The following is a 72,089-nucleotide window of genomic DNA, read 5'->3' on the forward strand; positions in this document are numbered from 1 at the left end:
TCAGTGGGATCTCTGAGCTTGTTTTCCTACAACTAGATGGTCCCGTCTGGGGGTGATGGGAGACAGTGACAGATCACCAGGCATTACATTCTCATCAGGAGTGTGCAACCTAATATAGATTCCTCACATGCACAGATCACAGTAGGGTTCTTGCTTCTAGGAGTCTCTAATGCCACCACTGATCTGACAGGTAGTGGAGCTCAGGTGGTAATGTAAGCCAGGAGGAGTGGCTGTAAATACACATGACACTTCACTCACTCACCTGCCACTCACCTCCTTCTGTGCGGCCTGGTTCCTAACAGGCCACATACTGGTACCGGTTCCTGTAGTTTGACTAATTTTTTCTGCATTTAAAATATATTTTATTGGGATATTCCTGGAACTTTTGGGTGTGTCGATTTGTGATGTTATGCAGTGGTGCTCATTTTAGGAATGCTTATTAAACGCTTTTGGTGTGCTGGGCACTGTGCTAAGCACTAGAAATACAATGGCAAGTGAGAGAATCTAGCGGCCTCCTGTACTTCATGATTCATACATTATAGCTACAAAACAAGTAATAAACAAGCAGATAAGTAAGTATTAATTTAAAAGAATCCTGTTTGGTGCTATGAAGGTTGGTGAAATGAGCAGCCTTTTCAAGGTATGGAGGGGATGAACTGTTTGTAGAATGGTCAGGAAGGTCACCCTGGGGAGGGCACACTGAAGCTGAGGCCAGAGGAAAGGTGGCCAGCCCCGTGAAAAGCTGGGACAGGCTTCTGGGCAAACAGGCCATGCCTTTTGTTAACGTGGCATCCCCTTCTCTCATTAAATGTGTCACCTTGAGTTCTACATTGGAAATACTGCTTCTGTCTTCTTTTTGTTAGTGCTTACATGATCCATATTTATCTACACAATTATACAATCCATACAATTAGGTATTATGATGGTTAATTTTATATGTCAATGTGGTGTGCCTAAGGGATGCCCAGATGGCTGGCAGTGCGTTATATCCGGTGTGTCTGTGCAGGTGTTTTGGAAGAGGCTGGCATTAAAATCATGGACTGAAAAAGAAGACCCATCCTCACCAGCGCAGGCAGGCATGGTTCAATCCATTGAGGTCCTGAATAGAACAAAAAGGTTGAGGAAAAGCAGATCTACCCACTCCTGCTTGAGTGGAGACATCCGTCTCCTCCTGCCCTTGAACACTGGTGCTCCTGGTTTTCAGGTTTCCCTACCCAAACCGGGACTCAGACCATCAGCCACTGCCTTCCCCACCTCTCAGGCCTTAGGACTCAGGTTGCATGTCACCACCGGCTTCCCTGCTTCCCAGCTTACAGATGGCAGATTGCAGGACTTCTCAGCCTCCACAACCACGTGAACCACTTCCCTGAATAAGTCTCCTCTTCATACAGTCCTCCCTTGGTGTGGGTGGGGATTGGTTCCAGGATCCCCATGTATATCAAACTCCATGCATACTCAAGTCCTGCTGTAAGCCCTGCAGAACCCGTGTGTAAGGAAAGGCGGGCCTTTGCATAAGCAGCCTTCGCTTGCTGGGAATACTGTGTTTTCCATTAGAGTTTGGTTGGAAAATCTGAGTATAAGTGGATCCATGCATTCAAACCTGTGTTGTTCAAGAGACAAGTGTGGAGGATAGGCACGGGCTACTGGAGACAAATATGGGAATGTGGCTATGGGCAAGACAGTGCTGGCGGGGCAGGCACCACTCCAACAAGTGGACAACAGCAGGGATCAGTGAGTTGCCAGGGGTCTGAGCATGAGGGCTGAACAGGCTGGAGGTCTTCCTTGGAGCTGGCCTCAGGCTGGGAGAGGACTGTGGGGCCTGAGTGGCTCCAGGCTGGATGGGTCCAGTCAGGAACCCTGCAAGAGGAGCTCATCTGTGCACACGGGGATGCACACTGGGAGAGGAGAAGCTGGGGTCAGGGGCTCTGGCCCTCTTGCACTGCATGCGGGGAGCTGCGACTCAGGCAGGCTGCTGGGCAGTGGTCAGTGCCAACAGAGTGGGTGTATCACAGCCACGAAGCTGTGGTCATGCAGAGCACAGCATGACAGCCTCTGGCTGAGTTGTCTGTCTGGGGTTGGGGATGGAATTGATGGGCACAGGGAAGAGAGGAGGATGGGCTTGCTTAGCGGAAAAGACATCAAGTTGAGTTGGGGGCACATGGAATTTGAGGTGCCTGTGAGAGCCCCATTTGAGATGTCCAGTGGACAAGTGGGGGCACCCAGTTAAGCACTGGAAATGGGGCTCTGGACCCATGAAGAGAAGCCAGCAGTTGAGTCATTTCATGAGAGGTGGCTATGGTGATGATGGGAACTGGTCAGATTGCTCAGGTTAAAACAAAGAAAACAAGCCGAGGAAAGACCACGGTCAAGGCAAGTACAGTAAGGATCGACGGCATCCTTGAAGTACTTCTTTGTCTACAAAGAGCATTCATTCTATTTCATGTGCAATGAGAATACCAGCATTTTAGCACTGTTTAAAATTAATGACTCAGAGGGAATTCTGGCCCCACTCAAGCGCCTGCTAGATTGGCAAGCCTCGCTGCCTGCCCTTCTGAATTGCTTGTCACACAATTGGGCCATTCACCATGTTCCGGGCCCTCTGTGTGTTTCCTCTTTTCCACCTTAGACTTATTTGTTAGGAAAAACAATCTACTTCTCAGGGTTTCAGTTTTATATACTCTTGATCTATTACTTAATTTCTCCAATCTCTTTCCCACAGTCAATAGTTTTTACTACCTGGAACCGAAAACAACCTACAGGATACCAAAGCATGAGTTCATTGAGAACAAAGAAGACCCTCTGATTCCAGTGAGGTCAGGGAGGAGGCCAAACAGTCAACCCACTTGCTTAGGACATGCGGCCCAAACAGCAATTTGACTTTGCATTCACGTTTCAACTAGTTGCGTTGGCCTTATGGTTTTTATTAAACTGTAAATCTCTTTACCACATTGAAAATTGTGGAACACATTTCTTCTTCTTGAGTCCATGCATCTGAAGGCCATAGGCGGACAAGTGCACAGCGCCAGTGGGAAATGGCTTTTCTGGAATATCAGGTTCTGTCCTCAGAGACTAAGAGCACTCCATGTGGTGGGCAATAAATCTGAATTCTGCTGCGTTTAATTAAGGTAATTTTCCTACTTAGCTCCACATGTGGAGATGAGATTCAATTTTATTGTGCCTAAAAGAACACGTCCTTTCAAATGTGTCACCAGAATGGAATGCGACCACAGATCGGCATGTGATGAGCCTCTGTCATCTAGAGGGAGAAGAACTGTGGCAGGACTGCAATCTGTCCCCTTATCCTGCTCCTGTGGGTTTTTCCATTGCATGGATATGGGTTGTGAGGGAATGGAGTCCCTCTACAGAGATATCAGATGCAGGCGGAGGGCAGAGCAGGGTGAAAAGCTGAGCCAGAGGAGGGGACAGATTGTTAGATAATGTTTTCTTGCCAGGTGCAGTGTCAGTGAATAAAGATTTTGATCATCAGAAAGACCAAGGATCCATATTCCTGACTCTTTTGCAGAATAATTAATAAATGTTATGGGAATCACCTAGTATCATCCGTACTGTGAGGGTTGATTTTATGTGTCAACTTGACTAGTTTAAGGATGCAGACAACTGGTCAGACATTATTCCTGGGTGTACCCATGAGGGTGTTTCCAGAAGAGATGAGCATTTGAATCAGCCAACTGGGTAAGAAGGCCCGCCCTCACCCATGTGTTTGGGCACCATGCAATCTGTTGAGGGCCCAAATAGAACTGAAAGGCAGAAGGGAAAATTCTCTCTTTCTCTCCTTGGGCTGGGTTGCCCCTTTTCTCCTGCCTGCGGATGCCAGCACTCCTGGTTCTCAGACCTGCAGACTCAGACTTGAACCTACACTGTTGGCTTTCTTGATTCTCAGGCCTTCAGGTTTGGGCTGCATCACACCACTGGCTTTCCTGGGCTCCAGGGTGCTGAGGGCAGATCGTGGGATCTCTCAGCATCCACAATCCTATGAGCCAATTCCCATAATCAATCTCGTTTTATCTGTATCTGTATATAGATATCTCTTTCTCTATCTTATTATTCTGTTTCTCTGGAGAATGCTAATACAGAGTTCTTGAAAAGACTCTAAAAACAGCCACATCACCACCAAGGGAACACGGAGCCTCCTGGGTCACAAGAGGCCTGAGAGGCATGGCGGACGTGCCTGAGTTTCCTCCACAGGGTTCTTGTTAGGAGGTGGCCCAACCCGTGCTTGGCCACATTCAGAAAAAGGAAATGCATCCTCCCAAAGGAAGGCCCACTCCACTGCTGGAGAATTCAGGCTGCTGAAAGCTTCTTGCTTATATGATTTTGCCCAATTCCTTTTCTGCGTCTTTCCCTTTTGTTCTAGTCCGTCCTCTTAGAGGAACATGGAGCAATAACAATGATCTTACTGAGGCCAATTCTCTAGTAGGCTCCAGGCAGCCAAAGTGACAAAGGATGTGTATCCTCGTCCTTCACAAGGTAATAGCTGAGAGGAGCGTGGGAGAAAATCACAAGCCCCCCAAGGTTAGGGTCACATCTATTCATCTGTATTTTAGTGATTAGTAGAGCCCCTGACAAAAAGTAGACTCTTCAGATAGTTTTGAGAGGCCTGGGAAATACAAGAACTACGTTACCCTTCTCTGGTTACTCTTCTGTCCTGTTGTCAAACTTGGACTCACCAATGAAAATGCGCCTCACCTTGGTGGCAACTCCAGTTAAGCTCCTGCTTCCTACCTTCGCAGCTGGCTTACAGCATCAAGCCCCATGGGGATGAGTGCTCCATCCTGACTGCCATGTCTCCACTGCATCTGCACAGTGTCTGTGAGGCTCCATCCACCATGACCCAATGCTGGTCATTCTGGCCTGGGCAGAGCTCTGAGGAGTGTGTGAGTGCTTGAATACGTGTACAGTGCAACCCCCACCACAGAGTCTGTGCTTCTTGGATGCTCACTCAATGAGGTGAAAGGCACGGGGAAGTGGTTACTGCTCTGTGTGAACTCAGTCTGGCCTGGCAGATAACAAAGACATGCAAGGAACTGCAAGGCAACTGTGGTAAGTGACATAGAAGCTGCCAGTTGGCCCTGGAGTTGAGGGGGAGAGTGATGTGCAGTGTCAGCGTGCTGTCCAAGGAGTTCTTGGCATGGCTTGAGGCACTTCACACCTGGTCAGACCACTGGAACATTCCTCGTTAGGCACCATGTGTCAGAAGCCTTGTTAGTGTATCAAGGAATGCTCCGGTTTCCTGGAAGATTCATCCATTCACAGCTGCTGACAGGAAGCCGACCATGTGCTAGGTGGGGCTGCCGCAGTGCCCTGGGCAATCCAGGTCCCTGATGTCTAATTGGGTGGGATGAAATATATAAATATAAAATAAATGAACATATAGGGTGTGCAAGACGGGGCAGGCAGGGAAGAGCTCATGTAGCAGGGACGTCCGAGCGAGACTGGCCGGCGGCAAAGGGATGGCCACAGTCTTAGGTCAGGTGAGCAGGAGTGACGAGCGGACTCCATGTGGGATGCCAGCCAGGGAAGGGGCACTAGGAGAAGTCGGGGAGCAGCAGGGACCAGGCCCTCCACCTGTGTGACCTTGTCCTGCTATTTAAGGAGTCCAGTGCATTCTGCATTGGCAGTCACCTAGTTAGGGCGACCAGAGCGAGCAAATAAAACACAAGATGCCCAGATAAATTTGAATTTTAGATAAACAGTAAATTTTTCAGTTGTGCTACACAAAGGAAAATATTAAAATTCTCTGCTGTGGAAGCAAATATAAAACTAGCTAGAAGAGGGAAAGTGTGGTGACTCATGCTTGTAATCCCAACATTTGGGAGATTGAGGTGGGAGGATTGTTTGAGTTCAGGAGTTTGAGAGCAGCCTGGGCAACATAGTGAGACCCCATATCTAAAAAAAAAAAAATTAGCTGGTGTGGTGGCATGTCCCTGTAGTCCCAGCTACTCAGGAGGCTAAGCCAGGAGGATTGTTTGAGCCCAGGAGGTAGAGGCTGCAGTGAGCTGTGATCATGCCACTGCACTCTAGCTTATGTGGTAAAGTGAGACCCTGTCTCAAAACAAACAAACAAAACAAAACAAAACAAAAATACAAAAAACAAGAGAAAGAAAAAGAAAACAGAATGTAAGAAAGAAGAGAGAGAGAAGTCACAGTTACCATTGTTAGTGGGAGCTGACTAGGTAGAAAACTCCAGGTTGGCTAACCTCCCCTCAGCTTTGCCAAGAGACCAGTCTATGCCATGGCCAGTGATGTATCCAGCCCCAAGGTGCAGACAGGTGATTGGGCTGGGGAGAGTGTGGATGACCAAGTCTGATTCTTCCTCCCTTCAGGACCCACTACAGAAATGAACAGTGGGGGACTCCAGTCCTCACCCTGGAGCCAAGATGGCAAGGTGACAGCATGTCATAACAGCTGTTCAGAGCTGGGACCCAGGGATCAAGTTGAGCTGCACACCAACTGGGGTGCTGTGGGCAAGCAATCCCTTAGTATACCTAAGGCAGATAAGAGAAGGAGTTAACCACTAAAGATGTTGTAAGGATTAAATTAGTTAATGTAGGGAAAGGTATTAGTTAAATTCCTGGCCCACAGTATCTATTTTATTTGAATTCCTAAGAAAATATAGTATCTGTGTGTCTACTTCGTCGACCAGACTGTATTGCAGATGGCTTAAGACCAGGCAGCAAATTTGAGGTGGAGCCATGGTTATCAGAATGGCTGCCCAGACCACAAAGCTGATTTATCTCAATCATAACAGCAGCAGATTCCTGTTATTGTAATGAATCACAGCATGTATGCACACAGATGCAGGCACCGGGGTTCAGAGGGCCGGGTTGTATGGGGAGGGTAACGAAAAACAGACGCTTGCAGGGCCCTAACAATGTGTGTAGCAACTAAACCTGCAGCCTACTTACACAAAACAGGCCATAATGAAATCCAGTTTCAAAATGGAATATTTTTCCTAAATGATAAGGTATTGCATATGGTTCTTTTCCCATTGTGTAGTAATTCCTTCTAAAGTAAACGTTTTAAAGATTTTAACTGAGGTTGGAAAACTAAAACTTGCCTCAGTATAAAAATGTCGAAGCCATCTGCTAGAAAATCACAGCTCTGCGATATAAAACACCCAGAACTGTGTTGCTCAAACTAATTTAATCACAAAATACCATTTCCTTGATCCGAAGGGAAACATTTCTACTTGGCCACTAGAGCTTTCTGGAGAAAGACACTTATATTTGCAGTATGGTATATTAGTAATTTTGAATTTCAAAGAGAAAACAGAGCAGGGATTTTGGCAAACAAATGTTGAAAGAGTAACTTCAATTCTTTGCAGATGATTTTGATAGAAAAGTTTTTGTTAAAACAACTGACAGACACTGAGAAACATGCCATCAGTTTGAAGGAAAGTAATTGAGTTGTGCTGTTTGCATTTTATTTTGCACACATTTAACAATTGAAAGTTTTTCTGTACTATGAGACCAAAACCCCCCAAACACCAATGCAATGGCAGAAAGCTGAGAGTCAAATCAGGCAGCACACATATGAACACTGCGTTCACATGATGAGGACCACATTTCTGAGACGTTTTCTGAAAAGAACCTGTATATGTGTGTGCGTGTGTATATATTCTTCTTTTTTCCTGCCAGAATTTTTTGTTGAATGTTCAAGTTAGTTCTGGAAAATAGGTTCCAATATTGCTCCATTCATTGGCATAGGTTGACTTTATTAATTGGCAGCTGTTTTCTCAGACAGTTTTGCATAAAATGGTGCTCAGCGAACAAGTAGGGTTTTAAACATGACACAGTCCTGTATTTGAGAATGTTTATGTTATATATGTGCCTATTAATTTAGTAGTTATGAGTTTAATAATAACTTTGAGTTCTTTAGACATGGATCCTCATATATATTAATAAAATCAGCTGTGTGCCTTAACCAACAGTCAGCATATTTTTAAAAATGGGCCTCTGAATTGAAAATTTAAAAAAAACCCTTCAGCATCCCATTAGGATTGATTAGCCCACAGGAGGGTAATCCTGGTAAGCAAATGTAACCAAGATTCTCCTTCCCCAGTGATTCCAAGTGCAGCCGGGCTCTCCTGGTCAGGTGCTTCCTTTACTCAAATTTTCCCCGATCTGTTCTAGATCCTAATACCACCCTCTGTGTCAAACTGTGAATGCATCTTCAGTATCAGGGCTCAGGACTTGGAGCTGGGATTTTGCTGACATGGTCTTTTCTCTGGTTGTCACCTTCCATTTCTTTTTTGGTTTGCCTTTCATTTTAATGCCAGATTTTCTAAGTGTAAGAAAGGAGGGTGGAGAGTGGGCAGAAGTCATTGTTTCCATCATGAAAGTCAACATCAGTATTTCCTGTCCTGGGGACAAACCAGTGCCTCATGTTTCTGGAAACGCTGCAGCATTTGACTTCAATTTTAACCTGGATAACGCCAAAGCTTTTCCTCAAATTCGCCACAGGAGTAAGCTCACAGATGCTCTGATTTTGTTTATCGTTGCTCTTCCTTAATATCTCTCGCACAGGTGCCATTGACCTTTAGATGGGCTGTACAGTGTGGGGTTTGGTGCCATGGATCTGCTTCTCCAGGGACCAGGATCTTGAGATCTTCAGGCTGGGTTTCCATGGAGGCATGGAGCTGCTTTTCCTCCTTCATAACTGCACTCAAAACAGCCCTGTTGCTCTACAATGGAGACTTGGGCAACTCCTACTGGCACAGATTTGTTCACCTCAGGGGAAATTCAGATAGAAGCAAGCTGCAGGCAGTTTCACCTCTAACTCCATGGGTTCTCAACTGGTAATGTCCTCTTATGGATGTTAGGCCACGAGGTCAATCCTGTAGCAATCTAAGGCTTGAGAAGAATTAATCTTCTGGAAAATTCCAAGAATACATCTTAGGGAAACTGGCTCTACCTTTATGACTTGGATAACACAAAGATACGCTTTTCATGTTGGACTAGAACTCAGAGTATTGGCCAATGGATGTGTTTTCTTAAACTATCCCAGTGGGTTCACCATACAGATGAAGATTCTGAGATTCAAGACGCAAGACTGATAAAGATCATTATTTTTATTATTTTAGTCTGATGCACAAAATGGTATCTACTGAATAGGCAGTAGGTAGATTAAAAATCTACCTATTTTTAATAGGTAGCTTATATATATTAGCAAAAGTGAACACTTTGTCTTTTAGATCTATTCCAGGTTTTCAGTAGCTGTAGACTTAAGTGCTAACTTTTAGCCCATAGGATAAGAAGAAACCAAGCCTAAAAGTAGGCCAGCACCAGGATTCAGGCCTCAGACTTCAAGCCAAGGGTTCATCATCTTCAATCATGCACGAATTTTTACATAGCGCCAGAGGAAACTGCCTGTACTTACTGTTGTAGGTAAGACAAACCTTTGCTTATTTTTACTTCTCATGAATAAATAGTTGTAAGAAGAACTGCTGAAACAAAGGGCATTAATGAGCTTTTGCTACATATAAATAGCGAGTGTGAACCAGCAGTGTGGCGGAAGAAGTTTCCCCTCAGCCACAGCGGGACTATGAGATGTTCTCCAATGAGCTCATCTTGTCAATAATGTGTAGACCTTGATGTTCTTTTTAAATATGTGCTGATTTTATTACAAGTGAACCTGTGCTTGTTTTTTCCTTTATGCATATTCACTGTCTTTATACCTTTCCTTTCCCCCCACGAACTTTCTGCTCATATCTTTGCCCGTTTGGAGGGAATAGTCTATTTTTCTTATAGGATTATGAAATTTTTAATGTAATGATAATGCTAAGATTTTTTGACATGTACTTTATATTTTCCCAGTTCATTATGCATATTTAAATGTTTCACTAATATTTAAAAACATACATCTTTTCTTAAATTTTCCATAGTTTTATCTCTTAGCCATTATGCTTTTGCTTTCTGTGGTATATTCCTTGGGAGTCTCTCACTGAGACCCTTCTCTTTCTCTAAGTTGGTAACTTTATCTCCCGTGATGAGAAAGCTTTTCAAAGGGAGAGCGTGACCATTTCCATATAAAGTACAATGTTGCTTTGGTGTTTAAGATTCTATTCCTGGGTGTCATTACTTCTTTTTAAATTTAACTTTGTTATGGAAAATATTAAGCATATGTAGAAGTAGAACAAATAATCTAATGAAACCTCACTTGTTCATATCCTAGCTTCAATAATGATCAGCACTTAGCTATTCTTACTTCATCTACCCCTTTACTCTGTGTTTTATTTTTCCTGGAGTATTTTGAAGCAAGTTCTAGAAGTATACACACACATACACACACACACACACATACACACCATATTGGTATTGGTGTATATATATAATATGTATGTTTTATATATATAATGTGTATAATACACACACACACACACACACACACACACACACACACACACACACACCCTGGAATACTACTCAGCCATAAAAAAGAATGAAATCATGTCTTTTGCAGTAACATGTACAGAACTGGAGGCCATTATCTCAAGTGAAACAACCCAGAAGCAGAAAGTCAAATACTGTGTGTTCTCATTTATAAGTGGGAGCTAAATAATGTGTTCACATGGACATAGAGTGTGGAATAACAGACACTGGAGACTCAGAAAGGGGAGAGGTTGGGAGGGCAAGGGGGGGTGAGAAATTACTTAACAGGTACAATGTATACTAATCAAGTGATGATTACACCAAAAGCCCAGGCCTCACGACTATGAAATCTATCCACATAACAAAACTGTACTTGTACCCCCCAAATCTACAAAACTAAAAAAAGGAAAAAGGTGTAGAATGGAATAGTATACTACAGTCATCATAAATGAAATTCAGCTAAATATAAAAATCATTGTCCTTTTGCAGGTGCTTTGCTGGATTCAGGATGCAGACAAGGTCCACGCACTGTGGTTGGGTGATGTGTCTCTTAGGTCTCTTTTAATATGTAATACATCTCCCTGTTTTTTAAAAATGCATTTATTTGTTGAAAAAACTTAGTCATGGGTCATTTTTCTGTAGAGTGGATTATGTTCTGGGTTTAGCTAAATGCCCTCTTCTTGAAGATTTATCTTCCATGCCTCTTGCAGGTGGTTAATATCCAATGCTTGATTAAACTCACATTTTTTTATTTTTTATTTTTTTGTAGAGCCACTTTGTATGAATGCTATTCACTTCCTGTTGTACCTTCATCACATCAGGAAGCAACAATGTCTCGCTTTTAATGTTGTTAAGATTGGTGAGTTTGGGTGTCAAGGACCCAGGAGTCACCAATACTCTACATCTCCATTGACAATTTTCTCCAGAATTCAGAGTCGGTGGTGAGCATAATGGTTGGGAGTGCTGGGTTGGAGTCACTCTTCAGTTTGAGTAACAGTTCTGAAAGTCACTTGTCATGCCTGAGCTAGGTTGCTCAAGCCCTCAGACCTTTCAGGGCTGACTCAGCTTTAGGAGTGGACACTCCATTTTGTGTGTGGGACTGTTGCTTGAGTGGGATGAGTTGTGTGAGCTGGGCTTTGGCCCAGTCTTGGAAGAGTGGTAGCTGTGATTTAGTGGCATTTGTTTCAAGCAGATGGAATTTGTTTAGATGACCCTAAAGGTCTTTCCAAATCTGATGTACTAGGATGAATTATCAGACAGCTCCTATAGCTGGGTTACCACATATTACGGGTAAATCTGGGGGTAGAAGAGCTCATCATTCAGTTGTAATAGTTCAATAGAGATGACAGTTCTGCCAGATTTGGGTCCTGTGGGCAGAGCTGAGAGGTCTGTAAATTCACATTCACTCTTCAAGCCCTGGTTTATAGCAGCCAGCCAAGTGTGTCACTAAGATGAAGATAGATTATAATGACTACATTTTGGTAATTCATTTACTTTACTGAAATCAGTGCTCAGTCATGTTACAGGCGAGACTCCATCTGGTTCCCATCAATGACAGAGGGAGCACCATGTTTGGACAGAGGGGCTGCATCTATGTTGATGCAGGAAAAGCTGCGTGGCTTATCCAGCAAATCATGGTGTAGACCACCAGCTGGGCCAGTCCGGGTCCAAGTCAGCTGGGTGACTCTATCCTACCGTTCATTCACTTCTGCATTCGACAAGTACTGTGGACACCTGCTGTGTGCCAGGCACTGCTTGAGGTGCTAGGGGGAGATCAGGGAGCAACAAAAAATTCCCTGCCCTCCTGCAGCTGATGCATATTCCAACTGAGGGGTGGGAGTGTAGCCAACAAACAATGGACATAATCCCCAAATCATAGAGCAAGACATAGGTGATGCAAATCATGGCAAAGAAAGCATTGTGCAGACTGAGGGGTTTCTTGTTTCCTGAGAAGGATGTGGATTGCAATTTAAGGTGGAATGGGGGTTGGTCTGAGAAGTGAGCCTGGCTGACAAGATCAGGCAGGAAATGTCTCCTTCATACCCCGCCTGCCCAGTAGACCACCTGCTTGGCACTGATGTGGGCCTTCGTGCAACCACCGAGCACAGGAGGGCCATTGCTGCTTGGCATTGCCACCATGGATGCCTGGATCACGGTGCTGCCGGTCCCTCTGCTGCCTCCTCTCTGTGTCCCCTCATTGGTCCTGAGCTCCATTCCTTCCTGGGTCGTCTTCAGGCCATGATTTGCATGTTGGCTCTCTTTGGGGCCCATGGTGCTTCATTTATTCCCAAAGGTACCTTCTCCTTCCTATTCTGATTGAGACTAAAAGGCCTCCTGATACCATTGCTTTGCCAGGACACTATTACTTCCCAGGGAAGACTCTACTGGCACATTTTAGGCTTTTCTGGAAGAACACCATATCATCATCATCACCATCATCATCAGATCTTCCCCAAGCCCCATCTGGGGGGTCTCATGGGAGCCACATATGAACTTGGTTAGGGACCTCTCCTGAGCCTGGACTGATGGCTGGCCCAGCCCAGGCTTTTGTTTGCCACAGGAAGAGAGCTTTGTGCAAACCCTTGTTTAACCTGGCCTTCTCTCTTTAGAAAGAGAATGTTCACCAGATGAATCATGCCTAACGTGCTCGCTGGAGCCAGAGGACTTTGGCTCCCAGGCTGTTTACTGCAGCTCAGACTTTGTCCCGTAAGCGTTCTTAGGAAATGACAATGGACAGAAAATTGTCATTGTTTTTGCTGGAAAGAAAAAAAAAGGTTGAATAGTTTCCCTGGCTCAGGCTAGCTGGTGGCAACCCTGGCCCCAGCATGCTCCTCAGTTGCCCACTCTCCCCAGCAGGGCCAGTGTGCCCTCGCCTGTCCACACTGCTCTGCGACCAGGTGCTCTGCTGTGCCCTTGCTCGGGGGCTGACTGTGCACAAGGTGACGCGTGGTATGTGTCGATGTCCGACAGGCTCACATGGGCAGGGCTGTGCTGTGGCTGTGCTGGGAGCCCTCACCTGGTCTCTCTGCTGACTTCTTCCCACCCCTGCCTGCCTTGGGTGGGAGGACACCTGGCCTTCCTAGTCCTAGGCAGGGTGGACTTAGAGAGGCAGAGCGTGCTGCAGGCAGGGTCTGTGTTTGGGTTTTGGCAGCCTGGATGAAATACCAGCTCTGACACCTCTCAGCTATATGTCAGTGGCCCAGTCCCTTGACCCATCTTGAGTTACAGTACCCACTTTGCTCTGTTTCTGGACCTCAGATATGGCACTTTTAGTCTCTCTCCCCTTTGTGACATTAGAGGAAATCTCTAAGACATCATGGAGTTGCCATTGAGCTTGCCTTCCCGCCTGCACAAGCAGGTCCTGAGGCAGCTTCCTGCAGCCCCGCAGATCCTGCAGCATCTTCAGGGCTCAGAAGCCTCTGTGTCTGACTCTGGCTCAAATGTAATTGCAGCTCTAGAGGAAGCGACCCACACCACAGGGAAGCGAGGAGGCTGGGGGTCGTGTCCAGGCATGCCCACAGCAGAGACTGGGAGAGCCACCATGGCAGCAGCGACAGAGCCAGGGAAAAATGCCATCCTATGATACGCAGTCCTGTCTTTAATCCAAATGATGTGTCTGCAGAAACTGGTTGCATTTGCTACTTTGACAGATGGACAATGTTTCAGTGTCTTAATTAGCATGTCGGGTAATCACTGCCATTAATCTTGTTCTTTTTTTCACATTCATTGGCCATTTTGACTTCTCCATACCCATCTTTCTTATTGAAAAACATGATAGGAAACTTTTACTTATTAGATAAATTATGAAGACCTAATGCATGGCATGGTGACTATAGTTAATAATGCTGCACTATATCCTTGAAATTTGCTAATAGAGTAGATTTCAAGTATTCTTACAAAAAATGTGGTGATGGATATGGTGATTAGCTTGTTCTTGGTAATCTCACAATGCATGTTTATATCAAAATAAGACCTTGTACACCTTAAATACTCAATTTTTATTTTTTAGTTATACTTCAATAAAGCTCAGAAAACACACACACACACACACATATTCACACACACAAATAGTAGTGGCCAAAGCAGACAACTGAAGAATTCCCTTGGCAGCCTGCGCTGAGCCCTAGGGTTGTTCGTGTTCCCAGCCCTCTCTCCATCCTCAGATGGTGTGGTCCTGAGCTGCTGCCCCTCTGCCCTCCTCCTCTGTCTCCATCCCTTTCCATTTGGCTCCTACTCCTACATACGAGTGGAAACTGTGCCCTCCAAACCCAGGGGACTGCAGAAGCCTTGCTCTGCATCTGCCCGCAAACCCATGGTGTAAGCAGTCTCTTTGCCCTTCTCTACAGGGGCTCCATTCCTCATCCATCCTTTTCTCCGTGTCTCCTGGTCACTCCTGCTGTCCACTATCCTTTCCTCTTGGGCTCTGTGTTCCCACAGCCCCTCTGTGCATTCCACACGTGTCCCCTGAGTGAACTTTGCAGTCCCTGCCGGCCCCACACCCACTTGCCCTGTGTCTTGAGCACAGGTCTTCAGGTAACAGTGACTGGTGGGTGTCTCCACATTGTGACATTCTATTGGAACCTGAAACAGCTGCCCCTGACAACGGCTCAGCAGAGAATCCCTGGCCATCCAGCTCTGACAGGGGCATGGATTCTGCTTCTCCTTCCTGCCAGTCTCCTAGTTGTCTGTGCCTTCACCCCGTAGTGGCCCATTCAACCACTAAGTCCAGCTGCTTTCCTTTCCTGTGGAGTCACCCCCTAATTCAGTTCCCGCGAGCTTAGTGGCTGTGATTTGATCATTCCCATCCATTCTTGGACTGCTCCAACCTTGTCCTACACTGCCTTATTTCTTACAAGATGGTAGTATTAACGCAGAGAATGAAATTCCTAGCTTTTTCTCCTTTCAAGCCACCATGATCTTCCCAAGCACAGCTCCAATCCTACTTCTCACATATTCAAAAGCGTTAACATTTCCTCACTCACCCCAATTGTTTTCACATGCAACCCAGTGTCCCTACAGTCTGTCGCCTACTGACTTTTCAGCATTTTCGGGATGATCTCTCCTTAAAACCATTGGAGTTCTCTTGTTGTCTCTCTTTTCCAGGGTCTCAGCAACTTTTGTCATTGCTAAAGATTCCCTCCTTCTGACACACCATCTTGGCCTACAGGCCCCATTCTCTCCTGGTTCTGTGCACTGCACACGGCTATTGCCCATGGGGTGCAACTGTGACTCAGTTCTGGCTGTCACTCTTTCTCACGCGGAGCTCTCCTCTGGCCGCCTCATTCAGGAGCTTGGCTTCGTGAACTCCCGTGTACAGCTGACATAGACACTGAAATCTCCTTCTAGAGCTTTCTCCTCAGCTCCAGAAACACACAGCCAGCTGCCTTCCTGAAGCTCCCATGTAGATGGCACCGGGATCTTGACATAATAAAAACAGAACCTGAATCTGGAGCTCCAAGTCACACCTTGTTCCTGTGGTCCTCCTGTTAGGATATTGCCGTGGAGACAGCAAACCCTCATCTACCCCAAATGCAGTCTGTCCCTGCTGATTCTGTCTGTCAGGTGGTCTCAGATACATCCGCCTTTATCCACAGCCAGCATCTCAGTTGGAGCTGCAGCAGCCCTCTCGAGACTGCCTGGTGGAAATGGCCAGGATGCCTCTCTGTGCTGGTCCTGCAACTTGCAGGCCTCTCCCTGCACTGCTTCTGGCCAGTGTGACCTTTTTCAAAGCTTCACTGTGCCGCTGTCCTGCCTAAAATCCTTCAATGGCTCTACATGCTTCACGTGCCTTTTTTTTTTTTTCCAGATCAATGACTAGATCTTTACCTGGTCCACAGTCCTCCCCATTCTGGCTGCAACCTCTCATGAGGCTGAGCTCACCATGAACCCCTGCTCTAGGCATCTGCATGGTGCTCTGTTTGCCCCTATGACTGTCTGCCCCCTCTTTGACCTGTTGGCATGTGCTTATCCTCCAGACCTCAGTCCAAAGGTGAGCTCCTCACAGAATCTTTGGCAGTGTCCCCAGGGCCAGGGGCAGGGGGCAGGGGCAGGTGCATGTTCTCTCCTTTGAGGCACCTCCCACAGTGTTCATTTGCATGACTTGTGTGATTATTTGGTGGACGAAAGTTTTCCCAGTGCTTGTGGGAGTCATGCCTCTTTCTCCTGAACCACTAGTTGGGAGAATACACTTCCCTTCTTCCAGCACAGCTTTGACATCACATAGGTACCATTTGGTGGTCTTCACAAGTCACTGGGTTTTGATAAACACCCTTCACCATGAGGAAAATGAGAGTTGGATGACTTAAGAATCACCCCAAATCAGGCGGAAAAACTGGATGCTTCTGGTCACAGGCCAGCAGGTCTTGGTGCCTTCAGATCCTTAGAGTGTCCTAATTTGACTACAGTTTTCTGTCTGCAGAAAGGCCCCAAAGGGATGATGCCAGGCTGGGCCCTCATCCCGGGCCCTCATTGTGCCTGATTCACCCAGAGGAAGCCTTGTGTGGACACGGCTACCCTCTGGAGAGATTTCAGGCCTTTGGGAACAGAGTAGGGTTCCTGCCTTTGTAACGAGCAAGTTCTCGGCTCCCTTCTGCCCTGTTTACCACCTTCCCTCTGTTTCTGTGGCTTCCTTATTTGCTAGTTCCTGGGCCTGGTGGACCCTATCATGACCTATTTTTCTCAGTGCATTCTGTCCTGCATCCTTACCACAGCTGTACCTGGCCCCAGACCCCCTCCTCCTAGCTGGTGGGCGGCTGGGTAGGTTTCCTCTCCTAACCCATCAGGGCCTCACCTCTGGAGGCAATTACTGCCTGGCCCGTGAAAATATACAAGGAGACTTGAAGAGGTGTCGTGTTACAACCTTCATATTTTGCCAGCAATAAATCCAGCTCTTTCCTCTTGGGTGGACTCTCAACTCTATAAATTAAGAGTCTATTTTTAAGGAGGAAGATTTCATAGGCCCCGAGGTTCTGTATGACCTGCTCACATTTCAAGGGTTGACCTGAAAGCTGGAGGCTTTCAGAATCACAGGAAGTCATGCCCAGAGATCTGTGACTTTAGGATCCATGTTCCACTCACAGCCCTCCTACCTCTCGTGTACTTTACATCAGCTGGGACCTCAGGACCTCTCTGGTTTCCACCCTGTGCTCTGGCCTTGGCTGTCCGACCTCACCCATCCCTGGATTCTGCTTTTCTCTTCATCGAGTCTCCCATAATCTTTCCTGGAAACACACCACAGGCCTAGCAGGGCTTGCTGTGGGAGCAGCTTCCTTGGCTGCCTTGAAATCTGCATTTTTATCTCTTTCTGGTGAGTCTTATGTCCAGTAAGATTCAAAAACGTTCTATATGCTAAGTTTTGGGGATCTGAGCTCCATTTCCCAAAGTCCTGGCTTTAGCTTGCTTTTTATTTCAAACTCTATCCTTGTGGGTGCTTCCCCATCACCTATCTGCAAAATAGTCCTAAATGCATCCAGGGAGTGGCCCACCCCTGCCCCTCTGCCATAAGCCCCCTCCCAGGCACCCCTGCTGGCTTGACCCAGAGAGTGCTGTCCTGCTGGCTACCCCTTGGTGGTTTGGTGTTGCTGGAGAGGAATTTTTTAGGTAGTTCATAAAAAGAGATGTTGTCTGGAGTGTGCCTAAAGTCCTAATGAGAAGACAGAGACAGCATATAGTTGACATGGAGTTGTGGGGGAGGCGTCAGAGGTGGGCGTCCGGCAGAGGGAAGAGGCAGTGGGTTGAGAAGGTGGCTCAGAGCAGACAGGGCAGGCTGGCAAGTGTGCTTGGTGTGGAGCATGGTCCTTGTCCCAGAATCAGGGCTAGGCACCTAGGCAAGGTGGCACCTTAGGGCCCTGTCTGGCCAGAGTCCACCTATCCACATCTGCCCCCGCCCAGCCTCCTCCATGGCCTCAGGCTTTCTAGAAGGAAGCAGAGTTAACATTTCAGGTGCTGGAGGGGCTGTGGCCAGACTGAGACAGATAGGTTTCGGGGGTGGATGCTCAGAGGCATCCCCTCCCTGTTCTGTTCATTGAGTAAGGGGACCTGCAGCTGAGGATACCCTTAGGTAGGCCAGGCAGAGACTCCAGTCCCTGACCAGTCATTCTTGTGCCTCTCCTTGGACATTACCCAGCTCAGAGCCCTGGGTCTGAGGGGAAGTTTCCTGGGAGCTTGGTCTCCTGGGAGAAGGCCCCATCATGAGCCTGTCTCCTCATGGACCACAGAGCCTGGGTGGTGGCCCTGGTGGGGAGCACCAATTCAAGGGGCCAGGAGGCAGCGTGTGTTGCGGCCTTCCCATTTGAGAACACAGACTCACACTATTTTGTTTGTTTCATGGATAGAGTGTCTGGAGACCCAGCATTTCAGAGCACAGGAAACAGACCTTTCCCTGAGTCAGGTGGAGCCCGGGACAGCGCTCCTGGGATGACAGGTGGAGAGCACAGAACCCCACACCAGCCCGCAGTGGCTGAGGAGACTGGGTTTTGCACAGGCACAGCTCCAGAATGGATCTCTGGTGTGTGTGGGAGGAGGAGGTGAAGGAGTGGGGGGCTCACTTTGGCTCACCTCTGCAGGAGGCTCAGCTGGATCCTGGCTGGTATTACTGTGAAACAGGCAAGGAACACTGCCATCAATTGCTGTGCTTGCTCAACCACCTTCTACTCTCTGTAAGGACAAGGCCCTTGGTGATCACACTTGGATGGGCATCAGACTCACATGGGAGCTCTGAGAAATCCCCAGGCCCGAGTCCCACCCACTCTAAGGAACCTGGGGCTCTGTGGTCCTTATGATCCTCCCAGGTGATGTGGACACACATCAAAGTCTGAGAACCACTGGCTGGATGACACGGAGCGTGTGGGGACAGGATGCTTGCCTGTGTGGATAGAATTGCTATCAGGCTAGCTGGAGGAGCCATAGACTCCAGTCTCTGTAAGGCCTGACCCAGAATTTTCCGCCCCGGCTGCCTGTTAAAATCAGCTGAGAAGTTCAAATAATAAAGATGCCTGACCCCTCCCCAGATATTCTGCTTTCACTGGTCTGTGGTGGGGCCAGGCCTCAGTACTGCTGAAGCTCTCTAGGTCTTTTTAATGCGCCGTCCTGGATCTTGAAAACTCTCAACCCACATGCACACTCATTTTTATGTTGGTTTTAGACTGTCTTTGCTTACAGGGGATACTTGGAAAGGCTACTCCATACATTGCTAGGCCCACATTTTGAGACTGAGAACCAGAAATCTTGGGGATGGTGACCATGCTCCACCTATGTGCATTGGGGGAAGGGTCTGTCATGGTTGGAATAGGATGTTTCTTACCTATTGGATTTTACTTTCAGGTCAGTGCCATTGTGTACACACACACACACAAACACACACACACACACGCACGCCAGAGGGGGAGGTCGATTTGCATAAAGGGACTAACTTCTAGGGAGCCTTGTCAAAGGGCTGAGAACATGCACCTGCTTCAGGGGGAGGGTGGTGGGTGGGGTGGCTTGACTCATTTTGTTTTTGTCACCCTCTTACTTGAGGGGTGACCGCCTCCCCAGGTCTGCGCCTAAAGGACCTGGGGAAAATGCAGTTGGGAGCCACGGTCACAGAGAGCTGCTGTTGTCAGAAACAATCCTCAGGCCTCTGCAACCTGTTATTGTGCATGTTCATTCCCAAGGGCTCAGCCCCTGAGGAGTTGTAGGAGAACAAAGGCAGCAGTGCTTGCCATGTGAGGCAAACGTGCTTCTAAACCACAGAGGATGGGCGCTCCGCGGGGGCCGCCTAGAGCTGCCAACTGCCCGGCCCCACTGGAGACTCGGGGCTCTGCACACGCTGCTGGCCTGCTCTGATCTTCCCCTGGGGCCACGCCCTCGGCATTTCCACTCAAGTGGACTCCCTTCCTTTACTGGCCTCAGAGTTGAGAGGAGAGTGCAAGGCTGACCAGAGAGCAGGAGGACAACATCCCAAGGTCACCTAGTGCCAGGGAGGGCTGTACCACAGGGCAGGGTGAACACGGAGTCCTACACTGGCTGAGCCCGCAGAGGGGTGCCCATACGCAAAGTTCTTCTCACATGGCCTTATCTTTTCACACACAGGTCCTGTGGGGACATTGCGATTTCCATAAGTGACAGCTCAGGAGGATGGGAGAGTAGAGTTCGACTTTGAGCTTAAAATAATTAAATAAACCAAACACACCAAATACACACAAAAAACGTGCACTTTCCCCAGACAGTCCCCATTTCTGAGATGCTGTTGGATGCTGCAGGCTGCCTGGCAGAATATGACATGGTGACAAGGTATGCTCTGGGGAAATTCAAGCGATTCCAGCTTTCCACCTGGACCCTGTCTCAGCATTCACTGCCTCCAGGACAGTGGCTGGAGTACAGGGGGCAGCGGCCAGGGCACCTGACTTCACTGGGCTCTGCTGCCTCCACATTTGCAGCCTCAGAGCAGAGAACTGCCTGCCTTCCACCCCACCCTGCCAGGAGGGCTGCAGCTGAGATAGCTGCTGAGCGTCACCATGTGCTCCCTTCCCAGGACACCGATGGGGAGAGCTTTTTTTTTTCTTTTTTTTTTTTTTTTTTAAATGATACCATTTATTTTTTGTTAAAGCAAGAAACCATGTCATTATAACAATCTGCTACTGAGAATGGTTCTCACAAAGGTATCATCCAGTAAATATTTTCTCCTGAAACAAGAATATGTATTGAATAAATATAGAATGAAGTTTAATTTATGTTAGATTTTTGTAAAGTTTATATCTCTTCAAATCCACATGTGGCCGTGATATTACTATAGAATCTCAAATCATTACGAAAAATTACAAACTCCATTTATGTAAGCAGATTTGAATGTAGTTCAACTTGTTTTGTTAAAGTCATATTCGATATAGAAGGAAGGTTATTTTCAGGGTTCATCACCCACCTACTCTTTAAAGACAAATATTACTCAAATGTTCTCCACCAGGCAGACTTAAGAAGAACACAAATGCAGTCTTTAATTTCAATATTCAATATCAATTATCTTAGTTCGTGAATTTAAATCAATAATGGTTTAATTTAAGCATTCTCTTTTTGCCATTGTAGGATAAACGTGACCATTGTTGCTTCTGAACATTTCTTGGCCAGAGAATGAATCGCTTTGTTTTTCGACTTCCAGCTCTCCCAAGCTGCTATATTCCAAATTAAAAGGGAAGGATTTTAGAAGAGGATTCTAAAGAAACTCTATGTTTTTTTTTTTTTTTTTTTTTTTAATTTGAGTAATTGCTAATAAGGTTAGAAGAGTCAATGGTTAGACCTGAGACCAAACTGGACTGAGGCTGATTTGAGCTCCATCTGGATATTTTAGGCTTACACACAGCATCCCCAGCCTGGTGAAGGGTGAACCGCCCTTTCCCACAAATGCATCCTAAGAGGTAGAGGCTATAATCAGTTCACTCAGCAAATGTCCAGCACCTCCTTGATGCCAGGCACACTGTGTTGGGTCCTGGGGCTGTGGCCTTGAAGGAGAGTACTGGCTCCCTGGCATCTCGGTGCCTGGAGAACCACGCAGGAGGTGGAGAGTGCAAACATGGAGTGGGTGAGTCATGGTAGGGCAGGTGAGGGTGTAAAGGAAGCAAGCAGTGCGCAGCCACAGAGGAGCAGACAAGGACATGTTTAGGCAGGGCCATCAAAAACACCTCATTGAGGAGGTAGGCCTGGAACCAGTTACAACTATAAATCCTGAGTATGAAATCCCAGAGCTGAAAGTAGCCTCAGAAGTCACAGGGTATAACTATGCTGTGGTCACAGATGCAGAGATGTGCAGGATCAGAGCAGAACCTCCTGTGGGTAGAGGCAGAGCCGTGGCCAGGACCCAGGAGACTGGGCTCCCAGTGCCATCCTGCCTTTTTCAGGGGGACTCACCTATGGGTTCTACAGTATAAGGTAGACTCTGAGACCTAAGGACCTTTCCAGTTCCTAGATAGGAGAATTCAGAAACCAAGAGTGAGGAGGCATTTGCCACACGTGGCTGTTGAGGCAGAAAAGTCAAATTCACCAGATCACGAATCCTGTCGTAGACTGAGTTTTCTGAATTGACAAATTACATTGACTCGGAGTCAGATGGATATCAAACCATCTTGACTTTCTACTGCATTGACTCAACCAAGAAATTAGCTCACCTCCTGAGAAGTGAGAAGAGGACTGCCAGAGGTTTATAGAAACCTTCCAAGGGTGAACTTGGCACTCCTTGCCTCACTAGAACCTTCCCTCTGAGGAGTGCATTCCTGGAGAGAAGCCCTTGCTTTTGGTTCTCAGCTTTAAGAGTAGGTGCTTTCCTCTGAGCCTGGAGTCTTATCTTCGCCAATAAGGCCACTCATGGAAGTTTGGAGGTTGTGTGGATGAGGCCGGGAGAGGAGGATCTGGCTGGAGCAGCTGGGGCAGAGAGAGCTCCCACCACCCAGGAGTCCCGGCCCCAGCAATGGTAGAGTGAAGGGTGAGGGGCAGTGAAAGGACTACAGCCATGTTAGTTGAACTGCACCAAGGCTTCCTGCAGAACCGGGCTCCTCTTGCTAACCTTGGGCTCCTTTCCATGTATTCAAGGCTCTCCCTGGAGTCACATTGTCCAATTATGTGGCATTTGCAGGGCTGAGCTCAGATCTGGAGTCTGCAGAGTTCAGGGGGCCCTCACATGGGGTAGAGTCTAGATGTGGCATGAGGGACAGCTCACACATGAGGCACATTTGACCTGGAGAAGAGACCACCCAGAGGGGAGGAGGCTGGTCCAGTGCTGGGAGGACAGTCCTATGGAGCATCAGGAAATTCAGCAGAAGAGTTTTACATCTGTTTTTTCCAACTACAGTTCAGTCCTGGAGCAGACACAGCCTTGTTTGCAGAGAGCCAACATTCTAATTGACGGTGTATGGTGGGAAACAGTGAACAGAGGGAAATAGTGCCAATGTCAGAGAGCCACAGTGCAGTGAAGAAGAGAAGGCAAGAGGATGTGATGCAAAATCACAGGACTTGGCTTCCAGACCATTCTGCTTCCATGAGAACATTTTAGTTGAGAACCGGATGGCATGAAAGTAAGCCAGAAGACACCACGCAGGGACAGACTGGTCCCCAGGTGCGAATGAGGTTGGAGCATTTGGGACTGCAAAGAATGTGGAGCGTGGTGAATGAGATGGCCCTTTGTATCAGATTCATGCATGAGTGGCTAGGGTCATGTGTGTGCTTCAGTAGAGGGTACAAAGGGCACACTAAGAAATCTGGGTTTCTTTCTGAGGGCCTGAGAAGCCACCAGAAAGCACTGAGCAGAGAGTGGTGGATTTATTTATGTGTTTATGAAATCATGTTGGGTGCTGGGTGGTGAATGCTTATAGGGGCAGAGGGCAAGGGTGGAATTGCAGAGACCACAGCTAAGAGCCATTTGCAGAGCCAGGCTCATTGTAATTCAACCTGGGAGGCATTGGGGATGAAGGAGATGAGGCCGGTGAAGGATGTATTTCTACATATAATACAGATTAGGTAGATGGGTTTATATGTAATGTAGATTAGACTCAGAAATCAAACTGGAGCCAATGGAGGACACCTGACGGAAGGTGTACTTCAATTTCTTCCATTGCATGGAAAAGCAATACAGTGGAAAGAGGATGGGATCTGGTGCCTCTCAGACAGGATTCCACTTGCAAGCCGTGTGACATGGGGCAGCCCACCCGATGCTGGACCTCCACAAATGCCTCTGCGACGTGGAGAGAATCAGATTTCCCCACAGAGACTCCATGAAGGGCCCCAGAGTGCACTCTCCGGTTAGCCACTGATGCATTCACGAGGAAGAAGAAGAGTTAAATGCTCCTTTCGAGGAAGCGGTGGTGGCCAAGTGCTGTGGGCACTGTGAGATCAGAGCTGACAGCCCAGACTGTGAATCGCAGTCCTCACCAGGGTCATTGCATGTTGCAGGGAGCTCTTCCCAAGTGCCCACTTTTACTAAATTACAAAAAATACATAACAGGAGAGTTCCTTTGTGTTTTAAAAATCAATGACCAATTTTTGTTTAGTTTTGTTTTGTTTTTAAAATACAGTGTTTTCAGAGATAAGAGTATTATATTGGAAAGCTGTTATGACACAGAAAATTATATGAGCTTGTAGTTGATTAAAATAGTCAAGTTGACCTATATGTCATCTCAGTGCACAGCAAGGAAGCATCTTCAACTTAGAAAATTGCTGGCATGAACACAAACAAATCTAGTTATTTGAAACGAGAATTTTCAGATTTTGGATTTATGGTCAGAAATAGCTAAGTCCCAGGGCCGGGTACGGTGGCTTGTGCCTATAATCCCAGCACTTTGGGATGCCAAGGCGAGTGGATCACCTGAGATCAGGAGTTCAAGACCAGCCTGGCCAACATGGTGAAACCCTGTCTGTACTAAAAATACAAACGTTAGCTGGGCGTGGTGGCGAGCACCTGTAATCCCAGCTACTCGGGAGGCTGAGGCAGAAGAGTTGACTGAACCTGGGAGGTGGAAGTTGCAGTGAGCCGAGATCACACCATTGTACTCCAGCCTGGGCAACAAGAGCGAAACTCCTTCTCAAAAAAAGAAAAAAACAAAGAAAAAAAGAAAAGAAAAAAGAAAGAAACTGCTGAGTCCTGAAATACTGATAAAATGACCAGCTCTGTTCACGTTCAAAACTTGACACTTTCAGTGTCAGGGTGACCAGGAATCGTGGCTGTAAAGGAAGCCTGAGACTTCTCTGGTTCTGGCATGAAAGAATTTTCCAAAACTATGTAGATGCTGGGGCCTTAGAAGTTTGATATTAGTGTAAATGAATGTATTCTCAACAAGAATATAGATGAGTTTGCACTGAATTCAGAATACTTAACTCCAGACTTATAAGAGATTAAATAATTCTTTAAAATGGATTCTCAGGCACTTTATTTATGCTACTCATGAGGGCTACACTGGCAAGGGAGGTCACAGTTTCTGACTTGCCTTTTTTCTAAACTTCTGACTTTGTACACATGCAGAACATATATTTAACTATTGGGATCCCAATTTTCTATATTGGGAGATTTTTCTTTATATTTTTTACCTTTCAATAAAGTAGATCTTTAGAAATCAGAATTCCTGAGATTCCAGTACTGTCAAATTTGCGTTCTTGGGAATACTGAGGTTTAACATTGACTCCTTCAAATGAATGCTGGGTGAACTTGTCTAAACTCCTGTTCCTCTCATTCAGTTTCTCCCTCTGTGAAGCAGAGGCAATGGCACTCCCTCCTTTTAAAATTCTTAAGGTTTGGGAAAGGTTTTCAGAGTAGTCAAATAATTTAACACCCTTAGGTAAAATGTGCTCTCAAATTGTATTTCTAACCATGGAAATGAAGATTAGTCTCTTCATTTTTTTTCTTAGTTGGAATGGCCACTGGGAGATTCTGCTAAACTAAAAGATTTTTTTAAACATAGTGCTGTTCAGGGGTGTTCTGATTCGATTACCTTTCTTCTAACTCAAGGGTGAGTTTCAGAGACTCTGGTTCACACAAGACGGGGCAACTTCCATCGTGTCCTGCTCAGAGGAGGCACCTCACACTCGTCTCGTCTTGTGAATAACTGCACAACTGGTCATGAGGAATGCTAGGGGGTGGCCTGTCATGGGAGCCCACCTTGCACTTATTCAATGCCAATATCCATCTGGAGCCTTGACAGGGCTGTGTTTACGTCTGCCTTTCACAGAAATTGGTATTCCTCTCATCTTTTATTTCAACAGTTACAGTTAAACTACACCTTGATGAACTACCCGTGTGTATTCTCCCCAGTTTCCGGCCCACCTCCCTCCACAACCCTCCCACAAACTGAAATGGAAGCCGGGCTGTGAAACATGAAACGGGCTGTTATAAAACTGTATTTTATAGTTGCAGCACGTAACAGTTGAAGACATGTTTACGTAGCTGAGGAGACAGAAACACCAGTCTTCCCACTCCAGAGTTTACCTAACTTCCTTCAGGACTAAGGGTAGAGCTGTAGATCATAATGTATCCCTTGGGGAGATAAAGAGGAAGAGAAAGAGTTAAATGCTGCTTTTGATGAAGTCTGCATGCTAAGAAATGAATGGCAAAAAAGCTTCCGGGTTTTTTTTTTTTTTGAGATGGAGTCTTGCTCTGTTGCCAGGCTGAAGTGCAGTGGTGTGATCTCGTCTCACTGCAACCTGCGCCTCCCAGGTTCAAGCGATTCTCCTGCCTCAGCCTCCCAAGTAGCTGGGATTACAGGCACAGGCCACCACGCCTGGCTCCTGGCTAATTTTTGTATTTTTAGTAGAGACGGGGTTTTACCGTGTTGGCCAGGATGTTCTCGATCTCCTAACCTTGTGATCTGCCTGCCTTGGCCTCCCAAAGTGCTGGGATTACAGGCGTGAGCCACCGCACCTGGCCCTGCTTCTGTTTGTTAAATGCCGTGAGCAAACATTCCATTTTAGGGACTCAGCAGCAAGAAGGCCTCTGTGACTGAGGCCTCGATGGAGGGAGTGTGAGACGTCCTCAGTGACTTCACCGTCCTCTCTTCTTGACTCCTTTGCTTCAGGCTGCCTCCTGCTATCACCCCTTTGGTTCCAGCCCTGCTGGCTGCTGAAGTGCTCTGGCTTGGAGATTTGTGGTTGGGTGGGTGAAGGTCTTCTGCTTCGTGTCTGCCTGTTTTCTGGTTTCCCCTTCCTGCCTCTCCCTTTCTCCCCTTCCTCCATTCCCTTCCTCTCCTTCACCATGTCTCTTTCTCCTTCACCAGTCGGTGAGTGCCAGTCATGTGCTAGGCCCCACTTAGATCCAGAGGGTCTTAGGAGAACCCCCCTCCTTCCAGGAGAACCTCGCATCACGACATTCCTTAGAGTGAGGCTGACTCAGCTTGGACTATGCAGAAGTTAGGACACACGGAGAAATCTGGCTGTGGTGGTTTCACCCATCTGCATTTTGGTAGGCCCCACCTTTCAGGTATAGGGCTGGGTGGTGAAGGGGCCCAGTGAAGCCCGGGGCCACGTGTTCCTTAAAGTTGCAAATGCACACCTGCAACATTTAGTGGCATTTCTGATAACTCACTGTGTAAGGCTGTTTTGTGCTTGCAGCAGAATTTCTCCTCTGGTTTCCGACATAAGAATATCATCCATTGCCCGGTGCAGGAGCAGGAATGGAGAGACAAGAGGCCAGGGTGGGTCTGAGGCTGTTCTCCAGTCACTTCAGGCTTGGCTCACAGCCCGACTTCCTGCCCCGCAGCCTCCTGCCCCTGTCGCCAGAACGGCTGAGCCTGCTGATGACAAAGCCACAGCTCATAGGCTGACAATTTTGTCTGGATTTCTATCAAGGCCGGGGGTGCAGTCAATAGCACATGCAGGAAATTTTAAAAGATCAAGAGCAGCTAACAACAAAATCCACTCTGGGATGTTTTTAACCAAACAATCAAGGATTCAGTGCTTTCCGGGGGTGAGGACCAAAACGGAGCAGGACCGGCAGCCAGCATCACCTCTTCCATCTTCCGTCTGTCCTGAACCACCCTAAAAATAGCGCCTGGACCTCACACCATCCGTGCTTTTGTTATTTACCCTCTTTGGTCTTTTGAAAAACATCTTTCTCGGGGCTGAGAGTCTCCCATCATTTGTGCTTATAGAGTCCTTTCTTCTGAAGTGGTGAACGTGCCTATCCTCATTTCTGGGAAGTGAGTGACAGGACTTCTGTGAGGGGAAAGTGGCTTCAGCTGGGTTACAGAGGCAGGTGGTGGAAGAGTGAGGTGAGAGTGCCAGCGCTTCTGGGGACAGAGCATGTGCTGGCTCAGTGGCTCTCTGACTCTTCCTAAGAAAGAACAGTGCCCTCCTTGCCCTTCTCTACGCAAAGCCCTCACCAGGCTTCCCTCTGAACCACACCTTTCTTATGAGGACCTCTGGGAAGCTGAACCAGACCCACAGTGCCTCTAGCCCCTCCTTCAAGTACACTCCCAGGTGCCTGCCTCTGGCACATCTCAGGAGGGCAGGGGCCGAGCCTCTGCTCCATTTTAAATGCCTGCAGACCTAGGACAGCTGACCTGCAACCCCGGCAGACATCAGTCTGCGGCTTTCGAGGCCGGCTTTCCCTTTCTCGGCTTCCCCGTGGGCTCTGGCCAGTCTTGTCATTTTGCCATGCTTCAGTTAATTCATCTGAATTGCGGTAAGATAGTGCACAGAGAATTGTGAGTGGTGACAAAGGGACCCACAGAAGTCGTCTCCCAAAACTGGAAGTTCCATGGATGTGGGATAACCATGCTATGTCCATCTTCCTCGTAGGAGCAACCAAGTGAAAAGCCATGGCTGAGTGAGATCACCACTAAGTGGGATTTGTCCACCACTGGTACCAGCTTCAGAACACTGATCACAACCGGGGGAGGGTGGCCAGTCCGGGAGGCCACACACTGCAGCTTTCCTTCAGGAAAAGCCCATGGCTCCATGGGTATAAATCAAATGTGAGTTGGCTGGATCACCTGAAGCAGAGGATCCAGTCTCACTCCTGCCCCACAGCCAGCTGGACACCCGCAGAGCCCCAGGCACCCCTAGCAGATGGCGAGCGTGTCCAGCTGCGCAGGCTGCAGCCTGGTGACTCGGGTGTCTGTGATCTGGTCTCGTGTTCTGAGCTGATCCCCATGCTCAGACCTCCGCCCCATGGCTGTGCATTCTGCTCACTGAGGTCTCTTCCCCAATGGTTGCAAGGAAAACACGAAAGGCAAGGATGGTGAGCATGATGAACATTTCCTGTGGGAGACAGAGTTGCAGGCATTCTCAGAAAAGGAGGGCGCTTTGGAAAGGGCTGGAGATGAAAGTGCAGCACAGTGGGAAGGAAAGCCAGTCTCCACGGAGACACGGGAGGGAAGTCAGCATGGAGAGGAGAAGCGAACAGGCCCGCTCCCAACATCACAGGCTGCCAAGAGCCCAGACACAGAGCAGAATAAGGAAACACTCGTGTGGGTGTCGGGGTTTGTCCTCATTTGCTTCATGCTGCTGCTCCCCAGCTTAATTGCTTCATAAATCTTGAACAATTTATGAACCTCCCCGAGCCCCAGTTTTGTCGTCCGTAAGATGGCTGTTAAATTACATACCTCTCCAGCAATAAGCAGATTTAATGAGAAAAAACATATAAAGAGTAACAACAAATATCATAAAACACCTTGGAGTATTTTTAAGGAAAATCAGTGTGATTGCAATCAAGAAAATTACAAAACTTTATTGGCATATAAAATATACACAAAAAATAACATACACATTTGAACAATATCATATTCCTGAATAAGATAACGACTGTTGTGAAAATATCAATTGTTCCTAGATTAATGCACACACTTAGTGTAGGTCATTTCAATATCCTCCTGGCTATTTTAGAAACAGAACAAATTCTGAAGTAACTGTGAAAATAATAACATGAGTGTTCAACATACATCTTTGAATAAAAGATTGGTTTTATAATTATTAATGTTATCAGGATACGATGCTCAAAACAATTTGGTCATTGTTCATGAATAGACAAATCAACGAAACAGAATAATTCAAAGACCTTGGCTCATGAATGAATAAGCTATATGGTTCATAAAGCAACACAAATACTCATAAATAAAAGTATTTTCCACAAATCACATGATAATAACATTCTTGCAGTTGGGGAGAAAGAGTGATTTAGTCCTAAACAAAAAGCAAATTTCAGATTAATTTAAAAGTTAAAATACAGAGCAACCAAAGGCGACAAAAGAAAAAAATTTCATCAAGTGTTTTGAGGATGGGTCTGCCCTTCATTCTGTGGCTCAGAAACTCAGTTTTTTTTAACCATCTCAGGGTTGAGTGAACTCCTGTACACTGATTTGAGTTGTCCAAATTCATAAAACCAAAGCATAAAATATAGTGCCTAATTAACTGACAGGGAGACATGGATCTGCCTGGGGGTCCTCTTCCCACGCCCACAGGGTACTATGGTGAGGGTGACATCAGAGCGGGGGAAAGGCTGCACCTGGGGCCGTGTGGGACCTGCAGGCTGCTGCACCCATCTGTCAAGCCTGAATTGCTGCACACACTCAGATCCAGCCAATGGCACTGCATTCCTTTATTTTCCCAGATGTCACAAAACCTGCTTGAGCACACTGTGCCAGTGTTGGTGGGCAGGCAGACGTCTTCACTGCAAGGTCAGCTCACCTTTAGGATCATGTGCGAAGTCCAGAGAGTGTTTGGTGAGCCTCCCTCTCTCCAAGAGGAGGACTCTGGTCCTTCAGTTCACAGGTGTTATAGCCGCAGGGTAGTGCTGGTCCCCAGCAGGCAAGGGGAGGCTTTGGGGTGACCCTTCCCCTGATGTGGTGGTCAGAGTCCCCCCACCGGCTCCTGGGGTACAGAGCCATGCTTATCTCTGCAGCTCCCTTCTCAGCCGTACCTCCGGAGGCCCTGTCCCACTGGAGCACATGTGTCCAGGCAGGCTTGGCACCCAGCCTTCTGGGGCAGTAACCATCACCCCTCTCTCAGATGCAACTTGTCCTCTTCCAACTCTTTTGTGCAAAATAGGGTGCATCCATCTGGTCCCTCTGGAAGAGAGAGGCCTGCCCATTGCCAAGTCATCCATAGGAGAGGACTGTGTAATTTGTTTTCTGAAATAAGACAGTTTTGAGTGAGATGGGGAAGGAGTTGTTACTGATGACACTGAGAAAACAGGAGTAAACAAGGGCTACCCAGCATCCCCCCAACACTCTAACTGGTATGACCACTTTTTCTGGGCTCCTCAGGCCAGCCCACCCTCTTCTGATGGTCACATTCTTCAGCTACTTTGGTGCCTTCAACACTGTTTCACTTTTGGCTGCCTCTACCCCTTCAGGGTAACGTCTCAAATTGTTCTACTCCCTGATTATGGGTCGGCTGTTACAGCAGAACTCTCAAAGGAAATCTTATTTCCAAGTTCCTGAGGGCATCTTGGGATGGTTGTCCATTCACTTCCTCTCCCTTGCCCCTTACTCCCCTACCCGTTGGGGAACTTTATCTTAACAAAACCATCTGAAATTGTACTATTATTTAAAATAATGCAGGAATAAAGCCCCAAGAGCAATGCAAATGTTCAATAGTAAGGAACTGTCCAAGTCAAGCTGACACTGTGGCAATGATTGGTTCATGTTTAGGAAGGTGATGATTTTGGAGAATTTGGCAACATGGAAATTGTATACGCTGTAATGGTTAGTGAAAAATTAGAAAGGACGCTATAGAGTTCAGTTGTAACACTTTGACCATAATTATATAAAAATAATAATAAACATATTAAGATGTCGGTGTGAAAACAATTGCCAGCATGGTAACAATAACTTTGCTTCAATTATGGGATTAGGGCTGATTTTTTTTCTCTCTCTTTTACTATTCTCCAATTTTTCTGGAATGTGGTTCACATAATGAAAACAATGCTCTCTCCCTCCCCTTCTGCAGGAATTAAATGAGGTAATGATTATAAAGTGCTTTTTCCTTTGTTTCTCCCCTCTCCATAATCCCATTGTGTCCTGACGACCTTGTCGTGAAAAAGAGGGAGAATGGGGCTTGGTTGGATTCTCTTGTTCCCAGGGCAAGGCTTTCTCTAGTTTTCTTCCTTGTCTTCAAACTGTGTCAACCTTGGGCCACAAATGAAATGCCCTCGACAACCCCAGTGGACTTATCTCAGGGATCTCTTGCACCTGCAAAGTGAAGGCCTCTGTATCCCTTCCACAAAAACTTCAACCCTGTCAAAAACAGCTTTGTTACGTGAAGTTTTATTGGGAAAGGAAGTGTCCCAAGAATTTCCTATAGCTGAGCCTGTTACAAAAGTTCACTCTGCCTCTCTGACACTCGCTCAGGTTTCTAACCGCCTTGGTGGTCCCCGCTCTCTCTCTGTGTGTGTTGAGCTGATTCCCTGCTCAGGTCTGAAGTGATTCTGGATTTTGCCTCATCTTGATCTGTGTTTTCCACTTTTTCAGTTTTACGTTCTTTTTTCTAGACCACTTGTGAAGAGGAAAGTTATTCCTCTTAAAGGTGAAACATCTTTCCACCCTAACTAATGAAGGCATCCCAGTACGACCTCTCCCAGGAGAGTCCTGGAGAAATGAATGGCCCCCGACAGTGCTAGGCATGGATCTGAGCTGGGGAGGGGCCAGCATTCTGTTCCCGAGGGAATCCTGAACATGGCTCTCATATTTTCTTCCACAAGCCAACTCAACCCAGAACATTGCCCTTAAAAACATTTCCTGCGTCTTAGGTAAACCCTGCATTCAGTATTCCAGAGACTTGGAAATACATCACCGATATTTATTTCAGCATCATTTGTAATATTGGACTATTGGACATGTTCTGATGTCCATTAAGAGGGATCTGGTTTAATAAAGTATGGTCCATCTAACAAGGCCCAGAGCAGTGTGTGCAGTAAGGTCTCATTTGTATTAAAATATATTTATATACTTATATAACTAGATGTGCATAGAATATTTCTGCAAAGATAGAGAAGAAAACAGTAACGTTCTCCTCTGGCAAAGACAACCAGAGGGACTGAAAGGCAGAGGGGAGAAGACCAATTATTTTATTTTATTTTGTATTTCTTTGGTTCCTTTGAATTTTGTATCAATTTATATATATATATATATATGTATATTTACTGGAAAAAAATGGAAACATATAACTAGTGGGCATGCTAAGAGACCTTTCCATTTGGGTGAATTACCTCTTAGGATTACAATTTTCTCATTTTCATGTATCTGCATTAAAAAGGGAAATAATTTCCATGCCTATATCTTTGGCAAGCCCTCTCACCCTACTTTATAAAATTGCTTCAGGCTGCTGCAAACATATTCAAGGTTTGCTTTCTTTATTTTTCAGCTCCTCACTCTCTTGGGAGCCACTTCAGAAATTTTCTGGCCAAGAGTTCACCCCACCCCTCCTGGTCCCACCTGCAAGGGGTGGCAAGAAATCTAAAACATAAATACTGGAAAACTGATTTTTGATAAGAACGTAAGACATAATATGTATATAAACTTTAGCTCTTGCAAGAGGTGTGTCGAGTATGCTGGGTGTTGAGCGATAAGGAGGGTGCAGCTTTCAGCAGCAGAGTTAAGGTGATCTAAAATCGCTCACACGCAGATGGAGGAATTAATAAGCAGAGGGTGTAAGTTATGAGTTGCTCCTCCACAATCAGATGCAAGAAGCATCACATTTCTTTATTTTTCCAAATCAGATTACACCTGGCTCCGAGCATCTGCTCCCTAGGGTTAAGAAGAAACACGATGCTGGCTGTTCTCATCTAATTGAAGTCCTTCCTCTTCAATTAGATCATGCAGGGATCCTGGAGCCTGAGAGCCCTGGAAACGGGCAGGAGCTGCTCCTCAGCCTGTGATCAGCATCACAGCTACTGCTGTGTCCTCTTGGCTTCATGATTCCATCATCTTTAGGGCTCTGTGGCTCAGGGCCACAGAAATGCCACTCATACCACATTGTTCTTGGCCAGAAGGAGGGTTTCCCCCTTGGCTCAGAAGCAGCAGAGGGTAATTTCCAGCTTCCATGCAGCTGTGAAGGACTGGCTCCCCACTCTCTAAAGCCCTAATTACCCCCAGACCTTGGTTTGGATGGGGACAGGTTCCCAGGGCTCACCTGCTCTTTCCTGCCTGCCCCGGGCATCTTCCCAGTCTTGAAAACACCATTCTCCCTCTTCTGCTTGTTCACAAACACAGAGACTTCTCTGGATGGTTTAGCTTTCTAGAGCAAAAGTTTGCGTGTTCAGGGCTGTGGTCCAACTCCTGAGATTTGGGAATTGGGTGTTCAGGGTCTCAGGAAAACAGTGGTCGCTTCTCTGAGCAGCACGTTGAGGCTTTCCCTGGTGAGCCGAGGGCAGCAGCACTGACTGCATAAATGGCCGTGCTGTGTTCTCCCTGACCCGCCTCCATACACGCACCTCTCTAAACATAAAAACAGTGACTTCAGTTCTCTTCTCTCACCAGAAGCTCTCACCATTAGAGGGAAAAATGGGCAGTCTCCAGCCTACATCATTTCCTTCATCTCCCTCTGCTGGATCTCCAAGCTCAGCCATCCTGAACCTTGTGGGGACCGTAGCTCCTGAGCTTCCACAATTGCAGGCCAGCCTGCAAACAGCAGGTTTGATGCCTCGCCCTTGGGGCAGCAGCTGCCCTTAACTGGGCTTATTCTTTCTGCCCCAGAGAATGTAGATGCAGGAGGACACTTTGAAAGCTTTCATTCAGCACTTTGTAATATATGATTCCACCCGAGGTTCGCAGAGTCTGTAGAAAAGTGATTCTCAAACGTTGATTGTGTTAAAAGATCCTCTACCTGGGCTCCTTCAAAAACACATTGCCTGAGAGACTGAGACCATTGGCTGCCTGAAAGAAATGGACTGGACTCACAGTGAATTCTAACATAGCTGGTCCCTTGAGTTGTCATTGAGAAATAATCCTTCCAAAATGACAAGTCCACCTGAGATTTACCGTGTCACCTGAAATCCACGCTCACTTTTCCAGTGGTGTATTGATTACCAAACAGGAGAAAGCAGGGCCTTGCTGTGCACTAATTAGCTCCAATACCCTAGGCTGTCACCAGGTGGTGGGGTGCCTGTTTGCTGCTGTCTACCTTGCTACCTGTGGCATCACCAGCAACTCCTCGGGAGGTTGAGTCCCCAGTTCCTTGCAGAGAGGATGGGTGGAGACACTAAATGCTTGGTTGATGGCTGGGAGTATGGGCTGAGGGCAGGTGGATGCATAGATAAAGGAATAACTGTAAGTTTAACTGAATATTGGAAAAACAAAAGGACAATAGAATTCTGAAGTATTCTGAAGAAAACTTTAAAGATCGTTGGCCTACGTAGTTGTGATTTGCTTACAAATTTTAAATTTTTTTAGATGACAAAGAGTGATACATATTCGAAGTATCAATTTATGTGATAGAGATATATACATAAAAATCATGTCCACCTGTCCATACTACTCAAAGCAATATACAGATTCAGTGCAATCCTATAAAATTGTAGTGACATTTTCATAGAAATCAAAAAAATTCTTAAATTTTATGCAATGACAAAAGATCTTGAATAACCAAAACTATCTTGAGAAAGAAAAACAAAGTTGGAGGCATTACACTTCTGGGTTGCAAATTATATTACAAAGCAGTAATAATCAAACAGTATGGTATAAAAACACTCATACTGTATGTACCAATGGAACAGAACAAAGAGTCCAGAAATAAGCCCAAGTATACAGGGTCAACTAATCTTTGACAAGGCCACCCAGAAGATAAGATGGGGAAAAGATAACATCTTCAATAAATGGTGTTGGGAAAATTGGATGTCCACATGTGAAAGAATGAAACTGGATCTTTATCTTACACCCTTCACAAAAATCAACTTAAAATTGATTAAAGACCTAAATATAAGGTGTCAAACCATAAAATTCCTGGAAGAAAACACAGAAGAAAACTCCTTGATATTGTCTTTGGCAATGGATCTTTTTTTCTTTTTTTTTTTTTTTTTTTTTTTTTTTAATGTGACTCCAAAAGCACAGGCACACAAAAGCAAAACAAACAAAGACTACATCAAACTAAAAGTCTTCTGCACAGCAAAGGAAACAATTAACAAACTGAAAAGGCAACCAACGGAGTGGGAGAAAATATTTGTGAGCCACATATCGGATAAGGACTAAAATCGCCGTGGAGCTCATACAACTGAATAGCAAAAAAAAAAATGAAAACAAAAACAAAACAAAACAAAGAAAAACAAAAACCAAAAAACAAATAACCTAATTAAAAAACGGGCAAATGGCCTGAAAAGATACTCCTCCAAAGAAGACAAAAAAAAAAAAAAAAAAAAAAAAAAAAAAAAAAAAAAAACACCAAAGGGTATATGAAAAGGTCCTCAACATCACCAATGATTGGGGAAATGCAAATTAAAACCACAATGAAGTATCATCCTACAGCTGTTAGGATGGCTATTGTAAAAATGACAAGAGAATAACCAGTGTTGATGTGAATAACCAGTAAGAATAACCAGTGTTGATGAAGGCACAGAGAAACGGGAATCCTTGTACCCTGTTGGTGGGAATGTAGATTTGTGCAGCCATTATAGAAAACAGTAGGGAGGTTCCTAAAAAAAATAAAAATGGAACTTCCATACGAACCAGCAATCCCTCTTTTGGGTATATACTCAAATAAAATCACCACGTTGTAAAGATATCTGTACTACCATATTCATTGCACCATTACTCACAATAGTCAAGATATGGAAACAAGCCGTGTCCATCAATGGATAACTGGATAAAGAAAATGTGGTAGGTATACACAATGGAACGTTATTCAGCCTTTAAAAAGAGGAAAATCTTGCCATGTATGGTAACATGGGTGAAACTAGGGGACATTATGCTAAATGAAACAAGCCAGACAGAGAAAGAAAAATATGGCATGATCTCACTTAGATATAGAGTCTAAAAAAGAAAAACCATGAATATGTAGAAACAGAGTAGAAGGGTGGTTACCAGAGGTGGAAGCAGGCGTGGGGGAAGTGGGGAGATATAGGTCAAAGGGTATAAACTTGCTCTTATGTGGAATGATAAGTCTAGAGACCTAATGTACAGCAAGTGGACTAGAGTTGAATCTGTTGTGTTGTATATTGAAAATTTGCTGGAGTAGATTTTAGGTGCTCTTGTCACATACATACACACAAAAGAAAATGTAACTATGTGAGATGATTGGTGGATATGTTAACCTACTTGGCTGTAGTAACCATTTCACTATAAATACGTAATATCAAAGCATCATGCTGTATTCCTTAAATACATACAATTTAAAAAATAAGGAAAAAGCATAATGCCCACATCCCCAAACCCACAGAACAGAGCTAACTGTTGGTATGTATCCTTCCACATTTTTCTTAGCAGTCATAAAACTTATATGAGCAAATGCAAAGGATGTTTTCTTTCCTTAAAAAAAACCCCACCAAAACAAAATTAAGGACTTACTATTTCATTTGTTTTGCAGATTTGCCTCTGTGCCCCCAAATACATCCTGGACATCTCTGTAGGTCAATTCAAATAGATCTGGTATATTCTTTTAAAATTATTTCATAATACTCCATGATATGAGTATTCTGTAACTTAGTCTTCCTGAGCCTCTTCCCTTCCTTCTTTCTCTTTTCTTTCTTCCTCTTCCTCTACTTTTTTTTCCCCCTTTTCTCTCCTTTTCCTTCCTTTCTCTTCTCCTCCTCTTTCTTCTGGTCTATACAAATAACTGTGTAAAAAAATCCCTGCATCATTTGAGCACCACTGCTAGTCCAAATGGTGACAGTTAGAAAAGGCATCCCCAAGACATTTTACCGCCAGAAAACTCTTATAAAATATATACAGATCCATGATGACTAACGGGAAAATGATGCACCTTAGAGTTCACAGTTGCAAAATTTTATGCAGCAATCCTCGCATACTAAAACCATTATTTATGTAAGATCAGATTCCCGGTCAATGTAGATACATACTTTAACTTTTAGTGGTTTCTGCCAAATCATATTCCAAAAAAGTTGTAATACTACAGTGTATGCAATACACTGCCCACACCCTCAATAATATGAATTTCTATCTGAAGATAAAAACTTTCAAAAATAGCTTTATTGTTTATTGTGTAATGAAATAAGCTCATTGCTAAAAATCCCCAGAGTCCTAATAGCCTAAGATGGTCATTGTTAACTCTCAGATTAGCATTTTTTCAGCTATTTCTTTATGCCTCTTGAAATAGATGTCAATACTTTTTCCTGACTGGCATTGGACTAAAACAACTGTTCTTCGATCTACTCTTTAAGCTTAACGCTATTGGGAGCCCCTTTGTGGGCCAACAAATGGAGACGTGCGCCATCATTTTCTGGGGAACATGCATTGTGTTCCACTCTCACATTCTGGGTGTAGATGCAACATTACTTAGCCTCACTTTGGGGGGTTTATGCATTTGGACACATTTTCACTTTCCTGGATTCTTGAAATATGTTGTGATGTGTGATCTGATTCCAGATATCACTAATTTGTGTCTTCTCTTTTTTTTTCCTCATCAGTCTGAATAGGGGTTTATAAATTTAATTGGTCTTCCATAAGATCCCACTTTTGACTTTATTAATTTCCTATATTGTTTTTCTTTTTTCTGTTTTATTGACATCCACTCTGATCTTTATTATTATTCCTTGTCTTCTGCTTATTTGGAGTTTCTTTAAAATAACACCAAAATATTGTCTTTAATATTTTTTCTAATTTATTTATTTTTTAAACTGACAAAATTGTATATGGTTACTGTATACAATATGCATTTTGAAATATTTTACTGGTTTCTTAAAGTGGAAGCTGAGGTTATTGATTTGAGACCTTTCTTTTCTAATACAGGCATTTAGTGCTATAAAATCATACTTTAGCTGCATATCTAATAGGTTGCATTTTCATTTATAACTACTTCAAAATACTTTCTAATTTCTGTTTTAATTCCTTCTTTGATCCCTGAATTATTTAAAAGTGTGTTACTTATTTTTTTCTACATAATTGGGGATTTTTAAAGATACCTTTATTTTACTGATTTCTAAATTAGCTCCATGTGGTCAGAGAACGTGCTTTGTATGACTTGTATGGTTTTACATTCACTGAGACTTTATGGCTAAGAGTATGCCTTGGCAAATGTTCTGGGTACACCTGAAAAGGATGTGCATGCTTGTCAGGTAGAGTGTTCTATCAGTGTCAACCAGGTTAAAGCTGATAGATAATTTCGTTCAAATCTGTGTTCTTACTGATTTTCTTTCTACTTGTTCTATTAGTTATTGAGATAGGGACTTGCAAATCTTAGATTCTAACTGTGACATTTTCTATTTCTCTTTACAGTTCTATTAGCAGTTTTTGCTTCATGTATCTTGAAGCTGTGTTATTAGTTGGTGGTTCATCCACATTTGGATGACTTACCTATCTTAGAATGTATTTCTCTTGCCATAGACACATGACAGCTGTGAGTAATAGAGCTCTTGAGTCCTACTTTCCTCAAATCTCGATTGTTTCATTGCATTCCAGTAAGAAGAAAATGCTGAGGAGAGTATGATAGTCAGCTAATAGTTTTCCTTTTAGGATACTGGCTTTCACTTTCTCAAAGTATCTGTGGTTCTTTGTTGGACAAATCTTAGTGTATTTCATCCTATATTCTTTTTATCAGGGTATAATAAACCTTTGAATTATATTTATTTTTTCTTTCACTGTAGAAAAAATCCTAGTTCAATTTTATGTCTTACAATTTTTTCTAGTCTCTTCTTTAGGTATATAATTATTTTTATGTTAAATTTCCAGTTTTCTGTTTGTCTCTGTTATTTTCACCTTTGTCACTTTTATTTCTTTATTTATGTTCCTTTGTCTTTCTTGACATTATTTTCTTCTTTGTTTTCCTGGAGTAATTCTCCTACAGTGTTCACTTCAGCTATCTTTTGCATCCTGCATGCTTTTCTGCCCTCCTTTCTATTTCTGCTTCTCCTCCTCTCCTACTCATCCTCTATTTCCTTCTCTTCTCTCTACTTTTTTTCCTTCTTTAGTTCAAATTTCACTTCATATTGAATGATGTGATTTTAAATACACTTTTGACCCTTGAACAAAATAGATTTGAACTACAGGGGTCCACTTATATGTGGATTTATTTTTTAACCAAAGGCAGATCTTAAAATATAATATTGGCAGAATGTGAAACTTGATTTCATGGAAGGCCGACTTTTCCTAGAAGCAAGTTCTGCAGGGCTGACGGTGCAGACCTGAGTATGTGCTGATTTTTGTATACATGGCGGGTCCTGGAACCAATTCTCTCCCACTGTGTACACCGAGGAATGACTATATTCACCTTTAAATAGGGTCAGTTCTGTTTGAATTTGATAACCAAAATAATGTGAGTAGAATTTCCTTGATTCCCCACCTTTTTTACCTAACCATCACTTTGAGCGTCTCCTTAGGATATAAGTTAAATGAATGTGTTAGACCTTGTGTTTGGGCATACAGCATGCTGAGCAAGGGAGGGAACCTAGAGCTTTGATTCTACTTCAGTTGAGAACCAGGGAGGCAACCACAAAGATGCTAGCTAAGTGTTTGCTGAATGAGTGGGCGAACCACTGAATGCCTTCCTGACCTGTCTCACAGAGAAGTGCGAGGTTAGGTGAGAAGACTAAAGCCACTTCAAGACATGGAATCAACCCTGGTGCCCATCAAGGGTGGATTGGATGAAAAAAATGTGGTACACATACACCATGGAATACTGCAGCCATAAAATAGAAAGCGATCATGTTTTCTGCAGCAACTTGGGTACAGCCAGACGCTATTATCCTAAGTGAATTAATGTAGAAGCAGAAAACCAAATACCAACCAAGAACCAAATGCATTTCTCACTCATAAGTGGGAGCTAAACATTGGCTACACATGGACATAAAGATGGGAACAATAAACACTGAGAATTCCAAAAGCAGGGAGGGTTGAAAAACTACCTGTCGGGTACTATGTTCACTTGGGCGGCAGGTTCATTAGAAGCCCAAATCTCAGCATCATGCAATATACCCATGTAACGAAACTGCACAAGTACTTCCCAATCTAACATAAAATAAAATTAAAAATCCAAATTAACAACAATAAAAAAGCCACTTTGAGCATTACCAACTACTACACACACACTGAGCTGAGGTTCTTAGAGTCAGTGAAGGTGGTCACTGCAGGGCAGTGCTTTCTGGTAAAACATCCCACTTTCTCTGAGACACCACACTTTTTATCCAAAAGAAATTGTGCCATGTGCACTTGGGCTCTGTTGCATGGCTGCAGAACAATGACAGTTATTACAAATTAGAAGTCTGTGGTCATGACCAAATTCCTGGGATGGGTGACTCCATGGCCCAGACAGACAATGTCTGCCCTTCAGAGTGCAGACTGGGGAGGGAAGTCCCCAGGCAGTGCTGCCACTGATGCAATACATCTGTGCTGGGCACTCAGTAAAAAGCTCTCCTTTCCCAAACATTTTCTACGCTGCTGTGTGGGAGTAGATCCCATGAGGTACATTAAACTGTGCTCTGCTGAGAGGCCCACGCCTCCCAGCAGCTTCCAGAGATGGGCAGTGTGTGATTTGGGGAGGTCACCGGGTCTGCTATCACTCTTGTTCCCTCTGCACTGTGACATTTTATGGAGAATTCACACTCAGGCATGTCAGAGCTAAATGGCGACAGGCTGATCTGGTGTCACTGAGAATGCTCTGGATTCTTTACTGCTGCAGACTTGCACATGTGAGAGATAGCTCAGACTCCCAGGCTCCCAGCTTGGCCCTTTTCTGTGCCGGACTGCAGACAGCAACCCCTCCCTTTCAGCTGCTCCTTTTGGAGCAAAGTCTTTGCCTTCATTCTGTTTTCTTGTAACTGTTCTCGGAGCTTGGTTGAACCTCTAGTGTTAACACTCATTTGCTACTTTATCTGGCCCATGATCCTGTGTTTCTGAAGACTAAATAAATCAACAGAAAAGGGACCCACACATTATTTGCATGTAATAGATGTGAAATTTGCATCACTGAAATTGGGCTTGAATTGGCTAAGCAAGCTTCAATAAAAACTTAAGACTTCTGGGATGTGCAGAATACAGAAAGTGGATCGTTATCTAGCTCACAACTCCTGCAGGGTGTGAGTGGTGCTCAGCCACTCCACTCCAGGCCATGGCTGATTGATTCTAGGGAGAGGAGCCTGAGCCAAGCTCAGCCAATCACATTCTCACTCTCAGGACTATGAAAACCTGAGATTGAAGCGCAGTCATCTTAGGGCAGAGCCCCAGACCTAAGGCCCCCTGGCCTCTCTACAGTTGACATTCTCAGCCTCTCCTCCAAGGTCCTCTCATTTCTGCTATAGCCCTTCACTCTTGCCCCTTAACATCTAGGCCTCTAGACTCAAGAGCCTAAAGACTGTTGTAACCATGCCTTTGCTGCTGGCCACCCTTGTTGGACATGTCCTCATATCTTGTCTATGACACAGCTCAGCCAACATGCCCAGAACCCAGGCCTCTAAACTCATTGTCTCAGGATACTCAGACTCTACTTTCACCCTTTTTGTAGGCCACAAAACTGGTTACGGAAACAAAATGAAGATGAAGATATATGGGATATCTGCATTTTTGAAGTCTAACTAATTTGACCATAGAAACCTCCCATCTGGTGGGCTCAAAAATATGTCTAAAGATTTTAGAATTATTATCCAGACCCAAGATGCATGCACTCAGTTGATCAATTTAATAATGATTATAATTTCAAGTGAATGCTTGGTTTTATGATGGGAAGTAAACAAAATATAGAAATTGATTCACTCTCAAGGAATTTAAAGTAGACAACACTGATTGACTTATTCATTGAATGAGTAATTATTTAATTTATTTAATGGCCATCTATTCATTCAACAAAAGTTTATTGAAAATAAGCTCATGGCAGGGCATGTTTTGGGGGAGTTCAGGGATGAGGAGTCCATCTTAATGACACATGTCAACATATGCTGCTAAACATGAGAAAAGGCTTCGCATGAGCCTGAAGAAGTACTTAACTTTAATACAGGCATTGCATTAGTTAGGGTTCTCTACAGGGACAGAACTATTATGATAGATGAATATATGAAGGGTAGTTTATTAGGAGAATTAACTCACAGGATCACAAGGTGAAGTCCCACAATGGCCATCTGCAAGCTGAGGAGCAAGGAAGCCAGTCCTCAAAAGTCGGGAAGCCGACAGTGCAGCCTTCAGTCTGTGGCCGAAGGCCTGAGAGCTCCTGGCAAATCACTGACATAAGTCAAAGAATACAAAGGCTGAAGAACTTGGAGTCTGGTGTTTGAGGGCAGAAAGCATCGAGCACGGGAGAAAGATGGAGGCTGGAAGACTCAGCAAATCAGTTTCTTCCAACTTCTTCTCCTTGCTTTATTCTAGCCACGTTGGTGGCTGATTAGATGATGTCCACCCAGACTGAGGGTGGGTCTGTCTCTCCCAGTCCACTGACTCAAATGTTAATCTCCTTTGGCACCACCCTCATAGACACCATCTCCCCACCCGGCTGCTGCAGGGAACAATGCTTTGCATCCTTCAATCCAATCAAATTGACACCCAATATTAACCATCACAGCTATGTGTGAAGGCAAGAAGACTAACTAGAAGTTTCTTGCAGTCAGGCAGGTAGATGATAATGATCTAGACTACAGAAATGGTAGTGAGCATGAACAGAAGATTAGTTTCCAAAGATATTTAAGAAGTAAGTGACTGGAAGGTATGGGGATAGAGGGGGAGGTGAGGGAGAGTCAAAGGTGAGGTCGTGTTGCTGACTTGTAGGGCTTGTTAGATGCTGATAGAGATAGAGAAGTAGTTTATGTGGGAAGATCGTTCTGTTTTCTGATATGGGTTTGTTAGACGTGAATGAAAATGTTGCGCGAGTCTGAGTTTTGGAGAGACATCTAGGTTGAGCATCCAACTGGAGAATCATTTTCTTCCTTTTTGTTTTTGTTCTCCAGCTTTATTTAAGTATCAGAAAATCATTTTCTTAAGAGGTGGTAATGGAATCCATGTAATTGAAAGAAATCAACAGAAAAAAAAATGATTCAGAAGAGAGGGGACTAGCCTAAGGACCACTGTGATACTGTGAAATATATATAGGTCTTCATCCTGTGTCCTGGCATACAACTCGTAAAACCCTTGGAATATCCAAAAACATGCTTTTCATGGGCAAATGATTGACTGATGTCTTCAGGATGAAGCCAATCACCAGAAAGATCAAAGCATAATTAGAGTATTGGGACTTTTCAGCCACATCCCACACTCCTGACCTTTGGGGAGGAGAGACTGGCAGAAGGTTGAGTCCATCACCAATAGCCAGTGATATAATCAGTCATGCCTATGTCATGAAGCTTCCATAAAAATCCCAAAAGACTGGGTTTGGAGAGCTTCTGGATATCTGAGCACATGGAAGTTCCTGGAAGGTGGTCGCTGGGGTGGGCATGGAAGCGTCTCATCCCTTCCCACATGCCTTGCCCTATGCATCTCTTCATCTGTATCCTTTAAAATATCTTTTGTAATAAACTGCTAAGCATAAGTGTGTCCCTGAGTTCTGCCAGCCATCCTAGCAAATTAACTAAACTGAGGAGGTGATCATGGGAAATCCAATTTATAGCCAGTTTGTCAGAAACACAAGTAAAATAACCTGGGGCTTATAATCACCATCGGAAGTCAGGGACAATCTTGTGGGACTGAGCCTTCACCGTGTGGGATCTGATGCTACCACTGGGGATAGAGTGTCAGAATCGAATTGGTGGACACATCGCTGGTGTCCACTGCTACAGGATTGGTTACTCGCCTGGTGTGCTGAAAAAATCCCCTACAGAACCTGGTGTCAGAAGTACTCTGCTTTGTGAGAGTACAGGAGAAACTAAGTTTGTTTTTTCCCTCAACATTATTACATTCAAAATATAAAAGAAAGCATGAGCAGAGGGATAAGAGAGATAACTAAAAGGGTATCAAAGGGGCAGGATAAAAGTTAGCGGAGGATGGGGTTAAGGGAGCCAAAGAGAGTCTTTGGATTAGAAGAAAGGAATCACCATTGAATGACACTGAAATGTGAAGGAAAACGTCTACCAAGTTCTCAGCTGATGACTTCTGTTTTCTCTGAGCAGCAGGAGAGAAAGTTTTCTGAGAATGCATTTCAGAGATTGGAGGGCAGGGCTTCTGGGCAGCTTTCCAGCAGGATGCAGGGCACAGAACAAGATCATTGTATGTAATGCACTTTGAAGAATATCTGGCGAGGATTACGCTCTCAGTAGACGCAGTGAGCTATCATAATGGCTCCAAATTGTTCAGTTTTGTGGTTTTTCTCTAAGTGATTAGCACCTGGGATGTAAGCACAAAACAGTTGGCAGATGATATGGTTTGGCTGTGTCCCCACCCAAATCTCAACTTGAATTATATCTCCCAGAATTCCCACGTGTTGTGAGAGGGACCCAGGGGCAGGTAATTGAATCATGGGGGCTGGTCTTTCCTGTGCTATTCTCATGATAGTGAACAAGTCTCATGAGATCTGACGGGTTTACCAGGGGTTTCCACTTTTGCTTCTTCCCCACTTTTTCTTGCCACTGCCGTGTAAGAAGTGCCTTTTGCCTCCATTCTGAGGCCTCCCCAGCCATGTGGAACTGTGGGTCCAATTAAACCTGTTTTTCTTCCCAGTCTCAAGTATGTCTTTATCAGCAACGTGAAAATGGACTAATATAGCAGTTTTATTAATTCTGAGGGGATTTTTTTCAAGAAATGAGATAGGAAAATAAGGGGATTATGGAAATTGGCAAGTGTGAAAGAAATATTGTTCTCTGGAATCTTAACTGAGTTAAAAAAACCAACAAATAAAAGACAAGAGGAGGCTGCTAGATAACAAGAAAGGAGATGGTTCCCAAGCCAGAAAGTGTCGATGATGCTAAGCCTTTGGTGCAGAAGGACTGATTGAAAGGACTGAGGGAAGGTTGAGGAAAAGAGAGGGATGTCTACATTTGGACTCATGAATACAGCAGTCATGGGTGATGACAGTGTTCTAGGAAGCACCAGAGGCAAGCTGACAAAGTGGAATGGAGGCGAAGGCACTGGAAATGAGCTGATAGAGGGACTGAGAACTCAAGGTGTAGGACTTGAACATCAAATTCAGTGGTAGTTAGGAATGGGTAACTGACTTGGCCTGGTGTAATAGTCAGGTTCTCCAGAGAAACACAAGCATCTAGGAGATATATGTACACATATAGGTAAAGTTATTATGAGAACTAGCTCACATGACTGTGGAGGCTGAGAAGTCCCTTGATGTGCCATCTGCATGCTGAAGAGCCAGGAAAGCCTATGGTGCAATTCAGTCTGGGCCCAGAGGGCCAGGAGCCAGGAGCACTGATGTCTGAGGGCGGGAGAGGGTGGGAGTCCTGGCTTGAACAGTAGACAATGCCCTTCCTCCTCATTTCTGTCCCATTTGGGCACTCAACAGAGTGGCTGGCTGGTGCCTGCTCAGGCTGGTCAAGAGGCTCTGCTTACTCAGCCCACCAATTCAAACACTAATCTTCTCCAAACACAGCCTCACAGGTACCCCCAGAAATAACGTGTTACCAGCTACCTGGGCATCCCTTAATCCAGTCAAATTGACACCTAAAATTAAATGACTACACCTGGCTTCCCCAGAAGGCATGGCCAGAAAGGGAGGCAGGAGTGAAAGTGCTGTCCAGGGCACAGGAGCAAGGCGGGGGTGTGAAGCAGGGAAAGAAGAAGAGCTGTGCAAAGTCTGTCATTGTGTCAGTCACTGCAGCAGGCAACTGTGTGCTTGATCCCAGGGACAGCGAAGGAGCCATGTGACAGGGGTCTCGGGGACTTTTCTACAGAAGAGAAAGGGGGAAATGTTTACCCACCAGCTCCCATTCCCCATTGGTCAAAGAGCCCCACATAGGGTGTGACCCTCCTAAACTCTGGGTTGTGTACCTGTGGGCACTAAGCAGGTTCACAGGGAAAGCCTGGGGCAGAAGACCAGAGGCACATGGCATGGAGTTGAGGGTGGCTGTCCCACAGAGCATAGCTGGAATGAGTGGCAGGTGCAGCTGAGGGCATTTGACGGGGTGCCCCAGAGATGCTCCATGGAGTCCACCCAGGGACAGTCATGCTCACTAACGTTATCTGTTAAATCCAATCTGCCACAGCATCAGTTTCAAGGCAGTGGCTGGCTATAACCTCTGCAAACATTTAACTTAAAAGTATCAGTGAAACAAGCTCCTGTCTCCACTAGTGCAGATGGCTGTGTGGCAATAACCGGTGTTCACAGACTTCTCCACCTCCGTATCTGGATGTCCCCCACCCCAGCCAGTGCTTGGGCTGATCTGGGTAACTTCTGGGTTTGGGACCTTTGATCTTCTTACCCAGAATATCTAAGGCCTTGGTTGTCTTGCCCTTGTCAGGGGGCAGGGGCTGCAGTTGCCTGTTCACCATCCTCACTGGATGTGGAGGCCCCAAGGGAAACCCCAGGAAATCACCGCACTCCATATAAGACTCCTTCTTGAATCCATTAGGAAGTGGAAACTCTAGCTCTTCACAGCCATCGGGATCCAGGCCCTTCACCAGTTCCCTCTTGCCTGCTGGTTCACTGGCATCTGTGGGGTGAAGGTGACTGGGTGAGAATCACGAATTTAAGCTGAGCAGATGCCCTGTTGTGCTCACTTAGTGGAAGCTTTTCCCTCCACCCTCTCTGCCACCCCTAACCCAGGGCCTCCGATCAGCCCAAACCTAAGGTTGCTGTGGCAGGAAGCACACATTCCCCAGGGATCATGGGGGTGACCAGAGGGTTGGGCTTACTTCCACCCCTTACTTACCTTGCCCGACCTTCCAGTCGGCTTCTCCCAGGCTCCTCCCCAGCCAGCCCTGCCCCTTGGCTCCTCCAGGAGTCTGTGCGGGCACACACCTCAGGTGCCTTCTCCATACAGATTGGTTGACCTCCAGTGCGGCCGCAGCTCTGCCAACAACGAGGAATTTCCTTCACTTTCATCCTCCAGGGACTTCTGAGTGGCAGGCGTGGGCAGTCTACTTTTGATGGTTGGTGCTGATGCACAGGGCTGCCCTATGTGGCCCAGGCCTAGTTCCGTCCCCCTGGCAGCTGATTGCAGGGAAGCCCTGGAGTCTGCCGATGCCAGCTGAGAGCAAGGTATCAGTGCAATAGGCAGGGGCGCGGGAGCCTCGGCCATCTGTGCACATCATTTTCTCTTCCCCTGGGTCTGCATGGGCTGAATCTTGAGCATCCTAGTTCCTGTGTGCAAAGGATTGTTGTCGTACCTACCCAAACTTACGGCACAGGGGGCATCTGACTGCATGCAGCCCTGCCCAGGAGCTCCTGTGGACCAGGGACCAGTGTTGTGCCTGGAGCTGCTCTTCAAATGTGAGTAATTCCTGCCACAGAAGGGGCAGCCCTACCCAGATCCCCAGGGGCCCATGCTGCAGCTCTGCTACTGGGGCTTTCCAGAGACTGGAGCAGAGGGGTGCTCCATTGGATGCTGTGTGGCCTAGGGGCAAACTGCACACAGCCGGGGCCTGCAGTAGAACCTTTTCTGGCTCTGAGCCCCACTCAGATTTGGCAGTTGACTAGATCACATGATAAACAGATCAGATCAGTACTTCCAGGTGTGATTTATATGGCATCAGAAATCCACGAGGCCTGGCAAAAGCCAGATGCTGTCTTAGTGGTAGGGAGTACAAGGTGCAAAAGCATGTCTTTCACCCCAGAAGAAATGTCCCAGCATCACCCAGACCACCGGATGTATGAACTTAGCAGTGGGCAAAACCGCTTTGGGATCTGCTTCCACCTTCTGGACCACATGTGCTGTGAATACCAGTAGAGCATGTCATGCTTCCAGGTCAGAGGACTTGGGTTGCACTGGGTGCCTCTGAAAGGTCAATCAAGTTGTGATTTCCAGCATTAGGTTTCTCAAGGGACAATGCATTTATTTCTATCTGAAGAATGGGACTATTAACGCCTTCCCTACAATCCTCCTAGTGTTATTATGTGGGTCAAAAGAGGAAATACACAGGAAGCACTTTGTCGACTGTGAAGCATTGCTCAAATATTAAATGATTGATATTATTATCCTGTTCTAGATGTTTCATTGCTTTTGTGTGTAAAAATCCTGAACATGAAGAGAACAGGGCAAACAGGGGCATGCTCCCATCCAGATGAGCCTGTCCTCAAGCTTCCTCTATGTTTCAGCTGATGCCCTGGGATGGACAATTGAAGGTTGAAATGGAGCATTTCTAAGCCCTAATTATTTGGTTGGTAGTTCTCTTAGGTGGAGCTACACCTACTCAAGCTGTAACCAAACTCACCTTGAATGGAAAGATGGCCAAGCACTTCCTAAGTTCCATGTACGGCATGCGTGGCCTGCTCACTCCATGAAGCCGGCGGCCAGGTCAAGGCCCTTGGAGCAGACCTCTGAGGAGAAACCAAGGTGTCGTCCAGACACTCAGCAGCAGCGTACTATTTTGGGCTGGGAGCTTGATCTGGGATGGATCGGATTTTCCTGAGGTCTCATTTTTCCTTGAGTAGAAACTGTGCCCCAGAGCAAGCAAATTGACTTGGGCACAGATGACCAAGTGCTTGGATTTCTGGGAATGACAACTGGAGCATCACAACAGGTTAATGACAATGACACAGGAAGAGGCTCCAGGAGCAAAACCTGGTGGGGTTGGCTTCAGGAGTGAGTTCTGTCTGGCCTCCTCTGCTTTGTTGCAGGGCTGCACCAGAGTTGAAGATGGTCAGGGGGCCAAGCTGCTCCCCTGTGCACTGGCTTTCTGGGAGCAAAAGTATGCTGGAAATCCAAGCCTTCCTCTTGGCAGTGATTGAAGGAAATCACTAGAAATACAGCAGTATCCCTGGACACCCGAACAAGTGTGACTTATGGGATGCAATCTCAAAGCAACTTTTATTGTCAGTGTGCTGATTTTGATTTTTTCCTGGTCCTGGATAAAAACTCAGCAGTCCTTAAGTTTTATTAAAAAGAAAATTTAGAAATTAGAAATTAGAAAAATATTGAAGCACAATACTAGGGTAATGTGAGATTATGAAAGCACACAGAGACATTCACGCAGAAGCTGAACAGTGAGGAAGGACTGGGAGCAAAAGTGGAAACATTCTTCTTTCCAGGGATGAGCCTCATGGTTTTGTGCAGCTGACATTAGGCCTGGCCTGAGTCAAAAAAGTAAGTCTTCATGGGCATTTAGATGTCTGGAACTTTAGTGTGGTATATCCACCTATTTTCCCCAAAATCAATTTGCAGACTTTTGGGGAGAATAATGATAAAATGAATATAGCAAGGAAAAATACACTTGTACAAATTTAGGAACAAATTTGAGGGCATATTACTGCCTTTTAAAATTAATGACAATTCTAAAGCTGGTATATAATGGACTTTATTTAAATAAACCCAATCACATTGTAAATATCTTAAGAAGAAACAGTTTTCTTTGTATCATACTGTAATGTTAGTTTGCATGAAAAGCAAACAGGGCTAAGGATGTTTGCTGATGTCTCAATGGAAACACTATGTATTGCATTGTAAGTAAAGCATATGCAGTAAAAGGAGAACTTCACATGTCTGTAAACTATCCCCATATTATTCTAAATTTCATGGATTTTCAACCTGAACTAGAAATCCACAGGAATCCTATCACTTGTAAACCTGGAGCTTGCTCCTGTCTTCACCCTGTCTGGCTGGTGTTTCATCTCAGAGAGTGATGTGGCTTTAAGGTAGAGGGCTCCAAGCAGATGGGCTGGCTGAGATGTCCAGTTTATTTGCTTTTGACCATGGAAAGTTATATCCCCTTTCTAAACCTGTATCTTCACCTGTAAAACAAGGATAAAAAATAGCACATATTTCAAAGAGCAACTGTAAGAAAGAAATAAAATAATACACATGATGTGCTTATTTGCATTGAGCCTAAAACCGAGGAGAGTTTATAAATGACACCTATTTCTATTTTTCCTCTTGTAAGAGACTTTCATCAGAGGCTGAGTGAACTGACTCAAATGACATTATAAAGCACCTGCTTTGTGCAAGACATGGACCATTACAAGGACTTCAAAAACAAACAAACAAACAAACAAACACAAAAACAAAAAACAGAGAAAAGGTAGAGGAGCAGCTGTTGGCACTTTAGTAGTGTGAAAAGCACAGCATACACATACAATGCATGCACCCTCAGCCCACAAACATCCACACCCCCTCCTACATGAACGCCAGAGCAGAGCACTTGGCTCATCCACATTCCCTGTGCTCCCCTCATTTTCCAGCCTCCCTCACAGTCAGGTCAGATGTTCCGCCCAGTAGCCTGTGGGCGGCTGTGAGAAGAGGTCACCTCCAGGTTGAGCAGGTGGGAGCCCGTAAACTTCCTTTGTCTTTGCTGGTTGGACCTGGGAGGCCATGGACCTGGGTCACATAGAGCAAGGTGAAGGAGGTTGCCTGACCCAAATAGACTATTGTGTGAGAAATAAACTTTTGTGTATTGCGGCTGTGATACGGGGGTTGGTTTTAAGAGCTAGTTGAGTGTCAGTCATTCTGCGATGGTCATCTACTACCTAAAAGGTCTCAGCTCTTGAATGACCACTGAGTGAGAGAACAAGATCCAACAGCTGCAAAAGCAGACAGCTCAGATAGGGTTTCAATAAACGATGCACCCATTAAGAGGTACCACTGGAAAGACCATCCTTACAATGAGCTCTTACTGCATCTGCCCAGCCTGTATTTGGAGAAACCATCTTTTGCTTCCCACAGTGGCTTATGCCATGTTGGAGACCCTCTGAAACTGGATTTTTCCCTCATCGCCTTCTGGCCCTCCTGATGTTTGAGCCTCATGCCCCCCAAATCCAGGCGTCCAGAACATTGGATGTGGCTTCTTGGCAGGGAATAGAATCAGATGAGTTCCAACCACAGGCAGAGGCTGTGACAAGGCAGGTGGGGATGGGCAGGACTGTTGCTGGATCATCATACACAAGCCCATTGGAAAATAGCAACTTGTGGGATTTAGGCTGTGAACAGGATCCAAGGGGGTCAAAGGTTCCTAATGGCGATTGGGAACACGGAAGAGCTAAGAGGCTGGCAATTACAATGCGGGCAAAGTGCAGGTCCACTCAAAACAGTAGCCAGCAGGTAGCTGTGTCTGCTATGTGCTAAGTGTCTTACCTACATGATCTGTTTTGATCATCCTGATAACCTTACGAAGTAGGATTGATTACATGTTAATGATGAAGAAACATTGAGGTTCAAAAATGGTAAGCAATTTGCCCAAGAATTACAGAATGATTAAATCTTGGAGCCAAGATTCAAGATGAAATTCCTCAGACTGAAAAGCACTTATTCTCTTCACTTTAGCTCATTGCCTCCCAAGAAGGAAAAGACATGAAACAAAATGGATGGCTTCAGAAGCCAGCATGGCCATTACCTGTGTGACTTGGCAGGACATCGTTTTGGGACTTCAGAAGGAGGCCAGGAGGAAGAGGAAACTGGAAATAGGTGTGGCAGAAGCAGCAGGATCCAGGCCAGGGTCACTTTCAAAGGTGAAATCTATTCCGGTAGCCTGGGCAATGGTAGCAGTTTCCAGTACGTGCAGGCAATGACAATTCTCATTCCGCCTGAGGCAATGACATTCCCGTTCCGCCTGATCTGTTTAGCCCCTTGCTGGATGTGTAGGACAGAGTCTCACCTCCTGAGAAGGGGTCTGGGCAGGACTGCACAGAGCATCAGTCCTTCCACCTGGACCTCTGGGCAGGGCTCCAGGCCCTGCGGGTGGACTGGATGCAATTCGGAACATGGAGACAGACATGCTGCATTCTGACTAGGGAGACCTGGCAGAGCTTAGGGGACTCTGACAGTGCAGAGACTGTGAGGGAGTCCAGGCTCGCCTTGGGCTGCATGGTCCTCCTGAGCAGCAGCAGGGACTGCTCTCCAGATGGCAGGGCTAAGCCTGCAGATTCTGGGGCTGCCGAGGGCCTACAGCCTAGGGTTGTGGAGAAAGTAGCACCTGACACCGGTTCAGAGAAGACAACCTGCCACTCTCTGAGATACAGGCTGCATTTCACTCCACTTGAGGGTCTGATACCGGATGGAATTTAGGGCCATTAGAGGCAAGGACTGAGGGTCGGTAAGGCTGGAAGATTGGTTGGAAGGTCAGTGATATGGCTGTTGACGTGCATGAAGATGAAGATGATGAACCAGGTACCTGACATCTGGCAGTTTATAGACAGCAGATCCCTAAAAGGGTGGGGCAGGAGGCAAGGCAGCTGTCCCTCGATACCTACCAGCTGTGATCAGAGTCCCCAGGACACATCCCTCTAGTGGGAACCATAAGCTGATGACTCTTGGACTCCCACTGGTTTTGCTTGGCTTGCACAGGGTTAAAAGCTGAATTTAAATGTCCTGGGTGGGGCCTGTGTTTTCCAGGCCCACCAGTCTCATCTGATACCTAGACAGCTTTACTCAGGTGCGCCATTTGCCTGGGCGTGGGCGTCCGGGAACTGTCACGGGAGTGCCGCCAGCCTGGTTTTGTTGTCCCATGCAGAGGCGGTGGTCCAGCTTCAGACTCTTAGCTGTAGGAGTGACAGTGCAGTGAGAGTGGGCCTTGCCCTTCCCTGCCTCCCCTCTGCAAACTGTTTCCCCAGGACAGGACCCAGAAATGCCCCCCAGCAGCCCCACCACCATCCTGCTCAATCTGGAAGGGGAGAGCAGAGAGGAAAACAGAAGAGAGTTTGCGGAGAAACAGGGTGAGACAACGATTGGAAGCAGGCAGGGAAGACCAAGGGAAAGATATGGCCTTCTCCTGGGAGTCCAGATGTGATTCTGCTATGTCTGGGAGCTCCCATACATGTATTTTCCAGGTCCTGGGATTTTAATTACAAAGTTCTGCATGACCTGTGAGTGAGGTGGGTTGGTAGCACAGGGCTAGGAGTGATGGTTCACACATGATTCTTCAAGGGCCTGGTAGAGGGGTGCCTCCAAGAGGGGGAGCTTCAGGGCCAGGGAAATACGTAGACCTGAGCAGAGCTGAATGGTTAAAACAGGGGGAGTTTGTTCTTCTTCACCACCCAGACTGCCCCTGTCCCAGCTGCCGGCACAATCCACAGGAGGTGGGCTGTAAGTGTGAAATGCATGGCAGACACACATGAGCTCAAATACCTGGCCTGAAGAGAAGAAAGCAACCAATCCCATTAATAAGTTATGTGAAGGTTACATGCTGAACTGATAATATTTTGGATATATTAAGTTAAATAAATGATATTAAATGATTTTACTGGTTTCTTTTTTAGTGCGGCTCCTAGAACATTTGAAAGTACGTATATGCTTTGTATCACACTCTATTGGACAATACTAATCTCGGCTCTTCTTAAAGCTCCAGGAGCAAAATATATGAACACAGAAGAAAACATACACGTGCACGTGGACACACACACACGCGCACACACACACACTCTAGAGGGTTTCAGGCAGCTCCTGCAGCTGGAAGATAAGACTGCTCTAGATAAGTCTCTTGAAACTGTGATAAATTAAAAAATAACACAGACCAACCCGGTCCTTGGGGAGCTCCTGCTAGTACTCAGTCCCCATTGCACTAGCACCTGACTCCTGTGTTCCTGCCCTCGCCTCCAGCCCAGTTCAGGCTGCTTCCCACTTTCTGAATGCCACCACAGACTCAGGGTGTCAGATGTGCTGGGGGAAAACAAGCACTTACATTTTGGAAATAAGAAATCTTTTTCTCAGCCTTCGGGGTTAATGGTATGAGGGTTTCTGCATTCCAGCTGCTACGCTGGGTCTCTGGCAGGCCAGCTGTTCTCTGCTCTAATGGAAAACATAGCTAAGTAGTCATTTCAATGTGTAAGAAGTTCAGCAGAATTGTTGCAGCTATCACCATAAATCAGAAATGACTTTCTTTAGGGACTCGATTGCCACTTGATTTAGCATTTCCTGGCACCTTGCCTATTATAGAATGAAGCCACGATTGCTTCCTATACAGAATGTTATCTGTAAAACATCTCACCAGAAGCCCATAGACGCTGACCAGCCTACAAGTTTTGATAATCTATGACTGGCCTTGGTATTGAGAATAAAGTTGACAATGGAACCCGTTGTTAAATTGGACAATATATTTCATGGAACAGCTTCCAAGTGAAAATGGGTTCATACAGTTTTTTACATATCATTTGTTCCAGAAAAAGGAAAAATGGACTCTCTTCAAGTGAGAAAATACAGCAAAATATTCAAACTATGAAATCTGAGAAATTATCCTAAGCAAACTCCACACCGACATGGTCTGTTACTGTATGAACAGGGAAATGTGAATCGGCTGAGGGAAGGGTAGGGTGACAGCCACATTATTGAAATGTCAAGAGTTCCCTTAGCTTAGTTCCTTACATGTAAAGGAGGAACGCTGTAGTTTAGAAGGTCTAGAAGGCTCTCTCCAATGCCCCCTAGCTTTTCCTGGCATGTGCGCTGTCCGGAAGAGAGGCCCAGAGGGGAAGAGGGAGGCTGTAGGATTTGTAGGTAGAAATTCTGCCTTTCACAAAGCCAGGGAGTCACTAACCCCAGCTGACACTTGTCATGGGCTGTGAGCCAAAAACAGGCCAAGAACAGGAGTGACCCTCGCTGGTGCTCAGCAGAGAACAAGGGCACTTCTGGGAAACTCCCGATGCCTTCCAAACTGAGAAAAGAACCAAGGGCAGAGATGCTCGGCACAGGTGGTCTCAGAACGGCTCGCTTCCTGGCTCCCGGGGCTGCTGAATCATCACAGGGAACTGAGAACTCCGTCTTCTTCCCTGTCCCTTCCCTTGACTCGGAATAACTCAGACTGGGATCTCAACTACTGGTTCTGGACAAACATTGGACTCCCTCTGTAATGTCGAACACACAGAGGAAAATCACCAGGAGAATGAGAAGGTAGCACAGTTCAAAAAGAAGAAGCACTCTGAAGAATCAGGGATAATATTTTCCTATAAAATATAGTTTCTACAAGAGATGGGAAAATTTTGAGAACACTTCTGATTTGTGTTTCCAATAAACTTCAAATGAGCATTTCTTCTATGAAATTCGAGTGGAGAACCATAAAGAAAAAAAACCAAACAGGGTAGGGAAGGCTGTGAGAGGATTTAAAAAAATGTTCGTTTCAGAAATGGAAACGGGGAAGGGGAGAGCAAAATGCACCTTTCAGTAGAAAAGGTTTTATAAGACAGAAGTCAAATTTGACATCACAGACGTCAGAGGAAGAGGATAAGAGAATGTTAATGAGAGAAAATATAGCAAAGGCATGGGCTGAGTTACATTTTAATTTATAAATATTAGGCATTTCAGAGAAAGAACCTCCAAAAGTGGAGCTATTATTAAAGAACTATTTGGTGGAAATTTCCCAAACTAAAGAAAGACTTTTCGGACATCTAGACAAAATAATGAAGGGCTTTTTTGCCTAGACTTACCCTGATAATTTATTTTAATTTCAAGAATAATAAAAAAATTCAGTGACAATCAAGGCAATAAAACTTGGTTCCTGTTTCTTTGTAACACGAAGACAATGACCAACAGTTGCAGAAATGTGACCAAGAAAAGGAAGGTGACCCACATGGGGGTTCCAGATCAAATGCAGGATGCCCAGGCAATATTAGGGGCATTCTTATACCAGAAGCGTTATTTCATGTTTATCTGAAATTTAAATTGAAGTGTCTGTCCTGGATTCTCCCATTTTGGCTCCCCTAGCTGCCATGTGGACATTGAGATCCCAGCGCAGAAAAGCTGCATCCTCTTGTGAACTTGAGAAGTTCAGACCCCACATGAGGGTCTGGACAGACAACAAGCCACAAAAAATGCAAACAAGAAACGTCTTAGTGAGTTATTTTTAAGCCAATTGAGTGAGAAATCAAAATATGAAATCCAAAATGGAGAATTCATGATATAAAATACTAATAAAATAAACAACCTCTTCCCCAAAACAAACAAACTATAGAACAAAATTAATATAATTCTCAATAGGACATGAAAACACAACGAAAATGCCAAAATAATTTCCAAAAGAGGACACATGGTTAAAAATGTTAAGTAATAGCCATCTAGTTCAAATTCCGTACTGCATCACTAAAAATTGGGAATTGAATGGCCAGAAGACAAGATGTACAAGTGGAGTATATTCCTCATATCACACAGAAAAGGATCAATTTATATTATCTTTTTTTTTTTTTCCTGAAGTGGGGTCTTGATCTGTTGCCCAAACTGAAGTGCAGTGGTGCAATCACAGCTTACTGTAACCTTGAACTCCTGGGCTCAAGTGATCCTCCTGCCTCAGCCTCCCGAAGCACTGGGATTGCGGGTGTGAGCCACCTATGCCGGGCCTGTTTTTGATCATGAAAATTAGAGAAAGTAGATTCCAATGCATACTTATTAAATGTCATTACTAATAGAATGAAAATAGTAGATATGAGTTCCAAATCACAAGGGAAAAGTCAGATTAAAAAAGTAACCTCAATATAAAGGTGTATTAAAAAGGACCATAAAACAAAATGGCAGAAATAAAACAAAGCATATAAATTATGTTAATAAAAGGATCAGGATGAACTCATATTTTGAATCACAGACTCACATTTGGTTAAGAGTAAAATTTAAATACTGCTTTAGTGTACCCAGTTAATCCAAAAATATTAAAAGTAAGGCAACGGGCAATGATATAGTGAATGAATCCAAACAAAAAGAGACAGGAGTGTGAATATGAACAGGAGACAAGGTGGAACTCAAGGTCAAAACAGCTAAAAGAAAAAATTCACAATGAAAGTATGACAATTTTGCACACTTCTATGATGATTAAAAAAAGCATCAAATGTAATTAACAAAAGTTTTAGCAATGAAAAAGAAAATGAGGGAAGCACCGTTGTTGTAGTAATGTCAACAAACATGTGTTGCAACAAATCACGTGGACAACAACCAATAAGTTAGTAGAGGATGCAAACCATGTCACATATTTGTATTGCACAAATGGATAATGTACTTTTCCAAATATACTTAGAACATTGATCTACAAATTGATTATAAAAACATCTTAACACATTTCCCAACTACCAATTAAAATTTGCACTAGTGCCTAGTTTTTGATTGTGTCGTAAAACACCCAGTGCTGTTGGGGGATCCTCACAATGATGGCTATTGTTATCATAAGATATTGACTGAGAGCCTGCAACCCACATGTGCCCCCTGCAGGGTGGCATAGACAGGGAACCCAGGGGAGGCCACTGACATGCATTTAAGAGAAAAGAAAAGAAACCAGGCTTTGGTCAGTTGTGAATATACTATCTCCTGACTCCCAAGCATTGGTTCATCATCCAGCTGGCAATTGTTGAGTCTCAGCCAATGGTGAAACCAAAGTCTAGTGTCTCTGGAGTAATTTCCATTTCCAGCAGAAGGAGAGTGACTTTCACTGACTCTTACTCTCCATTTGGATTTCAGGCATAAGTGCTTCATGGTGGAATGAGAACGGCTCACCCTGGAAGGGTCATATTTTAGAAGGAGTGATCTTCATTGTGAAGTCTAAACTGTTCTGGAAATATAAGCTTTGAAACCCAGGTAGGCAGGTTTCATTTTAAGCAACATTGCAGGACCGCAGGGTAATTATTGGTTTATAAGGTGATTCTTCACTGTACAAATTAACTCAAGGGATCTTAAATATTAAACATGTTGGTGTGTTGCAAATTTGATTAGGTTTTCACATGACTTCTCTAGAATGCATTTATGTGTACCTATGAGGAAAAATTATTGACTCTCTTTCCAGGGCTCCCAACGGGGTCTAAAATGAGACCACGCAGCTCTCCTTGGCAGGAGTGGTGTGCTTAAAGACAAAGTCACCTGCAAGGTTAGTAAATTGTTTTTAATAAGTAGATAATGGAGAAAAAGCATGAAAATGTTTCCTTCAATATGTGGCATGGGCTCCCTTCTAATCTGATTCGGTGGTGACTTTGTATTTTTAAGGGGCTGAACTCCTTGGCTGTCCTCATCCAGGTTTGCAGAATCTGACGAAGAATGGTGTTGAACAGCTCCTCAGCCATAAGGCCCCTGAAGTTGTCAGAGCCCCACTTGTCCTGTCCTGGGTCACCCTGCCTGTCAGAGAACGGAGTCCAGTTCACATACTCCCTGTCTGAGACTTTTATACCTAGTTCCATACATACACAATCTTATCGTGAGCTCCTTTTAATTTAAACACTCACATCAGTTATTTACAGCTGTATGATTTCATTCTACATGGTGGTGATATTTTTTTTCTCCAAATATGGACTCATTGGATGATCATAAATAAAGCAATCTGGGCGTAGGAAATGGAGTATCCTTCCCCCGGGGTCATTCCAGGGGAGGCGGGGAAGGAAGCAGAGCCTCTCTATTTCAGGAAAGCTGTTGGACGCTTCGGCTCTGAGGCTGGCCGGGAGGGCCCATAGCTAGGCGGCAGCTGCCCTCACCATTACAGCTTTAATGAAGGACGGCTGCCGGATTTGCATTGTTTAAACACTTAACGAAATTAGCTATGAAAAGAAGGATGGGAGGAGTCCTGGGTAGTGGGGGAATTTAGGCCTTCTGTCTTCACACACTTTATACACACACACACACACACACACACACACACACAAAATGCTTTTCCCAAGAGGCTGCCAGGAGGAACTGGCAAGAAATTATGTGCCTCTTTACAGAAAGAGTAAAAGCAACAACAGTGACAAAAACGCCTGCTTTGGAAAGCTGTGCCTGGTGGGGGCTGGTCAGGACTTTGGCACTCTGGGCCCATGGGCTGGGCTGATTTAGAGCCGGCTCTGGATCAGCAGGGCGAGTGCTGGCCTAGAGTGGTGGATCTGAAACCTAAGGATGAGATCCCAGGAGCTTCAGTGCCGGGAATGGAAACACTGGGATGGCGGTAGGAGCTTGCAGGCCCAGCCTTCTGAGTCTCTTTCAAAGTATTCCTGGTCTACTAGATTTTCAGTTCAGCTCTAGTTGATTAGAACAGAATTATTTCTAAGAATGTTAAACATTGGGGTGATCTCTAGTGGATGGCCACAGAACTCTGTCATTGAACCTGTTCTCTTCAACATTTTAATCAATGGGTTGAATGACATCATGGAAGACATACTTACCTAACATTCCAGTAACAAGTATGAAAGCACATATGAAATAGAAAATAAAATCATGAGTGAAAATAAATGTGAAAAAATGGTAAATTGAGCTGAGATCAACAAGGTGAAACTTGCAGGAATAAATGGAAGATTCCAAAATTAGATTCCAGATATCCATTTCATAAGCACAATGTAGGAGAACTTAACTGGGTGGATAGGACACATCAGAAAACCCTCTGTGACTCTGGTTGAGGAAAAATCATTGACGCTCTTAGCAGGGCTGCCAACAGGGTATAAAATGAGGAGACCACGTCTCTCCTTGACAGGAATGGTGTGCTTAAAGACAAGTCACCTGCAAGGTTAGTAGATTGTTTTTAATAAGTAGATAATGGAGAAAAAGCATGAAAATATTTCCCTCAATATGTGACATGGGCTCCATTCTAATCTGACTCTGCGGTGACTTTGCAATTTTAAGGAACTAAGCCCATGGCAAGCCCCACAGAGCCAGGACTTGCTCCCTTAAAAAGCCCAGCAGATCTGGATTGCCTCTGAGGGGAGAGATGCTCCAGGCCATTGCTATAGCACTGCAAGTGCCATGGCTTTCTGAAGTAACAGGTGGACACTGTTTAGTCCTCTTTAAGAAACAACATTGACTTTTTCCCCTGAATGACATCATGAAGCATCTTTAATACACGGAATTTATTTCTTACAGTTCTGGGGGCTGAGAAGTCCTAGACCAAGGCACTAGCAGTTTGGTGTCTGGTGAGGGCCTGCTTCCAGATTCATAGAGGCACCTTCTCACTGTGGTCTCATATGGCAGGAAAAGCATGAGAGAGTTCTCTAGGATCTCTCAGGGCACTCATCCCATCATGGGGTGCCACTGTCAGGATCTCATCTAAACCTAATTACTTCCCAAAGATCCCATCTGCAAATACCGTCACACTGGGGGTTAGGCTTCAACATATGGATTCTGGGGGGACAAACAACCCATGGCACTGTCCTGTAGCCCCTAAGTCAGCACTCTCTGCCCTGGGTGTTTCTCCCCCAAGGTCCACATCACCATGAGCCTGCCCTGTGTTTCCTGAGGATCTGCCACCTCCTTGGGTCATCACTGCCCCTCCCTGTCATTCTCCTCTGTTGGCTGTTTCAGAACTCAAAGGCTCATTATTACCATGGGGCTATTGTTACATCTTCCTGGCTGGTCTCTCCTCCCTCCCAAGGCCTCCTGCTTCTCCCTCTGCTGGAATAATGACTTTGGTTGGTATGAATTTAATCACGCCAGCCCCACTTAGCATCTTTGGCTGACTCCCTGCTGCCCAAGGTTGCCCCCCACGTTCTGACCCTGGCCTTTGCCCACGTTTCCTGCCCTGATCCCATCTCTCTCTCTCTGTGCTCACCCTCCCAGCCCTCATTTCTTCCCCAGTACTGGTTCCTGCAAGCTGCTTTCTCGATGCTCTAGTTCTTCCTTTTTCTTCCTCTCTGCCTGGTGAACCTCTCGCATCTTTCAAGATCAGGATGAGAGGCTCTGCCTCAAAATGTTGCAGTAATTTTGCCTCCTTGAAAATTAATTGCTTTTTCTTGGGATTCTAAAGGTTTCTTGGCCATTTCTCTATAGAAACAAATCCTGGATTTGAGTTCCAATTCTGTCCCATACTTGCTGGTGACTCTGGGCAAGTCCTAACAGGCCCTGGGCAACTTGGCCTGTCAGAATCCCAGTGTCTTCGTGTAGAAAGTCAGAATAGCATGGTTACCTCTGTGCTGTGGACAGAATTGTGTTCTGCCCCACCTCTGTTGTGATAGTATTTGGAGATGGGGCCTTTGGGGAGGTGATTAGATTTAGGTGAAGGACTTGAGGGTGGGTCCTCATGATGGGGTCAGTGTCCTCATATGAAGAGACACCAGAGAGCTTGCTCACTCTGCCATGTGAAGACATAGCACATAGGCAGCTGTCTACAAGCTGAGGAGAGAAGTCTTACCAGGAACCAATCCTGCTGGAACCTTGATTTTAGATTTTCAGTCTCCAGAATCATGAGATAACAAATCACCCTTGTTGAAGCCACCCAGTCTGTGGTATTTTGTTATGGCAGCCTGAGCTGCTAAGACACTTGGCAATTGTCATGAGGTTTAAATATGATTCCATCAGCTGTCCTCTGTGGGGTGACCCTGGCAATCCGTAGCCCACACACCAATGGAACTGGCACATACTGGGGGTCTCAAGTTATTACTGTTGTTATTCTCATTATTATTTTAGGTAATTGCATGAATCTACTTTCTCTCCTATCTTTCCAGCTCTTTGAAGATGGGACCTAGACTGATCCATTTTTCTATAACCCAGAACTAGTCTAGAGTTTGGCACGTAATAATCCCATAATGAATATCTGCTACATGAATAAATAAGCTTATATTTTAATATAATATGCTGTTCATTACAGAAAGGCCATCAACGTAATGAAGTAGCTTAGAAGTAATAAAAATAATGAGCAATAATTAATTATGTACTTTGGGCCACTTTTCATGCAGTACTGAATTCTCACAGGAAGTCTCAGACGAAGACACTGCCAACTCCACTTTCAGAGAGAAACGCTGATGTTCAGAGCTAAACTAACTTGCCTCAGAGCCCACATCCTGGACTTGAGCTTCAGGGTGTCGCACACCAAAGACCGTCCTCTTCACACCAGCTTCCTGGGCATTGGAGCGGATCCACAGTGTCAGATGTGCAGTGAAAATGGCCCCCATTCCAAGCCACTTCCTGACCCGATGGCGGCACCCTGCTAGTCCTCACGTGGAGCCCTGGGGAAGTGGGGTTTCTTAACCCAGATTCAAATCAATAACCTCACATCTGGTATGCACATCCAGGCCAAGTGTGGCTGAATGGGGAGCATCTCTTCTGGAGACGGCCACCCTCATGGGCTCCTCTGCTTCCTGTCCCTTCGGGCACTGATTTATGGCAGACAGCAGGGAATGGCCTGAGCTTGAGCCTTGACAGTCGTCATCATCACCATCCTCGTTTGAGGGCCGTGAAGAACATTCTGAAAGTAGAGATGAAGGTCTTCTTTCTGAGTGAAGCTCCTTGCATGATTCAGGGGCCTTACTCTTGAAGGCACCAATCGTTTTGACTTTAATGCATGCACTCTGACTTATTTGTGGTGATCTCTTCTGGCAACACATGGAAAAATGAAAAATAGGCTAACTGGGAAGATTTCTTAAATACTAGTTTGTATGGCTCTGTTAACCTGAATGATTAAATATAGAATTGTTTTTTAAGTTACACATTGTGGGTTTGTATTTTCCTCATTAATATCAATTGGTTCATTTATTTCTGCTTGCTCAGAAGCCACAGAGTTCAACAGAACTGCCTGTGTGTTTGCTGCATCTACTAAACCACCATGATCTTACTGAGTATATTTCTTAATATCCTTTTCATGTATGTCATTTTTGTTAAGTTCTATAAACCAGAACTGAAAAAAAGACTAAAACTTCATCTATTTACAAAACACTTTCTTGATGTTTTGGTAACAAAAAATTCTGCACTTAGAGCTCCCACTTCCGATGTTATTCTTTCTTTTTTTTTTTTTTTAGACAGAGTCTCGCTCTCTCACCAGGCTGGAGTGCAGTGGCGTGATCTCGGCTCACTACAGCCTCTGCCTTCTGGGTTCAAGCCATTCTCCTGTCTCAGCCTGGTGAGTAGCTGAGATTACAGGTGCATGCTACTGTGCCTGGTTAATTTTTAGTAGAGATGGGGTTTCACCATGTTGGTCAGGCTCGAGCTCCTGACTTCATGATCCACCCGCCTTAGCCTTCCAAAGTGCTGGGATTACAGGCATGATCTTTCTATTTTACACAAAACTTTTAATCCCTCTTCAGGGGAACACATAGCCCTAGGTACATTTGGTAAGGTGGTAGGCGTGCAACTACTCAATGCTGCTGGTGCAGTGTGCAAACTGGCACAGGCAACGCAAAACAAATAAACATATACCAGCAAAACTTAATTTACAAAACAGGCAGTAAGCACGAGGCTTTCAAGCCAGAGTTTGCCAACCCCTGTTGCACAGAGTCAAACATCTCAGTTCAAGTCCTATCTCCATCATTAACCAGTTCTGTGGTTGGGTGTCAATGGGAGTCTCAGTTTCCGTATCTGTAAAATGGGCATTATAGCCCCCTAGTCACCTTGGAAGGAGCTCACTTCCATATTGGCAGCTCTTGCATTCTGGAGGGGACATATTCAAACTGTAGCCATTTCTGCTGCTGGGGTTGATCTGGGGAGGGGGTTGGAGAACTAAGCCTGAGTCCCACAGGTGTGTACACCAGGGAAGGGCCTAGAATGTGGAACAGGATATTACCCAGGGAGCTGTCTGCCTCTCATATCCCAGAGAGATGGCAGACTCCCCTCACAGAAGCAGTGAGTTAAAAGGCGAACAGAGATCATGTAGATTCGGAAAACACCGGCGAGCAGTCTCAACTCCCCTCCCTCATCACGTTCGCGTCTTCCTCAAACAAGGGATGGACCTTCCAGTAGATTAATTGGTGGTCTTGACTCTGAATCTTTTACGGTCCATGGTTCTGAAGCCAGGTCCACACCTGGCTGCCTCAGCAATGGCCTGGAGTTCTGGATGTTGTCAGGACAAAGGGCTTGAGTGTGTCCCCTCTGCCATAGGAGCCCAGCTTAGAGACACCAGGCTTCAAGGGACTTTGCCTAGGAGGCAAAGGGCAAGGGCAGGGGTGCCCTGTCAAGGGTGTCTGTGTCAGTGGCTGCCAAGGCCCTGAGGTGGTCCAGGGGCCAGGGAGAGGGTTCCCATAGTCGGGATCCTCACCCTTCCTCCCTTCCTCCCCAAACACGGAGTGAAGACCTAGCAAGCAGGAGAGGGGAGGGAGCAGAAGAGCCTGTGGGGCACTTGCAGGACAGGCCTCAGCCAGGGACTTTCACAGTGGTGGCTATGGGAGCTGAAGGGTATTTCATGTAGGGAGGAGGCTGTGTTTGTGGGAGTAGGGATCAGAGAACTTCCTCACGACCTGAGAGGGACTGACAGGCACCGAGACTTCCTCCAGGGGCCATCAGGAAGTGGCAGGTGGGGAGAATGACTGGGAGGGGACCCTGGCCCTTTGTGAGGTCACTGATCTGAGTGGACCCTCCCCACCCAGCTGGCCATGGTGAGGAGGCTGCAAAGACCTGAGGCAGGAGCTCAGGGTGCAGACAGAGGCTGGGGCAGGTTGGGGGCTATGACAGCACGGGAGGGGGCTATGGGCTGAACTGGGTCCCTTGTACCCCACAATTCCTACGTTGAAGTCCTAGCCCTCGGCATCTCAGAATGTGACTGTATTTGGAGATAGGGCCTTAGATTAGATAATTAAGTTAAAATGAGTCTATTAGGGTGGGTCTTAATCCAATATACAGTGTCCACATAAGAAGAGGAGATGAGGACACAGATGCACACTGGGGTGAGACCATGTGAAAATGCAGGGAGAACGCAGACATCTGTAAGCCCAGGAAAGAGGCTCAGGAAAAACCAGCCCTGCCACATCTCCATCTCAGACTTCTGGCCTCCAGCCTGAGGAAACCACTGTTTCTGCAGTTTAAGCATCCCAGTCTGTGACACTCATCATGGCAGCCTGAGCACATGAATTCAGGAGGGCCGGAAAATCGCTTCACTCACACCCTTCCCCAGCCCCACTGAATTGCTGCTTCCTTCTCCCCTGTCCCCACGGCTTCAAGGATGGAGACTCAGTTGACAGTACCTGTACCTCTTTGTTGAACCCTCCTTCCCCGTCTCATTTCACCAACTCCTACGAATTCCTGCTGATCCTGCATCTTAAATTTCACTGGGAATAGAATGACCTCATAATTTACTACCAAATAGGGACACTTTAGAAGTGAAAGTAATCGTGAATTATACAAGACAACAACCGACCTGGCAATGGTGGGGCTAAGGTGGCCCTTAAGTACACCCCCTTTCTTACCTCCATGGCTTATTTCAGGTCCTCATCCTTCACCCCCTGAGTGACTGACAGGCCTTTCACTTCTCTCCCTGCCTTTGCACTTGGCAACATCCTCCAGTAGATACTTGCTAAAACACAAATCAAATCATGTTACTGCTTAGCCAATAAAATAACCACCACAAAATCAAGAAGTGAAAGACACACAAAAACTTAATTTCAGAGATTCTCTGTTGCCTTTAGGCAACAGAGCATCCTGTTCCTCTCCAGCCCCTCTCCAGCCCCTCCCTTCCAACCCTAACCTCCCGTCCTAAGGGACTGAGCTCAATTTCTCCATGATTCAAGGCTGCATCTTGTTTCTCTGAACATCAATGCTATTTGTCTAGGACACTGTCTCATTCTTTACTTGCCACCTTATACTCAAGATTCAGGTCAGTCATCCACTGGGGAATATGTGTGAAAGATTACCAGCCAGAAGGTTATTTGCTGGTGCAAGCAGACAGCAGAGGACAGTTAGTGGAATGAGGACTGTGACCGTGAAGGTAAGTCAGGTCCAAGTGCTATGTGAGCAAGGAGGAGAGGCCTCACCCAAACTGGAGGGTCAGAAGACCTTCTAGAAGGCTGGTTTGGGAGATCTGTTCCCTTGAAGGAAAAAGGAAGAATCAGGTTCACCAGTGGAGATGGGGAAAATATTTCAACCAACAGGGCAGGATGTCCCCAGAGAGGGGAGTGGGCTGGACATTTACAAGAACCTAAAGGAGGTTCAATGTGGATATATCACAACATTCCCAGTCCCCAAGGAGTCCCCTGCATCCCCCTCCCAGGTGCTAATCCCCCATGGGGAACCACTGACTTCTGACAGCATCCATCTGGCTTATACACTTTTGGACTTGCATAAATGAAATTGCATAATCTTTAGTCTTTTTACTTGTCCCCTGTCTCCATTAGACACTGAACTTCTTGAGGGCAGAGATTGCGTCTTTTGTCTCCTTGTCCTCAGTAGAAGTTCAATAAATGGTGTTGGTGAATGAATGAATGAATGTGTGGCCATGGCTTTACAGGGGCCTGGAAGCCTGGGGATGAGCCAGGATCCTGGCCCATGGGCTGCTCTGTTCCCACACACATTGAGGTGATCAGGTGTGGAGTGCATTGACCATGGGTCTTTGAAGGGACCCTTGACTCAGGGGAAACCTCGGGACTGTGTCCAGGAGACTTTTATTTTAGTTTGAGCACCCTAAGTTAGCAATGTGATGTTCACAATGGACTCAGCCTTCCCATGTGTGAAATGGAATGTTAATTTGTCTGTGTCAGATCAGGGAGGGTATACTGTAGCTCTCCAGAAAAGACACATTTTAAACAGCAAGCAGATCCTGCAAAGTGATTCTTGACCAGGTCCTGTGTGTCACGGCCTACGGTGAGGCATTCTTCTGCTCTCAGAGAGCAGAGCAGGTAAAACACAGCCAATGGCTGTTGTCATTGGTATAAATAAACGAAGAAGTCTTTTTCTACCCAGAGGAGGATTTTTGTGTGTATTCTTTTGGTTTTGTCCTTAGGGAGAAATACTGTAGCCACCATGGATCTCTCCCGCTGCTCCCACTGAAGCTCCTCCAGCCTCCACCTGTGTTGCTTTCATGGTCATTGGAACTTCCAGTTTGCTTTTCAGGTGTCCTCACCTTAGGAATTAAATTGCGAGTGACCTGAGGCTGGTCCATGTCAGACTCTTCACTTCCAAATGTCAATCTGTCCCTCCTGTCTCCCATTGGGCTTTCTCTCTGTTAAGTGCTCAGGGAATACTTGAAAAAAATGTTTCCAAGGGGAGAAGAATTGGGATCAGAGGAGCCCAGCACAGAGAATGGGGCCCGAGCCCTGGTGGATTCATAACAGGATGTACGGACATCACACTTTAGTTCTCTTGGTAATTGTCCCTCAGGCTGGATCTGCTGATGGGCAGCTTTTGGGAATGCATGTCTGCTGTCACTGAGATGGTGGTCTCTTCATACTAAGGCAGGCTGTCAGGGAAGATGAGCTTTGACAAAGGTGGTCTCAGCCAGCTGGGGCTGCTGTAACCAGTGACCACAGACTGGGCGACTTAAACAACAGACACTTCTCTGGAGGCTGGAAGTCCAGGATCAAGGCACTGGCAGATCTGGTGTCTAGTGGGGGCTCTCTTTCTGGTTTGCAGATGGCTGTCTTCTAGCTGTGACCTCACATGGTGGAGAGAGAGAGAAAGAAAGAGAGGAATACACTCTCATGATCTCCTTACCTCCCAAAGGCCCCACTGCCCAGCACCATCACACTGGGGGTTAGGATTTTGACATAAGATTTTGGTGTGTACTGGGGGGGCACAAGTGTTTGGTGCATGATGGGCTTTCAGCACCCAGGCTGGCCTCGCATTGATACAGCAGGTCCTTCCGCTGCTCCGAGGATTCAGCACTGGCAAGCATGGTTTTCACAGATGAAAAACAGAATATGGACCTATGCTTTCCACCCCTGCAGCTGAGGCACACCATGGGCTTGCTGGTTTTCCTCTTTATCTTCTTCCTCATCCTAGATGGCCTTTCGCCTTAGGGAGGGCTTCTGGTCACACCAAGTCCCTGAGAAACTGTATCTATACCTAAACCAGAAACTCGAAGGGGGCTTGGGTACTGGATACTGACTCCAATTGTTCTAGATGCTTTCTTTGTAATTTGTATAACGATATTGGATTCTGGCCAAACTGAACCAACTTTAGTAGTCAATGACCAGAATGAATCTCTCATGGGAATGCTGTCTTGGCTTAGGCCAGAGCACTAGGGAGTACTTCCCATTCCAAGTTAAACTCTTGCTGCCAACTCTTTTGCTGCCTTTCTGAAAGGAGCAGAAACCTGACCTTCTCAAATAGATATTGATGGACCTGACCATCAGAAATTTCAGTGATGAGTCCATGAAAAACATATGTCTCCATATATTTGCTGTTGTTTGTGCCACTCTTAGGGTAGTCAAAGGCAACCAAAAAACAAAAGGCATGCACTTGACCTCTGATGCACAGAACAAACAGACAGCATGGGTGGCCCTGCACTCCCTCCTCTTCTTACCCCCACCAGAATGTGTGTGTGTGTAGTGGGGAGGGGGTGGCGTCAGCTGCTGCAGAGCGGGCACAGGACCTGCTAGGAGGCATGAACTCTTCCCTCCACCAGGGCACAGAGACCACAGGGGTATTTTGGACCAGATGAAGCCTGAAAATAATCTAATTTTGTAACAAACGAGATATCCACTATGTTCTGCCTGTCTGCAGTGTTACAATGTAATTCCTTAAGCCCTAAACTGGAGAAAGACCAAAAGAGCCCATTGTGGACAGGAGGTCACTCATGGCCAAGTGTCAAAAATGAGAAGTTGGAGTAGACTATGGCCAGAACTGAAGAAGGCAGGCAGGGGGCACGGACCCTTATGACACCTTCCCTGTCCCTGCCCTGTGGAGGTGTGCTGTGGTGCTCTCCAGAGGAACGGCTCTCCTGCACTGAAGACGGGGCCAGACCTCTTGCTCCATGTTTCTGATCTGCGTTCTGGCCCCCTGCAAGCTCCTGAATGTCCACCTAGCACTCCACCACCAGTGAGTGTGTGCGTGCCCATCAGACAGATGCCGCTCCGTCTGCAGGACACTCCCCATGTCTCAGCCCATTGCATGCCCCGTGGGACTCACTCCAGGGACATCTCCTGGGTCTTTCACCTGCCCAGCCCCTACCCCTGAGTCTTCCCTTGGCTCCACTGCACCCCTCCATCAGACCACCCTCCTCCTGAGCTGGGTTTCTCTCCCACTGGGCTGGGAGCAGCTCAGGTGAGGCTGTGTCCTCCCAGGCTGTCCCCCCAGCAGCAGAGCCAGACAGTCCCCATTCCCAGATGTAGGTGGGGAGGTGGGACAAAAACGGGATTGTTTTCTTAGAGCTTCTTTTTTAACTTGATCCTTATTTCCTTCTCCAACTCAAGTGTAGTTGTCAGGGGAGCTACTGCAGTGTGTAAAATAGAGAGGATCACTGCAAATGTGGAAACACTCAGTCTGATCCCTTTGCTGGGCACCCCTTGCCCTTTGGCAACTCCATCCTTTTCCTTCTGTCTCTCTTTGTCTTCTGCCAAGCCATTGTGGAGCCTCATGATGCCACAGACCCTGATTTCCAGGATATGGCTGCTCTGGAAAATCGCTTTACCTTTCCTACTTAACATGCCCAACCCTCAGTTTCCCCATCTGTAACATGGTGAAGATGGCAGTTATCTAACAGAGTTCTTGTGAGAATTAAGTGAGGTAGCAGCAGTAATGAGTCCACTCTGAGCCAGCTTAAGGGAACATGTGCACTGTGCTGCGTGCTCTCCTCAAGGATGCATGAACTCCACCTAGAACCTCTCCCCTTTCTGTAGCTGACAGCATCCATTTCCAGCATCAATTTGGGAGAGGGAAAGACTTTCCCTCTGTCCTCTGAGTTTTGGTAACTGGGTCTATGAAATAAATGAACAGCATGGAGATTAACAGAAGACAGCTACACTTATTGTGTGCACAGAGGTATCACGGGGGAAAAACGTGGATAGCCAAAAGAGTGGTGAAATTTGGGAGCTTACGAACCATCTTCACAGCAGAAAGGGAAGAAGAGCTGCAGGCCACTTAGGGGAGACAATGATTTTTAGGAAAGATGAGGAATGCTTTGAAGAGCAGATGGACGATATGAGGCGAAGCTTGTCTGGGTGTGATGCTGGCTTCTGGTCTCCGCTCTTGTGATAGGGGTCAGTCTTCCCCGGCTGATAAAACTCTTGAGGAGGGGACTAGTAACTTGAGTTGCTTTTGCAAGATCTTTCTTTAGGCAGATAAGAAGAGTTCAGACAAAGCTTCTTCCTGTATTTGCTGTTTTTCACGTGTTTTTAACTCAAAATAATCAGTATATCAAAGTGGCATATTTTGGGGTGGCACATTCCAAACTCCTTCACATGCTTTTATCTCAGCTCTGCCCATGGTTATATCATCCACAAAATCACGTGGCCTCTCAAAATCTTGACATTCTTGCCCCCATGGAGTGGGAATAATAACATTACCCACCTCACATGGTTATTGCAATGGCTTCCACAGTGTCTGGTCCAGATGACAGTTCCACAGATATGCCAGGGGTGGGAATGTGTGGTGCCGACGCTCCCACAGGCCTGTCCTGGAGTCCCAGTCTGGGAGGCGCTTGGACCTGAAGCAGAATGAATGGCATCTTTGCCCAGAGTTTGCTGAACCATGCTCCAGACGGTCCCTCATATGCTATTTTTGGACATGGCTTGTCATTACATTGGCCACACTTTCCTTTAACATGAGGATGCCAGGCTCTGAAGCGAAACTGTGCCCATGATTCCTGGGGCCCTGCCCTCCTCTGGGCTCATTGGTAGAGTTAAGGCTCAGTTCCTTCAGAGATCTTTGTGCACTGATACCACTGGACTCACGAGACTGTGAGAATAGATGAATGAGGTCTTGCATTTCTTTGGTGTCTTTCCTCAGAGGCTAGAGCACTGTGGACATTCACCATTCCCCTCATGGCTCCATTGTGAGCTCCAGGGATTGGGTGAAGGAGCTTACTCTTTCCTGCCTTCCAGTCCCATTGCCAGCAGGTGATTTGGAATCTATTAGTGGGACAGCAAAGAGAAAAATGATTGTAAAAGAAAACCGTGTCAGATGGCTCCAGATACCCCTAAACATACACTTTAAAATATAAGAAGAGTAAAATGAGACTACAGCCTGTGTAGTGGAAAGCCAGGATGGACAGACCCTCCAGAATTGTTCTGCAGTGCCCCGGGGGCTCTTGGGCTCCATAGTCCTTGGTTCTGCCCCATGGGGACATGTCATGGCATCCAGCTGAGGTTCGTAGGCATAGAGGCAGCATCGGTGTCACTGGAGCCCCAATCCCGGAGTGCACATCACAGACCCGGGGCTGGCTTCATGAGTCTGAGCTCAGAAAATCTCTGGGCTTGGCATAGCACTGTGCTGTCACAGTCTTGTAATAATTTTTGAACAATGGACCCTACACTTCAATTTTGTGCTGGGTCCTACAAAGTATGTAGCCAGTCCTGCTCATTTTCAGCCCAGGCCTATCAGAGTCTCCAGAGGAGGCCCCTGGTGTGCGTCCATAGAAAGGAGCCAGGCAGATG

At 45.7% G+C, this 72,089-nt stretch overlaps 1 long non-coding RNA gene across 1 annotated transcript; it reads left to right on the forward strand.

The window, feature by feature from the left end:
• Window positions 1-8,431: 8,431 nt before the first annotated feature.
• LOC108541966 (uncharacterized) lies at window positions 8,432-44,445 on the forward strand. The gene is made up of 5 exons (XR_001889134.1): window positions 8,432-9,407; window positions 10,881-10,929; window positions 16,198-16,380; window positions 23,209-23,431; window positions 43,870-44,445. It is a non-coding gene; the product is annotated as an uncharacterized LOC108541966 (long non-coding RNA).
• Window positions 44,446-72,089: the final 27,644 nt, after the last annotated feature.

Source organism: Rhinopithecus bieti, unplaced genomic scaffold, assembly GCF_001698545.2.
Source record: "Rhinopithecus bieti isolate Rb0 unplaced genomic scaffold, ASM169854v2 scaffold_20310, whole genome shotgun sequence".
Taxonomy (NCBI): Eukaryota; Metazoa; Chordata; class Mammalia; order Primates; family Cercopithecidae; genus Rhinopithecus; species Rhinopithecus bieti.